We start from the raw sequence: 70,160 nt of genomic DNA on the forward strand, positions 1-70,160 counted from the left end.
GTTGTTCGCTTGTGTTCCTTTGGTGGAGAGAGGTTGGGGTTGGCCTAGGTTGTGCTTGTTAATTTGTGGTTGGCTGTGGTGGTCTTTGGTTTCCTGTGTGAGTGGGGTGGGTGGGTGTTTTGGATCAGGTTAGCCATATTGATTTGTACGCTGTTGGTGGATTTTTGTCATTGTCTTGTTGGGCTGTGTGTGTGATAAAGGGGAGCCATACCGGGGTGGTGTCTTCTTCTATTTGTCCCTGTGTCAGTTTCAGCTTATTGGTTAGTTTTTCTAGTAAGGCTTTTTCCCATACTATTTGGTACCATTGGTCCATGCTTACTCCTGACAGGTCTCTCCAGTGTCTGGTTAGAATGATTCGGGCTGCTGAAGGTAGGTGGGTTATGAGTTCTTTGTGGTGTAAGTGGACCAACTCTTAAGATTCTATGCCTTAGTCTGCTTGGGAGTCACTCCCATTCTCAATGACACTTACTGTACCCTTCTAAGCTAATTGTGAGTGTGGGAATAATCCTACAGTTGGGTAGGATACAGCTTGTCACAAGGTGATGGAAATGAAGAGTTTAAAGGCAGCCTATTGGATTTATTTGCTTTACTGAAGCATTAAAGATGTCTTCATGTAGTTGTTACTACAGAGAAATGTGATAGGTATATAGCCAATTAGAAATATGACCGGGGGTGTAATCATCATGGGACAGTTTCAGATAAACACCTAGGAATGAAAAATAAATACTTTGTTTTTGTTTGGAGGAAAGAAGCTATGAAAGTCCAGAGTCTATTGGGAAGCATCGCTACAGAGAAGTTTGGAGACAAGTCACTGCACGGAGATTTTTCAAACTAAGGCCTCTGAAAAACTGTTCTATCAAGTTGGTTATCATTCTCAGAACAAAAAAGAAGCAGGCTGTGTTCACATATTCCTGCATATGTGGATCACTGTTTCTGTGGGCAGGTTTGTGTGCCTTTGTCCACACAGGAGTACTTTCAAAATCTATCTTGGTGCTTCCTGGGAGCAGTGCTTCCTGGGATGTATTTTTGAAATACAAGTTTCCTAATACAGTATTCTAGATTTGCACAAAACTGTAAAAATATTTTTTGAAGGCCTCTGTTGCTCCAAGCCCAGCAAGGATTTGGAGTCACTCACATGAAGGGCTGCTGCTTCCTTTCCTCCCCTATTCCTTCACCGCCTCCTCTACCTGCAAGGGCAAATTTCATTTTTAATACAGCTATTTTGTACAAGATCTCTTCTGTGCAAAACAGCTGTTTTAAAATTTCAAAAACAATGATACTGGGACCATGCATCCTTCCCTATCAGCTGATGGAAGCAAAATGGAAGTGGGATGGTGGCAATAAATGACACCAGAGAAACATGTTGAAGGCCCACTCACACAATGTGCTCCAGGTGCATTCATAATCAGGAAACAAACAATTTTATATTGAAATTACTTTCCCATTTTGGCTTTCACCTTGATCATGAAAATCCAAGTTTAGCGTTGAAGAACTGTAGGCTGTCAGATGAATGGGGAGAACATCATGTGGACAACGCCACATTAAATTCCCATGCGGATGAGCCCCTAGAGTTGCTCTTTCAGGAGATGGTGGATGGCTGGGCTAGTAGGAAGCACTGAAGAGAAGCTGGTGATGAAGATCACATAACCTGAAAGAATTTGAAGGCACTGGCAAAAAGCAAATATTGAAATACAATCAATTCGGCCATTAGGAGGCATGTGTAGATCCAAAAATGTCTTTTGAAACACCTTTTGTACAAAATAGCTAATTTATGCTCATTTTGTATTAAATAGTGCATTTCAAAATAGCCAGCTGCTTCCCAAAATGGAAGGGACAGGACTCTTATACTTCAGTCTGCATTTGGCCAATGTCCATAAAATTAATGAAGGCTGAAAGATACGCTAGTAAGGCAAGTTGTATTAATGTTGCCAGAAGTGAAGGGACAGTGCCCTCTGCTGTATACCAAAAGGCCAGCACACCCATGACAACATGGCCCTCCCAGTCCATTCATAATTCCAAGAGTACAATATACAGCAGTTCTTTCTGGGCAGACTCTTGCTTTTCTTCCGGCTTCTTAATATACAGTATATTGCATTATTTTCATTACACTGGAAGAAATTACTTTAGCTTTTGTTTGTTTTTTGAGTTGCTGTTCAGGATGGTGATTGCTACTTCATTATAGGCAACTATTTTCTCATTAGTGATCACTTTTCTGCTTTCACTCAATATATCTTGTAAGACCCAATAGACACCATTGCTCTTTTGCAGTTTCATGATACTTCTAAATTGTACCTCTCAGTTACCTGAAGCACTAGTTTGGGAGAATGGTTTTATTCTGTAAAGATCAGTGTGACATGGAGCTATTGTTCTTCCTAGTAAACATCTGCCGCTAGTTTGAGTTCACTTGGGGCTGCTTCATATATTGCAGGCATGATTTACAATTATCCTTTATTGCTCTGATGCATGGAGTTCCTTCCAGTGTCAGCTCAGGCAGCCAAACCCTTAGTAAATTTAAGGTGTCAAGATATCTCATAGCCCAGGGTTCAGTTACATAGCAAGTTATCAGTGGCATCTTATGTTTTTTAATTGTACATGTTGAAAAAGGCAGCACATGTTTTAAACACAATTGGGTAGATACTTGCTGCCCAAACGGCATTTCCACTCCACACCACTAGGGCTGCCAGTACACTTTCAAAACTCCACTCCAGCCTTAATCTCTATTCCACACACCCCTCCCTCCTAGGTGCTTCCTGAAGAGGTTAACACTACCATGCTGCATGTCAGGACCAGATCATGGCTGCAAGTGACAGACTCCTCTTGCGATTGGCCAGTTCATTGCCGCTTACTCAGAAGTCTCAAGTTTGGACTGCAGTTGTAACCACATTTAGAACACACACAGCATACAAATTTCTAATTTTGGGGTTAAGAATGATTATTCCAACTAATCTGCTAGGTAACTGACAACATTAAAACATATTTGAAAAATTACCAGTTATTTCTAAATATATTTGATCATTTCCAGATATTCTTTTATTTCCTGTTAAAATGCAACTTCACAAACCTTTTAGAACTACAACGATGCCCCTCCCTTATTAATTTTATACTGCAGTAGGTATATTGATTCCCCCCCCTCCAAAAAGCCATTCGATTGTATTGTTGACAATTCCATAGGTATTTTCAGATGCATGAAAACTTAATTTACAAAACGCTTATATATTATATGTATAGAGATTTCACTATTCCATGTCGGAGCACCACAGCACTCCGGTGTCAGTTGTTCATAGCTGTCAACTTTTCCCTTTTCTTGCGAGGAATCCTATTCGGAATAAGGGAATTTCCCTTAAAAAAGGGGAAAGTTGACAGCTATGGTTGTTTAACATCCCCGCTTAGACGTGATCCGTTAAGGTTACCTGCTAAGGCTCAGACACACCCGGGGCAGCGGGGTACATCTGCACCTTGTGCCCTCCCTGCAATGCTGGCAGCGGGTGGGGGAGCCGCGAGAAGCAGAGACGGGCCTACATATAGGTGGCGGCACTGGGGAGGCTTGCAGCGAGCAGAAAGGCGAATTGCTCAAGTTTGCAGCACCGCCGCGCTCGCTGGAGATGCTGTGGAACAACGCGGAGGGCTCCAGCTGAGGCTTTCCTGATGCTCCGTATTTCCCTTTAAATGGGCCTCGGTGACCCCAAATGACCACCTTAGCCGCCCGTCGTAGTTGCAGACTACGGCTCCTCCCCGGGCCACCCCCAGCTCCCGCCTCCGGAGAGACCGGGCCCGCTTCGGCTCCTCGGCCAGCTCCGCGCCTCTCGCTGGGAACACGCGCTCTCTGCCAAGGACAGCGCCTCCTCCAGCCGCTGGGGGGCGCGCTGCCCAGGCGCTGCCCGCTCCGGCGATGGCGGCGGAGGCTTCCCCCCGCGGGCAGGGGCCGGACGGGCCGCGCCGCCATATTGGCTGTTGTCCTGTCTGAAAGCAGCAGCAGCGGCGGCGGCGGCGGCGGCGTTAGCGGCGGCGGCGGGAGCAACAGCGGTGTTAGCGGCGGCGGCGAGAGCGCGGCAGCGTGGGGCGCGGGACGGGCATGACTCGCAGGCGGAATAAGGCGGTGGGCGCGGCCGGGGCGCGGCGGGAGCGGGCGGGGGGAGCAGCCCCCCCAGAGCCGCCCGCGCCCCCCGCCGGGCCCGGCCTTCCAGAGACTCCCGAGGCGGCGGCGGCGGCAAGCAGTGCGGAGCAGGGCAGAGCCTCACAGGTACCGGGAGCGCGCGCCCACATCCCGCCCTGCATCCACACCCCTCTGCTGCCCTTAGACCGCTCGCCCCGCATCCATTTGCGGCGCGCGATCCACCCTTCACCCAGAAACCCCGACCGCACACGTCCGCCTGCACGCGGATCGCCCCGATCCATCCACCCACCCATCCACCCGAGGTGCCCCCCGTTCGCCTCCCCTCACTCCCCGCCCCCGCCGACTGGGATCGCCCTCCTGGATGCGGTTCCCGCAGCACATTGCACGAGTGCCACCAGACATCCAGCAGCAGCACCCAGTGTGCGCCGTGCAGTCACCTCAAGATCCACCTTGAATCCAAGCTGTCTAGGGTGTGTGTGTGGCTCGCTGTCTCCCTATCCCCCTCCCTTTACATTGAAGCCACCTGCTTCCCCCACATCCAGCGCCCGTCAGGCCCAGATCCTCACCTCTGTTCATGTCAAAACCTCTCTTAGTCTGCCCACCCCCTTGTTACATCCACCACTCAAATCTACTCTAGTCCAACCACAAATAGTCCCACATCCACAATCCTTATGTGCTCTACTTACCGATACTCCTTCAGTGTGCAGTGGCCACCTTTTTGCTTGCATGCAACAGTCGTTGAGCATTTATAGTCCACCCTAGCCTGTAGAAAGCTGCTAGACCAGGTCCCCTTCTCCTTTACTTAGGAAAGCCCCATTCCATATGTTGGGTGCACCACCAATTCTATAGCTTTTGGTGCTGGAGCACCCACACATTCTGTGATTGCTGTATCTTTTCAGGCTTCTTGTTGCATCTTCCTCAGATATAGAAAGACAGGCCTTCCCCTAAATACTAACCAGTCCTTAGCATATACAGCTTTATCTTCTATTTGCATTTTGAGCATTTCCATTTCATTTGCTCCTTTTGTGGGGCTGAAAATTGAGTGGGGCCTTGCCCTGTGACCATACTGTACCTTGTCCTTCAGATTGTGGCTGGGCCTGTTTTCAGATGTATGCATGCATCCCTTCCCAGTAGGTAGGGGGTGGCAGCCAACTGAATCTTTGTGCAGTCCACATTTGTACTAAACAAGAAAGCTGAGTAGGGAACTATTGCTGCTTGCTCAGATGAACTAGCACCATAGAATTGTAGAGTTGGAAGGGACCATGAGGGTCATGTAGTCCAACCCCCTGCAATGCAGGAATCAACACACCGCCCCATCCAATGTTTCTTGCAAGAAGGTTGCCTTGGGAGGGTAAGGGCAGATGTGTGGACAGAGAACACATGAGACTAATGGCAGAAAGCACTGACCAGTGTACACCACAGAAGGTCACTGCGTAAGTGATGCTCTGCCCTCCAAGAGGAATTGAGTTTCTCCAGCTGGATGTTGGTATTTGGGTGAATTTGCAGAGCTTTGCTGAGTTACTGTGGGACAATTGGACAGGAGCTATGCTGCAAGCAGAATGCAGTTTGAGCCAAGGAAAGAGCTAGAACCTGGCATGGACAGAGGAGGATGTTCAAAATCCAGTCCAGTGTGCCTCTTGGTCCTGAGTCTGCATAGGTAACAGCTACCCTTATGGGCACTGGGAAAACTGCTCCTATCCCTGTGCTGTTAGCCATGTACACTGAGGTGGCAAATCCTCAGGACAGCTTTGTGTTAACTAAGGATTGTAGAATTAGCCTTCTGGGAAGCCAGGCTGCTGTTGGCAGACAGCAGACCTGCAGGAGACTCAGCCAGAGTTACACAGAGTATGTGGAAGTGGGGGCTTGTCTACAGACTTTGCCAGTCGGCAAGGCATTTTCAGCCTTTTTCAGGGGGTGGGGCAGGGAGAGAGTGCTCTTGTTTACACACCTGTTTTTTTAGCTAACAAGCCATTTGGTGGGTGAAGCAGGCACAGGGGCAAATTTGTCCCTGGATAGGATACAGTACACCTAGACAGGCATGTGTCTGACCCAGGATAAAAGAATCCCAAACTATCATCATACAGAGTTGCTAGCAAGTAAGCAAACAAGTCACCAGTCGCAGGAGAGCAGTCAACGTTTTTTGTCTGATTGTGTCACCTAGTCTTTTGCCTGTAGTGGGAATGATTAGAGGTAGTTTCCCTCCATGAAAGTTTGTGTCTCATCTGCTCCAGTGCTCAAGTTATGGACAAAAAGGTACGGGGTCCCTAGTGAAAGTCATAAGCCCACACCCCCAACTTTCCCTGCTTTTAACCACACCATGCCTCTGTGTAGCCTTTTCCCCCTCTTAGTTTTTAAACTTAAATTGATAAAATTATATCATTACAGTTTTAACAAAATTCATCCAATTTGTCTGTTACATCATACTTTGAATCCCTTTTTAGTTTTGTAAAAACTGGCTGAGGGGGATCTCAAAATAAAGAGAGCTGGGCCCCCTCTAGACTCCCTGTAATTCAAGCATTGATCTGCCCCCTTCCCGCAAATATGCCAACTTCATTAGTCAGAGATGAGAGGATTAGAAATATCACATAAATGAGCACCACAATAGACTATGATGTGTTATAGCAGGGTTGGGAATTGGTCGGGAGTGCTTCCCTTGCTGCTTATTAGAGCACGTATTCTCTACAGAGAACTGGGTTGAAGAGACTAGCACATAAGCGTGCAACAGATAAGTCAGTCAGGGTGCAGCACAGCAGCTTTGAGAGTTGCTGGCTGGGGAGAAGAGTGCTGTTTGTCTGTCTCATCTATACCAAGGATGGCCAACATCCATGCCGTATGAGATGCACAGGGCATAATGTCTTCCTCATGGCACTCCTCTCACATGCCTCTGAGACAGTGTTTCTCAAACTTGGGTCCCTAGCTGTTGTTGGACTACAACTCCCAACATCCCTAGTTAGCAGGACCAGTGGTCAGGGCTGATGGGATTTGTAGTCCAACATCAGCTGGGGACCCAAGTTTGTGAAGCACAGCTCTAAGATAAGGTGTGCTAATATGCTAAGGAGTCACTCTCAGCTTCTTGCTTTCCTTTGGTAGATGGACCTGTCACACTGAAATAAAGAACATGACTTTCCTAGCCTCACTTTTCACTTCATAGATAGAAGAACAGCTCCCCTGGCCAAGATGCTGGGGTAAGGGACAATAAGGTAATGACTGGGTACTGGGATCTGGTCCTTGAGCATCTCAGCCACTCCACCCCTTGAATCCACCCCTAACCCCCACACTCAGTAACTTGCTCATCTGTGTAGTTGCTCATCTTCCATAGTTGTGGAAGATGCACCTCGAAGCAGCCCTACTAGCTACACTTCCAAGGGTCTAATGCTAGCTATGACTTTCAAGGCAGAAAATGCTTCCAGGATCAACAGGTTCATGCAGAGGATATTTGAGCATCTTCAGGAGATAAGTACAGCAGTAGAAGCCAGTGGAAAAGACTTAGCGTTGGAACAGTCAGGTACAGGCCAATACAAAACTATTAGTTAAAACCCATTATGATTCACTGTAATCAGTTTCATAATAATGTGATTTCTATGTTTCCGGTGTTTGGGACACAAAATAGTAACTGGAAAGACCAGCTTGTTGCTGGCTTACAAGCAATTGCTGCAGTGGCTTGGACAGAGCTGGTACTCTTACTGTCCCAGTGTAATGAAGTGTGATGCAAACCTGCAGTGGAAACTTAAGCACAGAACAGGCTTCCAAATCCAGTTTGGAGAGGTAGTCTGGGAACAAAGACCAAAAGACACTTTTAGTTGCATGCGGTGTCTGAAGTACCTATGTATTGCAAATAAATCAGAAAGCATTGTTGATAAATGAAGAAAAAGCAGCAGCACTTGAATTCTGAGAGGAGTTACTGTTCCACAAAGCCACTTGCCTCTAGTTAAGACATGGGTTGGGGAGAAGAGAATCACTGAATCAAAAGTTTCATACTTTCTGCTTCTTAACTAAATCTCACATATCCAGCCACGAAGCTTCAATCAGCTGATATGGGAAACCTTGATGGAAACTCCAGAAGAGCTTTCTGGTATGTGTAGTTCTACTGCAGGTTAACCTAAGCCCCAGAAAGAGAAGGCTGAGGTGCTGAGCGCATTAGCATAGATTTGTGCCTATGCTGTCCTTGCCCTGCCTGAATCACAGAGCCTTTGTTCCAATCATAAATAGTTCCAATTGGATAGGTTCTAGCAAATTTTGTTAGGAATATCATCTAGCTTTTATTTTGTGCTTTCAGGTGTTTAAACAACTTTACATTGTTTCATTTACTCTAACAAGTGCTTATTTATCTAATCAGAGTCTAATGCTTGGAGCAAAGCAGAAATGTGGGGAGTTGGGAGAAGACAAACAGTAGGCAGCCTGTTACTTTAGGATGCTGCAAGTGTTCTGCAGAAGGGACAGTGCAACTAGCTACATGTAAACTTTTCAGGATAGCTCTAGGGAGATTTTAGGATAGCTTTTCTGTTCTCTCTGTTGGTCCCTGCAGCACAGCTAAAACTTCAAGTATGTGCATATGAATTGGGCGTATGCAGCTGTACATGTGCACACACTCTCCTTTACAGTTTGCAGGTTTCTGCAGCAAGCTGGAAACTGGCCAGCAGCAAACTGGAAGGCAATGGTTGCCATATACACCAAATGAGACAGAGCTGCTATGCCTTAAAAAGCAGTGTGGCAAGGAGAATCCACAGGTGTATCTGCTTCCACTACCGCACTAAGAGAAACAGTACTTAGTGATCATCTCCCTTTTATATAGCTTTTCAAGGCACCAGAGCCTGGAGCCTGCAGTTAAACCAACAGCCCCACTTCAATACAACGAGGCAAGTTTCTCTTGTCCACTCATTTCTAAGCAATTAGGAATGTACTAATGGAGCTGACCTTCACAGCACTTGTTCGGGAGCTGCATGGAGGGTAACTTACAATAGTCTAATTAAAGTAATTAAAAAGAAAGTTAGTCCTCCAAGCAAAAGCGACAGGGATGCTGCCAGGCAGCACACCAGAGCTAGTATTGTACAAGTTTTGCGAGACAGACTACTAGTAGCAACGCCTCGGGTTCACAAAGTGGGATTTAGACTTGCCACAAACACTTAAGGCTGGGCAGGCATGCTGACATACTTGTCCATAAGTTGGTGTTGCTTAGCACAGCAGCCAGATTTCTTTAGCTAGACTATACAGAGTGCGTTAAGATCTTCCCTGCTTTTGATGTTGACTTTCTGCATTTCTCAGTCACAACTGTCAGCAGTTAGATTCTATGATGCCACGAAATATTGCCACAATAATCCAAGTGTATTGTTTAATGTTGTCTTTTTGCTGCTGGTTTTTATTAGCTGTTGACTACCTGGCTCACGGCAATTTCTGGAAAACTATGGAGTTGTCTTTATCCATCTCCTGGCTTCATTTCCCATTGTACCATACCATATCCTGTCCAGCCCATCTTGAGGTTGGGGTAGCCAGACAGATTTTGAGAATGCAAACTAACAAAACTACTTAACAAACCTTCCCCCCCCCCCCCGATTCAAGTACCAGTTGCAGTCTTGTTACCCAGGGCCATGATCCAGCGGTGCATTAACTGGAGTTATTTTTGTATGTTTCTTTTCAGCAGCTGTCACACTAAGTCAGTCTTGCAGTTAGCAACTGCCTCTTGGTGGACACCCAAATGGCCAACTGCATGCTAACCATAGCATACTGCACAAGATCACCACAGTGCTATGCTGAACACAAAGCCACATGCTGGGAGCTGGATGTGTCTTTCTGCTCTTTAGCATTACAAACCCAGTGGCTCCAACACTAGAAGAGCAAGTACACATAATGTTCAAAGGCGTCACATTATGACATTTTGTTTTGCAGAAGTTACGCCATGAAGGCGACACACTTACTCTTCCCCTTCCTAGTGTTAGGAAGCTGCTGGTGCTCCAGTTTTGCTTTGACAGGATTCTAGGTGATCTTGCAATTGGATATCTAGGACCGCAGGAAGGTGCTGTATACAGAAGCAGCCCATTGTCCCACCCAGCCCATTGTCCATACTGACTGGCTCAGTTCTTCAGGGTTGCAGACAGCAGACACTTCCAGTCTTGCCTGGAAATGTCAATGATTGAATCAGGGACCTTCTGCACTTAAACAGAAGCTCTACAACTGAGATACAATCCTTCTCAAAGTGTTGGTGCTGACCTTTAAAGCCCTAAACGGCCTTGGCCCAGTATATCTGAAGGAGAGTCTCCACCCCCATTGTTCAGCCCGGACACTGAGGTTCAGCTCCGAGGGCCTTTTCAGTAGTGGCACCTGCCCTGTGGAATGCCCTCCCATCAGATGTCAAGGAAATAAACAACTATCTGACTTTTAGAAGGCATCTGAAGGCAGCCCTGTTTAGGGAAGTTTTTAATGTTTGAAGTTTTATTCTGTTTTCAGTGTTCTGTTGGGAGCCACCCAGAGTGGCTGGGGTGGGGTATAAATAACAAAATATTATTATTATTATTATTATTATTATTATTATTATTACTATTACTATTACTATTACTACTACTATTACTATTCTCCAGAAGTAGCAGAAGACACAGGAAGCCAGAGCAAACAGTGAAAGACCCCAGGCTTCTTTCCTAGAAAAAGAGATGCCAGCTTTTTTTTTTGGCCAGCTTTTTTTAAGGGAGAAACCATCAAAAGTTGTTGAGCTTCTCACACCAATCGCCTTGCTGCCTGCAGCCTCCATCACTCAACACAGAGTGCCGTGCCGCCCACAGCCTCTGGCACTCAGCCTCCAGTGACAGGTTGCCAGAACACACTAAAGAAGTGCCAGAATTCGGTTCTGGTGAGTTCTGGCTGAAAAAAAGCCCTTCCCATAGCAGTCACCTTTGTGTAGCCAGCCACTTGTGTGACTGTGGAAAAACATCCCCTCACCAGGTCCCCCATTTGCGGCTCAGGGAAAAGGATAGTTAGCTGCCTTTCCTGCCACTCAGTGGAAAAGGATATCTTGGTAGTTTACATGGCTTTTTTTCAGCTGGAACTCACCAGAACTCAGTTTCATCACCTCTCAGCGCCATTGCCGTTATAAGAGAACGAGGGAGGCATTTGTGGTGAGTTTAGGCACCTCTTTTTCTAGAAAAATAGTTGGTACTTTGGTACTAGTGCGGTGGTTCTCAAAGGGTGTGGCAGGAGAGGGTGGCAAGTGTGGGAAGATTCAAGGACAATCAGAGAAACGTTCAAACATTTCAGTGTAGTATAGCATTAAAAAACACACCACAATTTTAAAACCATGGAATATGTAGCTGCATTGTTTTATATACTTTCCAGATTTCTTATGTTCATATTATAAAGTAGTTGTGTTCTGTGTTATAAATCAAGCATCTAATGTATTTCTTATCAGTAAAAAAATTCAGTGTGGCCCAGAGGAAAAAGTTTGCGAACCTCTGTACTAGCAGATACCCTTGGCAAGGACAAGAAAGAGGGTTTTTGATGCATGCTCACCTCGGGAGCGTGTGTGAGGAAGGACCAGACCATTCTGCTGCCACCTCTGCTTGTCTAGGCTGCAATGAGATGATGGCACACTGCTGACTTAGCTGCTGAGCAACTAAGAGGTGGTGACAGGGATAAGTCAAAATCCTTACTACCATCCTTACTGACACTCCTAACTACTGGAAATAGTTAGTGCTCCCAATGCTGCATGCAGAACAACATGAATAATAATTGAGTGGCTCCCAATCGAGTGTTAAAAACAATACAGCTTGGAGTAGTTGTAGTACCAGAAGTTGTAGTTTGAGGTGAGGGGGCTGAGGGATAAGAAGACTAGACGCCTCTGCTTTCCCTTCCCATATGCATGTGGTCAACTCCCTCACCTTAGTAGGCCATGTGTACATAGGAGCCGAGTAGCAAAGTTGCAGAGCAAGATGCATGGATGCATCTCTCCTTCTGCCCAGTCGCCAGAACACACTTGCTCTTTAGCATTGAGAGATTGTGCCCAACATTTTCTCTTCTCAGATTAAACGGCCACAGCCAGTAGCCTTTTAATGCAGAGAAACTGGACCGGAAGGGAGTTGGGGCAGAGCCAAACTTCTAAACTACTTTCTAAATTCAGTTTCAAAGAGCAGGTCAGGTGCAAGAATTCCTAGAAGGGGGACTGTAGCTCAGATATGCATGTACAAGCATCAGTAGCTCAGATACCAAGATGCTTTTGAAAGCTGTGGGAGTATTTTGAAAAGCATAGCTCAGGTCCTCAGTTGATATACCAGCTGAAAAGGAGCCTCTCACACTTCTGGATTGAGGCCTAGGTTGGAAGAAATGACCCAGCAACAAAGCCTTCAGAATTAGTACAAATATCTCTTCTCTGTCTACACTAAACATTCCATAGCAAGGTCTTAGCCCAGGCATGGCCAAACTTTGTCCTCCAGCTGTTTTGGGACTATGGTTCCCATCATCCCTGACCACTGGTCCTGTTAGCTAGGGACATAGCTGTCAACTTTTCTTGCGAGGAATCCTATTCAGAATAAGGGAAATTTCCCTTAAAAAAAGGGAAAAGTTGACAGCTATGGCTAGGGATGATGGGAGTTGTAGTCCCAAAACAGCTGGAGGACCAAGTTTGGCCATTCCTGTTAGCCTTTTGGTCTTTACATTACTCCCATTCATTTCTCTGGGGTTTTTTTTTTAAAAAAAAAATCTGTTGATTGCTCACTTGTTTCAGAGGTCCTTTTGCAGAAAGGTGTGCGGCAAGTTACTAGTAAGCTTTATTAGTTATCATTTCAGCGGCAAGGCAGTTTATCATGGACTAATTACAAGCATTCTCCCAAAAGGGAGCTTTTACAGGATGTTCCTTCCTCCCCCCCCCCCCCAAGTTAGTCCTTGCTTTGAGAGGGTACCAAGAGAGCAGTTTAGGGACAGAGAGCCAAAAATGGAGAGACTTGAATACAGTAGGGGCATTGGGAACAAACCAGTGAGTGCTGATTTGTTATCTGTGTTTGGACTGCTTGGATATTACACAGCAGGACTGGAACATATTATTTGTTAAATACAAGCTGGATTTCTTCCTGCATCTAACTCTTATCCTCTGTTTAGGCATTCCATACACTATGCTAAAAAAAAGGCAAAAAGCTTACCTATTTCAGCAGCAAGCCACCCACCAGCTTGAGAGTCAGTTGGTCAGATTTTTAAAAACACACAACCACCACCATCCCAATATTTAGACATTATATAACAGCAGTTGCCCGTGTGCCTATTGCTCTGACCCAAACAGATAGATACTGTTCCGTGGTATAAGAAGGTAGGCTTTGCTCCTGTTTTTTGAAAATGTATACTCTGCTTCCAGGCAAGAGCTCTTCAAGACATCACAATAAAAGCTACAATTTTTTTAAAAAAAAATCAAATAATTAATTGTGTAGGGAGGTAATCTGCCCTATTAACTTCTGTTTGTACAGTCACTCCATACTTCTTTCACTGTTCTGTTTAGAGCTGTCAGCTAAACCAAAATGAATTTGGTGTGTCTGCTGTTTAACAACTTACATTTACACCAATTTGCATATTACTAAAACTGCAACAGAACTGCTTTTTTGAGACCTTGCCATGCAAAATATCCTACCATTTATTTCCTTGCTATACATCGGAACCCAAATGCCAATCTTGCTTTTAAATCACAGCCCTACCAATTAAAACTTTCCCTTCATTAAAGTGGCTAAAGGTTTGGGCAATTGATTTATAGATTTAAAAGTTGTTGCCCTAATTCAAACAGATAGCTTTCTATCATGAAGTTTACCATAAGCCCCCACCCCTGTTTTCAGTTCCTCATTTTTCAAAGAGCAAATAAATCATCTATATGTCTTAGAGGGCAGCGCTGGACTCACAGAAGTGACTTTAAAAGAGAGCTTCTAACAGAATATCTACAGGTGAGGAGGGGAATCACAATTAGTTCCAGCTTTAAGAAATGGAAAGATGAGATGCAGCTTCTGTATCTCATCTTGAACAAGTTACTCTTCCAACAAGAAAGTCCCTCCTCTCTGGGAAAACGAGTCCCTTACTAGTCAACCAAGGCTCCCTGGGCTGAATATAAAAATATACTAACCAAGATGACCACAGTACAAGAAGATTTCAGTTACTAGCTGTGAGCACAGAAGGAAAATTTAATTTTGAAGCCTATAGGAAACATATATCTAAAAAAAGAAGTCAGAACTACCTGTGTTATTCAGCACACTTTCACTCTCCAATTACCTGAAGAGGATTCTCTAGGGACTCACCTGCTTAATATAGTCCTGAATGTTAGCAGGAAGAATAGCATGCTATAGTCTGGGTACGCTTAGAACTACCTTTATTTGAGCCATTTTCTAGTTAAGAAGCCTTATAGTAGACAGAGGGGAATCACAGACACATCTAAAATTTGAAACTATGGGGAGGGTGGTAGTGGTGTTACCATTCAGCTCACCAGAAAGCATCCACCCTCTGTCTTTTCCTTCAGTATTATCCTAAAAGATGTCTGTCTGTTTCCCTTATACTGTACAGCACCTGAGGATCTACTACGCATGCTCAGTACTGTAATTGTTTGCTGGTTGGATGCATGACCAAGGAGTGGGTGGAATTGAAACTATAAATACAACACTTCCTGGTTGGGGCTTTGGTTTTTATATGGGCCAATTAGTTTTGTATGTTCTGGGGAAATGCATTAACTAATGATTGAGTGGATTATTTTCTCTTAAACACTTTCCCTTACTGTAGTTATTATTTTCTGAAAGTGCTTCTCCCCCTCCCCTAACATTTTTGGAAATACTTCTTTTCTGTTTTAACTTTAAAGCTGGTAAAAATAAGTCAAGGTGTGTCTTTACAAATGTGGTTCTCCTCATGGCTGAGGGCATCTCCTTTTCATATGTTGTTCAGGTAAAACTTAGCAGTCCCAAACCAAACAAGTTTTATGGTGGTATCTCGATATTGTAGTTGTTGTAGGTGCGTGATATTTTGATAAAAATGCTTCCCTTGGGGTGGCCTTGATTCCCTGTTAAAAACGTTTGTGGGTAGCTTTGCGCTCTGGTTATTTTTCTAGCTGTCACGTTATAAATTGGAGGCCTGCCTCATAGTAGGCCAGGTCATTCCAAGGTAGCTATATCATGTTGCTCAGCCCTTAATGTGCCACATGGTGCAGGTAGGGTTGGAATCCTTTGCAGAAGCTCTTGCCAGAAAGGTTGAGGTAATGTGTGTGGACTTTTAAGTCAAATATCTTGTTAGTGCTGCCTCACTCAGCCCTGGTGGCCCCCAGATTTTTGGACTGCAATTCCTATCATCCCTGATGATTAGTCATTCTGGTTGGGGTTTGATGGGAATTATGCTTCAAACATCTGGAGCAGGGGCAGGGAATTAGATCTGGCTGGCAGGCCTGATCTTTACCTCCCTCACCCCATGACCCAGCTTTGACAGGTGAATATGGCTGCCTATATGTCAAGGTAAAGGTAAAGGACCCCTGGATGGTTAAGTCCAGTCAAAGGTGACTGGGGTTGCAGCGCTCATCTCGCTTTCAGGCCGAGGGAGTCGGTGTTTGTCCACAAACAGCTTTCTGGATCATGTGGCCAGCATGACTAAACCATTTCTGGCGCAACATAACACTGCGACAGAAACCAGAGTGCACGGAAACACCGTTTACCTTCCCGCCACAGCGGTACCTATTTATCTACTTGCACTGGTGTGCTTTCAAACTGCTAGGTTGGCAGGAGCTGGGACAGAGCAACAGGAGCTTGCCCCGTTGCACGGATTAGCTGCTCAGTGGTTACAGCAAGATTGTTCATTAGCTGTTGAGGCTTTACCTGGCCCACAATTGATGTCATATATGATGTTAGGTGGGTGTGGTTTGGGGAAAACTGCTTCACAGGCCAAACTGGAAACTAGTGCTTGCAGGCCAGAAGGCCAGAGGTTCTCCACTACTGGTCTAGAGCAGCCTTTCACAACCTTGGGCTGCCATATGTTGTTGTACTACAGCTCCCGTCACCCCTAGTTAGCAGGATCAGTGGTTAGGGATGATGGGAGTTGTAGTCCCACAACATATGGTGACCCAAGGTTGAGAAAGGCTGGTCTAGAGGTTAATATGTTGTAGATGAAATTTTGAAACTAGATTAGTATTAGTGAGGCTGAAATCTTATGCACACGTACATGGGAGTAAGCTCCATTGAACTCAGTGTGTCTTCTAAATACTTGTATATAGTACTGCATATGATATTGGACAGCAACATGGTAGTTGTTGACCAAAGATGTCTGGAGCAGGAGCAGGAAAGATTCCTGGGTTCCTTCTCTGGATTCCTTCCTCTCCTCCCCTTGTGTGCTGTACTGGGGGTTCTCCTGAAACCCCCAGTTCCAATTTTGGGGCTTGGGAAAGTGAGAAAGGCATTGTGCTAGTGGACTCATTAGTTGAACCCCACCTTTAGCCTCTCGTATGCCTGGTAATACCATTTTCAAACTGAAACAGTAGCATGCTGCGATAGCATTTAATGCATGGTCTGAAAGAGAGACACTTGTAGATCAACCTAATTAGTAAAAAATAAATAAAATTGTTTGTGATTGTTTTCAGCATGAGTAAATCTTGTCTTCCCTACTCTTTGATGTGATTAGTAACATAAAAAACTGCCTTTTACTCACTTGGCCTATCGGTTCATCTCTCAGTATTGTCTACAGAGACTTGGCAGTAGCTTTCCAGGGTTTCAGTGATAGGGTCCCCTCCACCAGCAAATGATGAAATTGTGCATGGTAGTTAAATATATGGCATCACTTCATTTAGCCAGGTTGAACTGGACTATTGTGGAAGCAAGTACTGTACCCGTTCTGATGTAGCCAAGCCATCGGCACTGACAAGTCAGCTTTTCAGGGGAATAGGAGCAGAGATGACTGCTTAACAGAACAAGAAACTTGTCTTCTCTGACAATGCAGGGCACATGCTGCTTAGCCTACGGTCTGCAGGATCAGTATGACCTTAGCGGGCTTTTGTTAGTGATTCATAGCCTGGAGTGTGGTGTCAGTCACAGCACGGTCAGCTTTCAAACCTCCTATTAGCAATAAAGAAGATCTACCTCTGTGGCATTTCCCACATACCTTAAGAAATATGGATTAAATCTCTGAAGTCTGATCCAAAGACCATAGTTCTTAAACGTGCCACTATCCCTTTCTGCCCTCAGCAACTCTGTAAGGTACACAAGGCTGCTGGAGAGCATGTCCAGTCAGAAGAGCAGCGATTTGATTCTGGGGCTGTGTCCAGATGTATGTGACCTTTGTGGCAAGCTTGCAGGGAAAGGGCACTCACTGTGGAGGGGGTCAAACAACTCATTCATACAAACAATGCATGAGGGGGGTCACAGGGCTATGTGGGTTACACCTCTCCCTCCCCCTCTCGTGTGTCCAGAAGGTGGCCTGCCCCACTACTCCGGTCTTCTATACATGTGAAAAGAGATCCCACTCATCTGAAGTACTGTAGTTCTACCTGTGTACACGCTATGTGTACTGTCTCTTTAAATGCCGGCCATCTATCCAGCCAGTGATGGCTGCAGGCTGGTGGAGAGGACCCTGCTTTCTCCCTCAGAGCTTGAGGGTTTTACTTTTGAATGACTCTTAATGTATTGTGCCTTACATACAGACTTCTCTTCAAGATCCATCTCTGGGGAGACCAGCTTAACTTGTTTCTGCAGAAGCTGGCCATGGAGATTGATTGACTCATTCCTATGATAGCACTGCCATTTCTTTCATTCATCCTTCAGTTTTCTTTTTTAAAAAAACCCAAAAACCTAAATAAATAAATAAATAAATAAGGAATTGATTGCTTTTATTCAGATTGGGCTGTGAGTAAACATTCAAGTGACCGGACATAGTTAAGCTATACTGTATTTTAAAAAAAAAATTAAAAGGCAGTCTGCCTGCCCAAAATAGGGAAGGGGTTAAAATGGAGTAGTGAATCAGAATTGGATTCACTGGTAAATGCATGTTGAAAGGGTTGCAAAGGGGTGGTTCAAGCCATGTGGAAAAGAGCAGCTCGCCCTGATTTTGAAGTATGTCTGCACACAGCCTGGGTTCCCCATACTTAAGAGAACTTTCTACCTACATATATTTCATGCGACCTCTGCCACCACGATGGGAAAACTCAGAAGTCAGTATTTGCTGAAGGTGATGCATTTTTTACATAGGGTGCAATTTTCATGCGGGGACTCTTTCTAAACAAGTGACGTCCTATGGGGAATAGCCCTGCAGGAGAATTAATCTGCACCAGACAGTTCATATCTGGATCAGACGCAAGACAAAACAAAGAGATAACTGTTTGGCTGGTAATGTTCTCATCCGAAACCTCAGAAGAGGCATAATGTTTAGAATTCAGGAGTGAGGAATCTGTGGATCTCTAGAGTTGGATTGCAGCATTATTTGGAGGGCCATATCTTCCCCATCCCTTAGTTAAATTGACATGATGGGGCAGGGCCATGTAGGCTCCCAGTGTTTTGACAGAGCAGCATGTTCACTAAAATGAGGATGGAGGACACTGTTGGATGGGTGTAAAATATCGTCAGTGGGCAGAAGAGGAAAAAGGGAAGGTCACTCACACACTTGCTGTAGACTTCTGATCAGAAGGAAGCAAGGAATGAGAGGGCAATGTACCTCCTAACTCAACCTCAGCACTCAAAACGAAGGCTGGACAGGATGAGAGAGAAGCTCTTGCTTCTTTAGGAAGGCCTACTTAAGTTTGTAGAACTACCATGGCTGTGGCACTTGTGGCTGGAAGCTGCAGCAGGGATAGGTGAGAGTCAGGGCTGGCTCATGATATTTTGCTGCCTGAGGCGGACGACCAGCTGCTGCCCTCCCCCAACCAACCAACCAACCAGTCAGTCATTTTATTCGTATGCCACCTTTCCAAGGTTAAAACCATGCTCAAGGCTGCTTACAATTTATTTAAAAATGGCATAACTACAAATGTAATACAAGTAATCCTAAATAATAAACAAAATATCAAGAAGTTCACAACCAAATTGAACAATTTACACATAAATCATAAGATACAAAATACAGGATACAAGAAGTTGACATCAACAACAGGAAAAAAAACAACCAACAAAACTCCCTAAACTATGTCCCAGCCTCAAGGCACATACAGAAGCCAATTGGACTGGCATTTGAAATTTACTCCAATACAGGATCTTCCACTGCACTTGAGGGCAGCAGGCTAGCAGGATGGGCCACATGGCACACACAACTCTGCCCACTCCCTGTACCTCAGTATCTGCCGCCTGAGGCAGTTGCCTCTCTCTTCCTCATTGCAGGACTGGCCCTGGTGAGGGTTGCTGTAGGTGTGTGAAGTAGAGGTGGTGGTGTTAGGGAGCTTATGACAAACTCAGGGACGTGTTTGCTAAGTCCTGGAGCAGCAGCAACAGGCGAAATGGATACATTTCAGGGATCCCGGTAATAGATACTGCTTAAGCAGTAGATATATTTTTCATTAGGGTGTGGGTTGGATAGCTGAAAGTAAAGACCTTTGCTTGCATTTACTCTAAGTGACATCAGGAGTTGTGGAAATAACGATTGCTGTTTCTTATACCCGAGGAGTTACTCCTTCCATCAACAATATTGAAATTTGATCCAGAAAGTTTGGAATTTCCAAACAGGCATGACAAGGATTGGAGTCCTGTGTTCTGAATCTGTCTCTTGCTGTGTCAGTCCTCCTTTTGAGAACCTTGCTCCTTGATAGGGATTTCCAGGGAACAAAGGTATGGTGAGAAGAGGCTTGCCTAGGGAACAAAGATGAGTGTGTTTTAAGGAGATGTTTGTCTGCCTTGCAGTGTTTCATATGGGAGGTGAAAATTGAAATCAGCATCTGATTATTGTCAGTGATAGGTGCATATTCTAGGATTAAAAACAACTACACTCATTTAAGAGAAGATTTAAGGCATTTATGAATTCACTCAGGCACCAAAAAGTATGGAAACATTAAGTTAAGGCAACAAACTTAGCTTCTCTGCCATGGAAGTGGTAAAAACCTATGTATTACTTTACCCTTTGCCAACCCATTGCCTTCCAGATGCTTTGGATGGTATCTCTGGCTGAGGCTGATGGGAGCTGCAGTCTAAAACATAGGCACGATCTGATCTATATGCTGTGCCCACATACAATTTAGCCTCTGTGCACACAAATTTTACCTTGGTTTTTCAGCCCAAATCCTCTATTTGTATTGGTTGGGAGAACTCTGAAGCTGGGAAGCTGGTCTTTAGTTAGATATTTAGTTTTACATTCTAAGGGTTGTATCCAAAGAAATCAAAGTGCAAGCAGAACAGATTTGGTGGACGCAATGAAACCCCCCCCCTTTCTTCCCCCCACCAGCTCCCTAACTTCTGGTTCTTTCCTTCAATTCTCCAGCGCAGATTTGGAGAAGAGTAGAGGAGGAGTAGAGGAGAGGAGAGGAGGACCCAGGTGGCGCTGTGGGTTAAACCACAGAGTCTAGGGCTTGCTGATCAGAAGGTCGGCGGTTCGAATCCCTGCGACGGGGTGAGCTCCCGTTGCTCAGTCCCAGTTCCTGCCCACCTAGCAGTTCGAAAGCACGTCAAAGTGCAAGTAGATAAATAGGGACCGCTCCGGCGGGAAGGTAAACAACATTTCTGTGTACTGCCCTGGTTGCCAGAAGCGGCTTTGTCATGCTGGCCACATGACCCGGAAGCTGTCTGCAGACAAACACCGGCTCCCTTGGCCTATAGAGTGAGATGAGCGCCGCAACCCCAGAGTCGGACACGACTGGACCTAATGGTTAGGGGTCCCTTTACCTTTACCTTTAGAGGAGGAGTTCCATTGCACTTGCAGAAGTCATTCCATGCATGTAATGATTTAGTTGGATACAACCCTAAACTTTTGATTTGCTTACCTTAAGCTGTAAAGTACAAACTGTACATGTTGAACTGAAAGCAAAACCTGCAGAGTAGCTATCAAAACTGATCAGGATATCAGACTTGCACTTTTGCTTTGCTCTTCTTCTGAATTCTAAAGACTTACAAAGCAGTCCAAAGTGGGTGGGAGAGAGAAGATCAAAGGTGAAGGAACCGCTGGGCTTCTGCCAGCAGAGAGGAAGGGGTGGGGGCTGTGAGCTAAGCCCCAGGAGTGCAGTCTAATGGAGTTCTGGCACCTTTTCTCTTGATGTATATATACACACACACACATCTGCTGGAGCATGTCATAATCAGACCTTTTTTTTGTTCCTTGTATTTTATTTGTTCACTGTATTTTTATTTTTGTCATAATCAGACTTTCATAGCAACACACCAAGCACAGTAATAAGCAGGAGCATGCCATAGGTAGGCATTGCAAGGGTATGTCATATGCAGGCATGCACAAACAGATGCAGTAGCCCATTGTACAAGCAGCACACCACTTTCGAACATGCACAGCAGCACAATGTCGCACGCAGAGCAGCTAGAAATGCACACTGCTCCAACCTTTTCCCTCTTGCAGCAACCCTCTTCCTTTGGGGAAGCAGGTTCAACCAGGAGAACTTTAGTCTGCCCAACAGATCCATTTTGTCATACTTGCCCTTAGTTAAATTGTTCATTTAAAACGGGAACTTTAAACTGTCATAACTTTAGGAATACTTAACAGACTTTCATCAAAACAGCAATTTGGTTTTCTTGCTTACATGGAAGGGGAAATTTTTAGGTATGTTTTGAGAAAAGGGGTCTGCAAAAACGGGACACAATTAAACTGCTATTGCGCATTGGCATTCTTAGATTCCCAGTGCCAGATTTCCTCCTGATAAGATAATTTGTCTTCATTCTGATGATTAGCATTTTCTGGTTTGATGATGAAAGAATGCAGAAAAAGAACCTCACCTCAAACTATAGAGCCATGGGATCTGTCATTAATATTCTCTCACATACGCTGACAAGTTGTTGCTGATTGGACTCTCCCCCTCAGGGCTGTGTCTGATTTTCTGGGCGTGCTCTGAGGCTGCCAGCCCACATCCTGCTGTGGAACTTCTCCTTTGTCACTTTCCTCCGTCACCCCTGCCCCCAGCACACCTGTTCCTGCGGTGATTGTGAGAAGGGAAGGCCGGTTCTCCTTCTGTCTCCTCCTCATGCTGCACCCTTTGCCCCTTTGGGGTTTGTCTCACCTTGAGTCTGAGAGTGACCATCTGCTTTGCAGCAGCAGTCAGATGCACGGCCCATTGTCCCGGGCTCCTCAGTCAGTGGGGAAACAATGCAACCCTGCCCCTAACCCTTCGTGCCTGTCACCATCTCTAAGCAATGCCGAAGCCGATTTGTCGCCTGGCTTCCGCCCTGGTGCCAGACAGGAAGCTAAAGGCCTTGTGTGGGAAGAATGAAAGGAGCAGCCAGGAGAAGTTTTCTGCCTTACGTGTTGCAGCTGTTCCTCCGTCTTCAGCTGCACCAGGAGCAAGGGGGAGCAGGCTGCCTGTCTTCTGGGCCCGCAGGGCCTTGGGACAGGGCTGGAAGCATTGGGTGGGGGAAGCAGTGTCCTGTGCTGAGGCAGGAGTTGTCAGCCGGGGGACAACTGTGGGTGGGAGAATAAAAGGGACAGAGAGAACTGGGATACAAATCAGGCACCTTTGTGGCTCTCACACACAAACATACACCCTTCTGCCATCACAGTTCATTCCCTCTCCCCCTGCCCCGGGTCTGCCACTCTGCTGGTGTGCTTAGTTCTGAGGTCGCTTAGTGTGAACAGTATTGTAGTAATAGCAGAGTTAGGAAGGAAGCACTAGAAAATCTTTTATGGGAGCATCCAACTGCCGGCTGTCCGGATGGCCTGTTTGCCCACAGGTTTGCAAGAGCTCTGTGGAAAAGCCATGACATGACAAAAGGTATTCCCCTAATCCGGATTTGGGGATTTTCCTAAGCATATCCTGTCATCATAGCGCATGGCCCAGTGCTCCCCAGGCTCGTGTACCCCATGAGCAACCCTCGCTTTCTGTGTGTTTGCCCTGCTGCAGGTGCTGCCCACCTCCAACCAGTCGGTGCAGACGTGCTGCTTGCTGTGCCACCGGGAGCGTAAAGATTGGGGAGGGCCATCCCACAATGGGCTGATATCTCCGGGCGAGCGGCTGCCTCCGGATTTTGTACCGACGCTGGTGCAGAACCTGCTGGGAGAGATGCCGCTGTGGATCTGCCAGAGCTGCAGGCAGAGCGTGGAAGAGGAAGAAAGGAGGGCAGTCCAGGAGCAGGCGCTGGCGGTAAGCATTTAACCCCACCAGAACACACGCCATCACTCACTACGGGACAAATGTTCTTGGGTCAAGGAGGGTTAACTGCTGTGAAGCCAGCAGTCTACATAAAAGGCCTTCCTGGATTGGTCAAGCTGCACACCCTTGACCACTGTCGGATGGCTGTATTATGTTCTGGGACCCTAACTACTCCCAGCTCTAGGCTGTGGAACTTGCCAGCTTTGGCTTGAGTGAATGCATTGCCTACAACAACAGGGCCTTGACTCTTTTCTTTCTTGTCACTGTCATCATTTGCGGTGGTGGGAAAGGGAATGAGAGTAGAGGTAAGACTAGACAAGCCTGTCTCCTCACCGAGAGTCTGCGTCCTCCTGGGCAAGTGCCATGGTGGGTCCAGGACAAGAATTGGTTGGAGCAAAGGTTAGTCCAATGTTACTATTCCTCACAGATCAGCCATGAGCTTACCCTTCCAAGCAGTCGTGTTGCATTGGATTTGTGGTCTGAGCCGCCCGTTCTCTTCCCAGGTCTCGCTGTCGCATACGGCCTGCAAGTCACAGTCCTGCGGGGCAGGCTCCCACTCCTCTTCGTCTTCGTCATCTTCATCCTCGTGCCACGGGAACTCGGGAGACTGGGACCCCAGCTCCTTCCTGTCTGCGCACAAGCTCTCGGGGCTCTGGAACTCCCAGCATGCCAATGGGGCAGCTCAAGGGAGCTCCCTGGGGGGAACACCTGTTGTACCAGGTAAATTCATGTTGCCCCTGGGCCAATGATGGTCTTCTCCCTTCTAGATGCGGGGTTCTCCCTACGGCTTCTTTATGGAGGCTATGCCAGTAGTCATTGGGAGGGGGCGTGGCAATTGCTTAACTGTGTTAGGAAGTGCTAGCATCTGGCAACCTATATCAATATATTTTGTCAGAGAAGGGATGGCCATACACAAGCCTGTCTTGCTCTTCTCCTGAGGGAGAGTAATTCTTTATATGAAGGTCCCTGCTTACTGAGGTCTTCCCACCAGAGGCCTTTTGCAATCTCCATGGCCCAGATGTGGTACCACAAGTGGGGAGGTGAGCGAGGGGCCTGGAGAGCAGCCAGCTCCATCTCTGACTCCATTTCAGGTGACAAGCACCCCGGCCTCCCTCCGGAGTGTGCCAGCCAGGCCCCTGCTGTGGGAGGTGGGCTCAAAGCCTGCCCTTACAGCCACGCGCTCTCCCCAGCTCCCAGCGGCACCCCAGGCTCGCCTCTGCCTACCTCACTCGACTTCTGCAAAACTCTTCCCAAGCAGTTCAAGAGCATGTGCCGGAGACCCACCCCGCCAGGTCTGTATGGGCGGGGCCTGGGGAAGGCCAGCTGACCACATCCGCAGGGCAAAAAGTGGCACCACATTGCTGGGCTCACTACTGTGGAATCTTGCCTCCTCTCGGGGCCAGCCCCTTAGGGCCCATCATTGGGCTGTGTGGCCTTTTGCCAAGTGAGACCTTAGCACAACCCCAAAGGGCAAGGGTTGCCCCCCCCTTTCCCCCTTCTGAGAGCTGTGGGTTTAAAATGTTAAACATGTCACACGTGTGGCCAAACACCCTAGCATGTTTTGAGGAAACATGTTACGTTGCAAGCCCTTGTACGTTGGAAAGTGCCACAGCTGCAGGGAAGCTTCTAGCTGAGAATATGATCACCAGGTTGGGTTGGCTTGAGCGGCATGCATGGGTGTATGGCCGTAGAGCCTTGGAGGTATTATGGGAGGGGGAATACATCTGGGCAAGAACCTTGTGGTGCAGAGGTCTCCATGGTGGGGAAGCTTAGTACCTGTGGAATGTTTTGCCCCTTGTAGTAGTGTGTGAAAAGTCTGCTGTCCAGGATTGAACCTAATAGCTCTCCCTTTTCCATCTGGCTGCAGGAGAGGCCTTCCACTCCTCGGAGCACCACCGGCATGTGGACCTCACCGCTCCACCCAACAGCCCCACAGGCCTCCCCTCGCAGCCGCCGGCACTCCTCCCGACAAAGCAGATGCCTGCCCACCCTGGGCCTTTCAACTCCCCTCCTCACGTCCACCTGAGCTCCTCACCGCAGGCGGCCCCCTTCCCTGCGCCAGCCCTCAGTCCACACACACCGGCGCCCAAGCCAGGAGCAGACTCCCCTCCCACTGGATCTTGCAAGAACCCACACCTGCCCACTGCCAATGTGCCACTGCTGAAGATACCGCCTCCCGTAGGCTGCACTCATCCATGCAACGGCCATTGCAGCGGCTCCTTGGGTCCTCCAACTGCCTCGCATCAACTGCCCAGCACCAACAGGTGAGCGGAGCCCTGGGCATAGGGTTGCTGATAGGAATTAAAGTTGATTAAAGCTTTCTGTTGGTCTAGTCCAAGGTTTCTCAAACTTGGGTCCCCAGCTGTTGTTGGACTACAACTCCCATCATCACTAGCTAGCAGGAGCATTGGCCAGGGATGATGGGAGTTGTAGTTCAACAACAGCTGGGGACCCAAGTTTGGGAAATCCTGGACTAGTTAGTGTAGCAGATCCACCTTCAAAAAAGTGGACGTTTTGCGCCTTGGAAATGACAGGGAAATGTGAAAAGTATGAGATGGAGGAGTGATTATTGGGAGGATGTGCAGGCATCCTGCAAACAGATTCAGGATGAATGGAGGACAATTGCTCATTGTCATGTAACTGCTCTGCAAACAAATAACGATGAGCCTAATTGCCCTCTATATTTCGTGCAAGCAAATGAAGGTGAATGCTGAACAAACAGGACTTCTGGAGAGGCCCTCTCTTCACCTGTGTTGTCTAGGCAGCTGAATGGGCAACTTGGTCTTCTTTCCCTGCTGTGTTCTCTCCAGCTCCCAAAGGAGGCTTGTGTTCAATCCTGTCCTTAAAAATTGAAACCAGAGGCAGTCTGTGACTTCTGTGCCTGAGGGGATTGCTGTCACAGTAGGGATGGCTTGAGCATTTGCTTGTCCAGATTTAGTGATGCTTACCAGGAACCATTTGGAGAGGGGCCTGTCCAACCTGCTGGAACCACTGCATGAGGCAGGGTTTTCTTTAAGCTCTTAGAAGTGCCAGCTCTGGATAATGTTATTTTGGGCATAGCTATCCCCCCATTGTTGGAGCTTCACTTGCTCTATTAAAAGTCAGTGCTGGCATAACATTTTTCTTTCCATAAAAAAATATAAATGAAAAAGTTACACTAGAATGCAAACTCTGTGTAGTTTTGGAACGATAAAGCTGTGAATGAGAGCAGGCAGGATTCTCTCCCACTCATGGATCTATCCTACAGAGTCCACAAGGATTTTGTATTCCATCGAAACTTTTTTCATGAATATTTTGCCATGAATATTTTTGCCATGAATATTTTGCCATGAATCGAGCTTGGAGACCAGTTCAGCCCATCTGCCTGGCCTGCCTCTCACCTGCCTGCTCTTCCTTCCTCTTGCAGGGACCCTTCCTGCAAAGGTCACAAGTTCCCCAACGGTACAAGCTGCCACGCACCACAGTCCTGCGAAGCGGACGAGGGGCTTGGCGAGGACGAGGACAGCAGCTCCGAGCGCAGCTCCTGCACCTCGTCCTCCACAACCCAGAAAGATGGGAAGTTCTGCGACTGCTGCTACTGTGAGTTCTTCGGCCACAACGCGGTAAGTAGAATCAGAGCCAGCAGCGTCCATGACCTTCACTCACAGACTTGTTTGTATGTGGGCGGCTTGGAAAAAACACCATGCTGACAACAGACGCATGGCATGCATCATTGCTCATCTTTGTTGGCCTTTGTAGCCTTGAGATTAGCTTCTCTCTCCACCCCCAAACCCCGGTATTCTAGCCTTGGACTTCCACACCGTTCTCTCAACCCTGTCATTTCCTCTCGTTCCTGTCCTGAGCTTCTGAAATAAAGCCCCGCTGTTGCATCTTGCACTCAGCTGTTCCGGCTTTGGGGCCTCCATAGTGTCACTGGTTACGTGGATGGAACTAGCTGTGGATCTCAGCTCGGCCTTGGGCCTAGCAGAGGGGAGAGAGAGCAGGAAAGCACCTGGAAGTGGTTTCTGTCTGTGGCAGTTGTAGAGTAGTAACCATCTGCTGCACCCACAGCAGACCAATAGCCCAACTCTGTCCGCAGCCTCCGGCCGCCCCCACGAGCCGGAACTACGCCGAGATCCGGGAGAAGCTGCGCTCTCGGCTGACCAAGAGAAAAGAGGAACTCCCTCAAAAGCTGGGGCACAGCAGCAGTTCGGGAGAGCCGGCGGTCGATCACCGGGACGTGGATGAGCTCCTGGACTACATCAACAGCACAGAGCCGAAGCCCCTGAACAGTGCCAAGGCTGCCAAGCGTGCACGTCACAAGCAGAAGAAGAAGGTGGGCTGGGTGTGCGTGCGTGGATGAGTGTGCAAAAGAGAGCGTACACTGGCCCACAGCTTCTTGGAGATTGAGTGTGAAGGGGAAGAGGGTAAGGATCATTTCAGAATCCTGATAGAATGAGTCTATAGATTAGGGGAAACAGTTTAAATCCTGGTCCTGGCTAGGGATGGAAACGGGATAGAACTTGCTTAGAAACTAACCTGAATTTTTATAGCATGTCCTTTCTTCATAGAAGTGGGGCAGTTATGCCTCAGTTCCCAGTTATGTATGCATTTGGGTAGGCAGATGACTGTAGATAAAAGAGTTAAACAGAAGGGAGGATGAACTATTTGACAAATATCTGTCGCTCCCCCATGTCAACTTTTGACATATTTTCATAATTGAAACAGACGCCAAAATGCATAGTGCCATACAATCATACCTCGGGTTACGAACGTTGCGGGTTGCAGGTTTTTGGGTTGTGGACCACACTGAACCCGGAAGTACCGGAACGGGTTACTTCCGGGTTTCGGCGCATGCGCAGAAGTACAAAATGACACGAAGCGCTGAATTGCGCCACGCGCATGTGCAGACACGACGCTTCAGGCTGCGAACGCTGTGGGTTGCGAATGTCCCTCCCGTAGGGATTACATTCGCAACCCGAGGTATGACTGTAATAAGATCACAAGCTGTTTTCTTTCTTTCTTGCAAATAGATACTGCAGTTTCACCCTCATCTAAGTATTGCTAATGAGAGTTGTGAGTACCTCTGGGCCTGATCTGAGCCATATGACACAGGGCTCTCCCTCCGGTACATCCACATGTGAACATGCCAAGCAGGTAGCTTGGGCTCTTTTGTGAAGGGATTCATTCTGGAGCTTGTCTATGCTGTAGGGGGATTCCTGAACATATGAAACTGTGTTATGCAGGATCAGACCACTGGTCCACCTAGCCCTGCAGTCACTGCTCTGACTTGCAGTGGTTTTCCAAAGTCTTATGCTGATGTCTTTCCCATCCTTGTTACCTTTTTAAATGGACCTTTCGGGGACATTCTGCATGCACAGCCTGTGCTGTCTATGCTACAAGAACATTTCATTGATGTTTACTCGAAGGGTGCCGACTTGGCTGTTAACCTGTCCGAACTGTTTTGCCTGGCATTTCATGTTGTTCACAAGTTGCTATGTATCTGCAAGGAACTCAGTTTCCCTACTACCTTTGCAGACAGGAGATGTGATCTCTTTCACAGAGAGATGAGGTGAATTTAAGCTCTCTCTCCTCAGATTCTCATGCACATTTATCACGCCTGATTCTCATTCTCTCTCTCTCTCTCTCTCTCTCTCTCTCTCTCTCTCTCTCTCACACACACACACACACACACACAGTGTAAACTAGTCAGAAGTTGAAGTGAATTAAGGTTGTTTATACTATTGTTGTTGTTGTTGTTATATCACATTATATTCCACCTTTTCCTCCAAGGAGCTCAAGGTGGCATGTGCATGGTCCTCCCACCTCCTCATTTAATCCCCACTACAACCCTGTGAGGTAGGTTAGGCTGAGAGAAGTCAATGACTGGCCCAAGGTCTCCTCCCAGTGAGAGCTTCATGGCTAAGTGGGGATTTGAACCCTGGTCTCTCCCAGATCCTAACCATCATGCCACACTGGCTCTCTCACATTGGGTTATTAACTGAGGATGCCTGGTCAGTGAAATGGGCCCCTTCAGTCTTTCTCTCTTGTGTTCCTGAGTTGCTGCTGAGCCGGGGCAGGCAGCGTGAAAATGCAACTGTGTTTCTCTGCTCGCAACCTTCCTGCCCCACACCCACCCCAAATGCTCCAGCGCCACATGAACTAAGTTTAGGGCCTGAGGTGTAGCAACCTTTCTGGAGCTTGTACACACAGGGAAATGGTTGTGGGAAATTGCTGGCAGCGCATCTGTTCCTTAAGGTTTGTTACCATAGCACAGGCTTTGTGTATGCCAGTTCCCAGTGCCAATTCCCAAGTGCACGGTGGTTTGCCGTAGTCCCCATGCAGCTGCATAGAAGCAGTTACTGTCAGCAGCTGAGAAGCAGGGGCCTCTTCGGCCAGCCAGCCTGAGTTTGGCTGCCATCCTCACCACAGTCCCTCTTCTCGGTTGCCAGTAGGAATACTAGAACGACTCGAGTTCATGTTGCTAACTTCTGGACTTTCAGGAGAAGGAGAAGGCCCAGCTGGAGGCGGAGGCCCAGAAACGAGTGGACCGGACCCCGCCTACGGGTCAGGACCAGGAGCTGGCTGAAGAGAAGCTTCTGGAGTGGCCCCAGCTAGAACTGGAGCGAGTGAACAATTTCCTGAGCAGCCGACTGCAGGAGATCAAGAACACCATCAAGGACTCCATCCGTGCCAGCTTCAATGTCTATGACCTCAACCTGGACGTCAACGACTTCCCAAAGAAGGCAGCCGTGCTGGAGCAGAAGAACCTGCTCTCCCACCTCAACGGCTCCTCAGAGCTGCAGGAGATCGACCTCGACCTGTCTCCGCTTAGCCTGGGCACACCACACAACCACACGTTGCTGCGGAGCGAGGTGGCCTCCCGATGGGTAGAGAGCCCAGGCGAGGTGCCGCCCCCGCCTCCCCCGGCTTGTGAGAACGGTGTGGTGAAGCGACTCAACGCTGTCCCCAACCTCTCGCGCATGATCTGGGTCCAGTCCCCCAAGCCAACAGACTCTCCCCTGGAGAGTGGGGCCGGCCACGAGTCCAAGGAGGCAGCCCCGGGCAGGGGAGCGGAGCTGCAGGAGCAAGCGCCCACCACCGGAAAGCAGAGGAAGGGCAAGCGGCAGAGCTGCCCGGCCAAGAAAGGGGAGGCTCTCGCTCTGAGCAGTGAGGCTTCCGGCTCCAAGGGGTTGGGGCAGAAGAACCCCCTGAAGGGTACGGCTCCCGAAGCCCCGAGAGGAAGCAGCGCGGAGCACGGCGATGGGGCCAGAGGGCTGCGGCAGGGGCAGGGCTGGGGTTGCAGTGGCTCTAAGGTGGACAAAGAGAAGAGCGCAGAGGGCAGGAGCCGGAGAGGGGAAGGCAGAACCGACCAGGCCGAGCAGGAGTCTGTTTCCTTGGGGACTGGCGAGCGGCATCTGCCCCATACAACTGCGCCAGATGACTTGCCTCAGCCAAAGGGCAAAGGCAAGAAGAGTAGGAACAAAATGGAGAAAGCGAGCCCTTCCATTGGTGAGTATGCGGAAGGCTTTCCCTGTATTTGGACTGTTATTTCTGCTCTCTGGCTTTTTCACAAAAATAGAGAGTTGGAAGGGACCACGAGGCCCCTCTAGTCCATCTGTTGCAATGCAGGGATCTTTTGCACAACGTGGGGTTCGAACCCACATCCCTGAGATTAAGAGTCTCCTGCTCTACCAGCTTTTCATTAAGATTGGGGTGGGCCCCTTATACACTCAGGACGTTGGCGTTTCTGAGGCCCACCAAATGCATGACAGCTGCCAGTCCTGTTACGAAGGCTAGTGAGAGGGCAGGTACTAGCGTACATCCTGAGGGCATGCATAACAGCCTAGAATCTGAGTATGTTTCAGACGAACACTTTAAAAAACTGCAAAAGTACAAGGGAGACTATCCTATCTGCATTATACATTCAAAGTAGTATCACACCACTTTAAACAGTCAAAGAATTCTGGGAAGTGTAGTTTAAGGGTTCTGACAGTTGTTAGGAGAATTCTCTTCATAGAATTACACTTCCCAGAGAGGCTGAACAATCAATGCCTCTTCCCAGGGAACTCTATAGATTGTAGGTCTGAGCAGGGAATGGAGGTCTCCTAACAACTCTCAACACCCATAACAAGCTACAGTTCTCAGGATTTTTGCAGGGAAGCCAGGGCTGTTTAAAGTGGTATGATACTGCTTTAAATGAATACTGCAGATGGGGCCCCATACTGTATCCTGAGCGTGAGCTATGCACATTTTCTGGACCAAGTTTATTCTTCCATATAGGATTGGAATATTGCGGCAGGAGTTGATGTTGTGAAGGTGCAGGAAAGACATGTCTGTTAAACCAGCTGTATGTAGGGCTAAGATTTAATGGGGGTAAGGTGAGACAGCGTTTGTGGCCTGCTCAGCTCCCTAAGGCCCAGCTCAAAACTCTGTGTAATTTCAGACTTCTCCCTGCAATTATGAGAGCATGTTGGCATTGATTAAAATTGAGGTTCTCATATAGCCAGGCTCAGAAGTGTGGGATTTTGCATACCCCTTAACTGCACTTTTCTATGTTCCCACTGAAATTAATTTTTACCCCACCAGTGCTTGCTGTACATCACAAACTTTGGGTAGAGTAGTCACACTCTGTCACACATCTCACTTTCTCTGCTTTGCCCCAGTGGTTGTGGACTTGGGCACCTTGAGCATCACTGCAGGGGAGTCTCCTGGCTTGGGCAGCTAGTGAAGTTTGAGTGGTGTGAGGCATGTGCCTGGTTTGGAAGGGAAGGAGGAGATCCCGGTCGCTGACTATGAGCAGCTCTTGGGCCCAGCTAACTCTTTCTTCTTCCTTTTCACTGTTGTGATTTGTTAGATGATGTGTTCCTGCCCAAAGACTTAGATGGTGTGGAAATGGATGAGACTGACAGAGAAGTGGAATACTTCAAGAGGTAAGACTTGGTCCCGATAAACTGTGGAGTCCTGGGATCACGGCCTTGCAGATGAGAAATAAATAGATGCAATACATCAGGGATGTGGAACCTCGGGTCCGGGAACTAAATGCAGATACTCTCTTGGGGTACTCATCAGACCACACACACCCTCTCCCGAGGCAGCATCCCTTCCTGCTCCCTCCCTGGGTGTTTTTGCCTTGCTGGAATGTGCCTTGAACATTGATAGTGTCTCTTGCTTGCCTGCATGGAGGAAGGAGAGAGGTGTGTGCTTGTGTGTAGAAATCATACAGGGGCAAATTTCAACCTGTGTTGCTTTCTCCACTTTTGCCTCTGGCACCACCCGCATTTGGTACGTGATGCCCATAAGGTTGCCCGGAAGGGATTGAGGCCCTTGAGCTGAAGATGGTTCCCCATTTCAACCACATATGGATGAGACTAGCTCAGGCAGTCTTTCTATTTCTTCCCCATCATTCACAAATTTCCAGAGGTGTCTTGATGCAAATACAACATGGGCCCTGCAGTGCCACATCTTTTGATGTTGTAGTGAGAAGAGGTGCCATCCATCAACATGTTAGAGAGGAGGAGTCCTGATTCAGTGTATTATGGGGAGGAGGTTATAGGGCAGGCTGTTCTCATGGCAGTGATCAAGGCCAAGTTTAGCTATGTGAGAGAATGGGATCATCCTTTCCACTTCACTCTTTCAGAGTCTTGAGAGATGTGCCACCTTAGCATTTTAACCTACTATTGTATTTAGGCAGGGCTAGAGACCTTTATGGGACGCGGGTAGCACTGTGGGTTAAACCACTGAGCCTAGGGCTTGTCGATCAGAAGGTCGGTGGTTTGAATCCCTGCGACGGGGGTGAGCTCCCGTTGCTCGGTCCCTGCTCCTGCCAACCTAGCAGTTTGAAAGCACGTCAAAGTGCAAGTAGATAAATAGGGACCGTTCTGGTGGGAAGGTAAAAAAACGGTGTTTCCGTGTGCTGCTCTGGTTTGCCAGAAGCGGCTTAGTCATGCTGGCCACATGACCCGGAAGCTGTACACTGGCTCCCTCGGCCAGTAAAGCGAGATGAGCACCACAACCCCAGAGTCGTCCGCGACTGGACCTAATGGTCAGGGATCCCTTTACTTTTACCTTAGAGACCTTTATAAGTCAAGCTGTTGCTTAATCAATATTTCCATTAAATTGAAATTCCATGCATATCAACTGATGGTGGTAAAAGGCATTTTGAGCCATTTGGATGTCCATGGGTAAAGCTGGATCTAAAATCACCTATAAGCTGCAAAGTTAATTCTTCAGGGGGAATTTCAGCCCCATCCCAGAGAAATTGAAGACCATCTGCATGAGCTAGCATATCCTCTGCTAACAGCAGTTCAGTTTTGTTGGATTGAACTTCAATTTGTTTGCCCACAGTGGACTCCTTACTGACTCCAGAAACCTGTTCTGGATATCCAGTGCATCTGGATTAGATGAAAAACAGAAGGAGAGCTGAAGTCACCTCACTCCAAGCTACCCCTGTGGTTTAACACATGTGGGACAAGTTCCCTGCAGCACCCCAGAGTACAAGTGTCATGTAGCAGTAGTCTTCAAGCACCACCTTGTGTGAGAGAGAGCCATCAAAGCACGATAGTCCAGGAAAATCTGAAGATGTGGTTCTGCCCACCAGCTCAAGCCCAGAAGGAGGAGATTGAAAACTGGCTGCTGCCTGGGAAAAACATCTTAGGTCCAGAGAGGATTCCTTCAGGAGTGGTCTCCCATTTCCTTTCTTCCAGGAGACCAGAATCACATCTTCTCTGAGCTTCCTATATCAAGTTGTTCATTCCTCTGTGGCTAAAAGGAATCACCAAATTCACCCATACCCTTTTTGATGTGCTACCTGCCCTATAGTCCCTAAAAATCTTGGCTTCTGTGCTGCAAACAGCACACACTTTCTATCTTCTTCCTCAGCTTTGTCCAGCATCCCTGCCTATGTTGCCTGTCTCTGCCAGTAGGACCTAGCCCATCTTTGTGTTGTCCTGCAACATACTTTCCAAAGTATTTTCATCACAGAAGTGGTGCCGCCTGGTGCCATTGTGCTATTGACCCTTAGCCCCTTAAAATCATTAGGATGTATGTGGACATTCCGTGTTGAACAAGCTGAGCAACTCCATGAGGGAGTAGGGGGATGTTCACAGGAGACAGGCGGCTATATTATATGTGTGAATAAAACAAGGGTCCTGCAGCCCCGTCATTTCCTCTCACTGGTTGTTTTTCCCCCTGTACTTGCAGGTTTTGCCTGGACTCAGCCAAGCAGACCCGGCAGAAAGTGGCTGTGAACTGGACCAATTTCACCCTGAAGAAAACCACTTCGAGTGCAGCTCAGTGAGGTGTGCGGTGCACCCCTGGTATATGTGCAGGGCCCCACACCTCGCCTTCCCTCCCCCAAACCCATAGACAGACACTTGGCCTCACCAACCCTTGCTCTTCCCCCCTCTCCCCTCCCCCTGGGGCTCCTATTCCTAGCCTATAGGCAAGGCCTGGACAGCCCTTGCGTCCGTCACCTCTAAGTGTTCGACGTTCGGGGAGATGCTGACTGAGCCGCCCCAAGCCCAGGGGCAGTCTTGATCGGCCAAGGCCCAGCGTGGCACAGGGACCAGGCTGCACCCAATAAAGGACTTTTTAATTTTTTATTTTATTTAAAAAACCCAACTTTTCTGTTGTTTGTTCTGGCTTTTCTGGTCCTTAGGGGAGGTGGGCAGGGCTCCCTTGGTGGTGGTGGGTGACCGCAGCAACCCAGCTACACTTGGCATAGAACCTCTTCCCTCAAGCGCTCAAATTGCACTCACGGCTGGTTTTCATCAGGGCACCCGGCGCACATGGAGCAGTCCAAGGGGTCTCGGTCTCCAGTCTGAGAACCCTGCCATCTCCTTGCACGGTTTACAGTGGCAGAGCTTACTGGTGGAAGACGCAACTCTCTTCAATCTCCTGGAAACTGCACGGGTCATTCAATCCTTGGCTGCGCTACCCCACTTCTCAGGGAATGTTCTCTCGACCGAAATGCCATGCTGCGGCAGCATTGTCTTAAGGAGCCTGCTGTCAGGGGAAAGGCCGCCATGCCTTCTCAAGCAGGCAGCCTCTGCCACAGGGACAGCCAGCATTTTCCTTTGCTTTCATAACAGTTGAGTTCAAGTCCAAGAATGGTAGATGTGCTCTGTGGGAGCTTATGGCCCTTCAGCTTTCCTGTGCAGATATCACTTCCCTGTAGGTGGCTCCATCGACACTGATTGTGTATGACGAGCGCACTCCTGTCTGTTTCACCATGATTGCTCCTAGCAGGACACCCCCAGTTTGGCTGCAGGCTCCTGCAAGAAAATAAACAGGTTTGTGCTCCTCACACATGGCCACAAATGTGTTATTATTTCCTACAGGGAAGTGATATCCACATGGGAAAGTCCTCTTGTGCAAAACAGCTGTTGTTGCAAGTAACGCTGCACATTGGCTCTCGCATCAGGTGGGGAGCATGACTCCATTCCTCCACCACCAGAAGCCTACTATTTTGGACTGCTCCCATTTCTGATTACCTCTCAACAGACTTAAGCCCTGCCTGTAAGGCCCTGTTTATTTCCCCCACTAGAGTGCCGCGCCCCATCAGCCCTGATGATGGTGGGGAGTGACAGCCCCATTATTTCTAAGTGTCTGTGACTTCATAGCAAGTTGGTTGTGCTAGTAGAGGTGGGCTCTCGAGTCTTACGATCCCACAGCTGCCTCAACAAAGCCCTAGGACTGTTCTGGTGCTGGTGCTGGTGCTGGTGCAAGGACCGTAATAATCACAACCCATCTGAAGAAAGTATCTGTGGAAAACCGCCATTCAGTTTCAGGATGAGCTGAGCTATGGCCGTAGCCACTGGTTGGATGTTCCTGGCTAAAGGAGAAACTGCCCCACTGCCATTGAGACCGTTGAGTCTGACTTGCACCTTTTCCTTGACAACCAAGGCAAAAGTCAGGTTACTGCTTGAACTCTTGCTTGAATGGTACTCTGCCAGCCATTGATTCTGATCTCCCCAGTAGCCCAGTTGGGACGATCATCTTCCCTCAAATGATGCTGACCATCCTGCCAGGCCAACCAGTGTGCTTGCACTTCACTTCCTGTTGCCTCAGCTAAATCACATCCCTGTTCATTTGTCACATGCACGACAAACCTAACTGCAGCAGCGACTGAGCCCTGGTGGGTCTCTGACCCCAATTTCTGGTGCTACCCAGGCTCTCCCTACTTCTGATGGTGGTGCCCAACCAACTTCTCAGAGGGATTGGGCCATACCATGCCACCGACCACAAGCAGATCAACTATTTTTGGGTTTTTTTTATTAAATTACTTACTTTTTGATACTGTGAAATCTTTCGTGCTGAAAGATAAACTGACATTTGGACACAGAGTGGCTATGTGTGCTGTGTAATTGCTGCCTGTGGCTAGCACTGGGGTCTCATCTCTGGCTTGAAACTTATTTGAATCCAGAGTAGCTGCTGGTACCAAGAGTCAACATGGGCCACAACCCTTGCAATCCCCCTGGGTGCTTGATCCAAATTGCCCACCTCCATAAATTTCCACCCCGTCTTCGTTTTGTCAGGAACATGTATCTGCGCTGCTGAAACATGGTGGGCACCTTATAGCTTTGTATTCGAACCCTAAATGCACATCAGGATTAAATCCTGTTGGTTTATATGCATGCCACAGAGGGGCCTCTTTCATCTGTGAATCTTCTTTACTTCAGCCAGCTGTATAACAGGAAATTATTTGTAGCGTTTTTCAGGAAGGAAGGCTTAATGCATTCATCCTTACGATGCCTGGTAAAGCAAGTCATTCTGCCTATCAGTCCTACTGAAGAACTGAACATACATTGCTAGTTTGAGCTGGAGGGCAGGTCTCCCAGTACAATGTTATTAAGACTGTGTTAACACTGTTGAGTGGGGAGTGATGGGTGGAAAGAAATAGGCACATTCCTCAGCACATTGACTGCCTTAAACCATGCAGGATGACAACAGAAGCCAGAATCCCCTTGGATTACCTTCTCTACCCATATGGAAGATATCAGCGATTGGGAGACACTGGCCCTGCAGATAGTGTTGCTTTCAACTCCCACCTTCCCTGATTACTGAACATGTTGACTAGGGCTGATGGGAGTTGTGGCCCAACATAATTTGGAGGGCTACCGGTTTCCAAGCCGTAAATGATCTCCACTAGCTCCTTCCCTGTTATAAGATCTGGTAGCTGCTAGCAGTGGTATTGGTAGTTAAGCAAACTGCTATTTGCCTCAGGTTGCCTAGGCTTGAGTGATAGTGATTCACCATGCCATAGCATTGTACAGGGGAAATTATCAGTAGCTGACTAATAGCTACTAGCCATGGTGACTATACTCTGCCTCTGTGGATGGAGGCAATAATGCTTCTGAATACCAGTTGTGAGAAACCACAAGGGAGAAGAGTGCTGTTGTGCTTGGGTCCACCTGTGAGTTTCTCACGGGCATCTGGTTGGCCACTGTGAGAACAGGATGCTAATGGGCCATTGGCCTGATTCATCTGGCTCTTCTTTTCTCTGAGGGAAGTATACTGATATATTTTGCATTCTTTTAGTCTAACCCTTTTATCTAACTGCTTATCGTGCTTGGATCCCCCCACCACCACCAGTGATGTGAGGACTGGAGGAGAGAAGTGAGTTAAGGAAACACAGCTGGAGCAATGAGAGATAAGTTGGCAGAAGAATTAACTTGCTAGTTTAAGCCAAACATACATCAGTTCAACAGCATTATTTGTTCAACAGCAGCCAGTCAGATGCCTCTGGGAAGCAACAAGTGGGGCATGAAAACAACAGCTGTACATTGTTTGTCATCTGAAGATCAGTAGTCTATTCTCTCTTAATTTGTCTAATCTTTTTTAAGGCTATCTAAACCAAGGTGAAGAGAATCCTATATTAATTCTACATGATGTGAAACTTCCTTTCATCTTTCCTGAATATGTTGCCAGTCAGTTTCACTGTGTGACCTCTGCAACTAGTTTTGTAGGAGAAGGTAGAGAATTATCGCTACTCTTTCAGTGCCACTCACAGTCTTCTAAGCTTCTGTTGTGTCACACCCCAGTTCTTTTCTCTGAACTAAAAAAATATCCAGTCACCTTGCCTTACCTCATTGTTAAGGTGCTCCCAACACTTTTCGTATCAGTTGTACAAGGGGCTAGATTCAACTAGATAGTTGTGCTAGCAGGAGCCAGTGCAATAGGGCTTTCCTACTTTTGCCCCTAAATCGGCTCTGGGGGATCAGGAGAATCCCCAAAACAAGGGAAGGGAAGGAGAGAGCATTCCATCTTGCAAGCAGAAATGCTTGAGCTGACAGAAGAATCGTATTAGCATGACATTGAATTCCACCCATCAAGTGTCACCTGCCATTTTGTTGTCTATTCAGCGAGTTTGGTGAGCTTGTCACAGTCTCCGGGGGAGTATACCACTCTGAATAACTTACAGTGCAGTCCTATGCACGTTTACTAATGGGTTCTCTTGTACCAAGTGGGGCTCACTCACTAGCAAGTCTGTTTAGAACAGCAGCTGCAAATCCTAGATCTAGGTCTCCAAAACTTCCTTGCCGGTCGCAAGCATATTTCTGGACCTGATGGCACAACCCTGAAACAGAATGGTACAGAAGGTGCTGATATATACCAGGTCAGGCTATCTGTGCCTCTAGTTCAGTACTGTTGTATTTGGAATGGCTGTGGCTCCCCAGTATCTCAGGCAGAAGTGCTTCATATTACCTGCTACCTCATAACTGTAGGTGCCAGAGTTTAAACACAGGACCTTCTGCATGCAAACAATGTTTTCAACTGCTAAGCTGTGGTTCTCCCCACACCCCAACCAACCATCTGCTGTGTATTTTTTTTTTAAAGGCACAATGCCAGAATTAGTTAAATAATGGAATTGAGCTGCATTCCCAAATAATCTTTTACATTAGTGGCTAATGTAATTTACCATGTGTCATCCACAATCATTTCCCCTTAAAGTAATTCAGAAAACCCATGCCAATTTTCCACGCCTTTGATTTTTGCTGACATATCAATACATGCACCTACTTGAATCTATTTTTGTGTCTAGTCAATCTATGTAAGATACAACATTGCTGAATAAGGTATTTCATGTGCAAATACAGACTGATAAAATCAACCTGAGATTCGGGAGTCACAAGAAAGACATCTCAATATTTTTGTATTTGTGTGCTAATATATCATACAAGCACTTGTTTCAATCTCATAAAAGGTGTTGAACACCAGAGAGAGGGGAAACTGATCTATTTGCTGCCTTGTTTAAATCTACAGTGATAATTTATTCAGTCCTCAGTTACACAGAATTGGACCATTTCTTTATTTTACTTATCCTTTTGAAAATATTTTATGATATTTTAATGTTGTAGTTTAGAAACTCCATTCCATTTTGCACTGTTACTGCACAACTAATGGTTCCATCTGTGCTTGAAAAAATCACCATCAGGAGATGGGAAAGCGGCACTGGAATGCCATTTTTAAAAAAGCATTTTTATGCTGCTGTTTAGCTTAAAGGGACACCAGAGTAGCTTACAAAAATCAATGGTAAAAATATGTGACATAAACACCATGGAGATAAGGAAGTGGTACTAAGTCAGCGGCGCAAACACCTCCACAGTAACAGCGATAAATACGATGGTACATACTCAATGGAAAGAGAAGGAACTCTGCGCACGCTTAAGAACAAATGACATTTACAGGAAAGACGCGTTGCTCGGTCCAGCGTCAGCTCTCTAAGGCAATACCAGGACCTGAAAACTGGCAGCTGCGTCTCAAAAACTACAATCTAGTAATCCCCAACAATGGCTTCCCTAAAACGCTGTCTTGGTGTACTAACAGCACTGCGAACCTGTGGGATAGGGTAAAAGTCCAAGTCCTTTTAGCAGGAATTTCACCGATAATCACCCAGAATAAAATTTATTTGAGGGGCGATTGTATGGGGGGGTCGGCGGGGGGAGATCCCAGTAACCCGAAATCCGAAATGAATGCGATGAGAATTAAATGATCTCGTAAGGCAACTCCCACCCAAGTCAACCCCTCATTCGACCCCCTTCCCAGCTGCTTCGACTCTGGGCCCTCCCTCCCGACACGCTCCTCCGCTCGCCCCCGGCCAGTTCCAGGAAAGGCGGGTGGCTCCTCGCTCAGCTTCCGTAGGAAACGGGAACGAAATGAGGAGGAGCATCAGCATCAGCAGCGCCTTCCTCCTCCTCCTCCCGTCATGTACGGAGCACGTAAAGCTCGTGAGCATCCCTAGCATCCTGCACGCCTCCTCCGAAGGAAGCCTCCCCGCTGCCCCAGACGGAGCTTGTCCCCTGCCTGCGCGGTGGGCTTTGGGACCGCAGAGGAACTGCCCCACTCATTTCTCCCACCAAACAAACGACCAAGCAGGGAAGCCCGAGTCAGTTTTGTTTCATCAGGGACACCGTCGTCGCACCGCCCTGCGATGTGCGGGCATCTAGAGCGCTTTCCACTGCCTAGTTTGTCCCTCGGCGGCTCCCGTCTTGCGCAAGTCCTTCCCAAGGCCGTGTGGGGGCGCGGTTGCTTAGCGACGCAGGCCCTTGCGCGCACGTGTTCCTAGCGGCGGTTCCCATTGGCTCTGCGCGTGTTGTCGTGCGGGAAGAGTCGGCGTGAGGGGACTGCGCTGAGAACATGGAGGCCGGAAGCGGCAGGAAGGTAACGAAAAAAGAAGCTGGACTTGCGGGCAGGTGCTTCCCCAACTCCCGACCTCGTTCCCCACCCCCGAGACACCAAAGGCGGGGAACCCCCCCCCCGCCATCCCAGACCCCCCCCCCCCCCGCGGTGGGACGGGAGCTTCTGCTCTTCTGAGTCGGATATTTTGATTCCCGCAGAGGCAGCACGAAGCGGAGTCGGAGGCGTCGGGCGATTCCAGCGGAGGAGAGGAGGACGCCCAAGACGACGACTATGTGCCCTACGTGCCCGTCAAGCAGCGCAAGCAGCAGATGGTAAAGAGGGACGGGGAGTGGGGAGGGAGGGAGAGAGAGCGAGGAAGGGGCTTCTGGTCTCTTCCCCCCCCCTCCCCCGCCCATTGCTCGCCCCCTGCGCTCTTCTGCCCACCCGGTCTGCAGCCAGGTCATGCGCGCGTTTTACTGGAGAAGAAAGTCTCACTTGAGTTTGTTCGGGTAACTTTAAAGGATCGCAGGCTGAGCAGCTCCTCCCTATGTCCCGTTCTCTATTTTGGCTGACCCCGGTCTTCGGCCTGGTCTCTTCAGCTGGTTTCCAGAAAGAAAGGAGGGATGCCACGGATCTGGTGCCATCTTTGCTATGCAAAGGCTTGAATCCTACTGTTGATGTTTTTACTTATTTATTTGGCCTCTACCCAGTAGTCTTAAAATCCACATTCCGTTGAAAAGAAAGCTGAAAGGACAAGTCAGGGATTTCAAAATTAGCATGGAAATGGGTTATGAGTGGGAGGTTCCACTTCTTTATTTTTTCTTTACTGAGGATTTGTAAGTCTTGAGGAGAGTTCTGAAGAGGATGTAAGAGGATCGCAGTGGTACCTCAGGTTAAGAACTTAATTCATTCTGGAGGTCCGTTCTTAACCTGAAACTGTTCTTAACCTGAGGTACCACTTTAGCTAATGGGGCCTCCTGCCGCCGCCGCCGCACGATTTCTGTTCTTATCATGAAGCAAAGTTCTTAACCTGAGGTACTATTTCTGGGCAGCAGAGTCTGTAACCTGAAGCATTTGTAACCCAAGGTACCACTTGCAGCTAAGGCCTTGGATCCAATGGGTCATTCTAAGCTCCTAACTCTGCCTCTTTTCTATATATTCAGCTGCAAAAGTTGCTGCAGATGCGCCGAAAGGGGGCGTTGGAGGAGGAACAAAGGGACAGTGGTAGTGACTATCATGGCGACGAAGATGACATTCCTCTGGGTCCACAGTCCAATGTCAGCCTCCTTGACCAGCACCAGCACCTCAAAGAGAAAGCAGAAGGTAAGAGTCAGCATGTTTTGATGGATCTGTAGTTAGGGAGGGGATGCTAGACCAAAGAGGTATAACTGACAACTTTGTTTTTCTTCCCAGCACGTAAAGAGTCGGCTAAAGAGAAGCAACTGAAGGAGGAAGAGAAGATCCTGGAGAGTGTGGCAGAAGGACGAGGTGAGTGCCAGGGAATATTTTCCCAGTGATCTCTACAGTTCATTGATACTGCACAGAAGTGATGGTGATGTGGAGGAAGTTTAAAGTGTTTCACCTGGGAATCAACAGTTAATGCCGTTGCCTCCCATCAGTTGCTGCAATCATAAATAAAAGCCAGTGTGACAGAGCAATCCCCTATAGATCCTTTGCTTTGCTCTCCATTTTGCTCTGATGACGAGACCACCTGGTCCTTGACTTTATGCTCACTCATTGTTTTCTTTCTCTCATGCAGCTCTGATGTCTGTGAAGGAAATGGCAAAGGGCATTACATATGATGATCCCATTAAAACCAGGTAGGTTTTGCAGGCCATTCATACAATTTAAATGATGCTGTGGGTAATATTATACCCTTCCAGAAACGTGATCTTGTTAGGATCACCAAGAAAAGGTATCAAGATGTGAAGTCACTTGTTTGCTGAGAAGGACTACCAAGGGTTTTATTTTTTTTATTCGATTTATATAACACCCTTTATTGAAAGACTTCAGAGCAGTGTACAACATTGTTCTACGACAACTTCTACCATCCTTGACCACTGGCCATGGTGGCTGAGACAGATGGCAATTGTAGTCCAATGTGCTGCCCTCCATATGTTGTTGGACTATCTACATTACAGATATTGGTGTTCGTGTGCAATTTTTTTAACTTTGTTAAACTGGGAGTAGCTCTGGACTGTTACGCCATTCATAACATAGACTGCAGCAGACATGATATTCACACTGAAGGAGAAAGTAGAGGATAAGACAAGCAATTGCTATCTGAAAAGCTACGGATAGAGAAACCTCTGGTTCTCCATATGTTATTGGACTCCAACTCCCATCATCCCTGGCCATTGGCCACACTAGCTGGAGCTGCTAGGAGTACAGTGGTACCTCAGGTTAAGTACTTAATTTGTTCCGGACGTCCATTCTTAACCTGAAACTGTTCTTAACCTGAAGCACCACTTTAGCTAATGGGACTTCCTGCTGCCGCTGCGCCGCCAGAGCACGATTTCTGTTCTTAAGCGGAGTTCTTAACCTGAAGCGTACTTAACCTGAGGTACCACTGTAATGACATTTGGAGGCCCACAGGTTCCCCTGCACTAAATAAGCCTCTGAAGCATGTTGCTTATGAACAACTTAATATTTGCTTCACGAGATGATTACACTTGTAATATGACAATATTAAGAATAGGAAAAAGACACCTTTCTGTTCCCTGAAAGACTCAAAAGCAGATTCACTTCATAGCTCTGAGCATGAGGAAGATTGAAAACTAAATGGCAATAAATTGTCACTGCACTCCAGAACTTGCAGCAATAACTTTTAAAAAATTATCCAAGAAAGGCCAAGTCAGGTTTAAAATTATATTAAGTAAGGGAAGATGCAACTTGGGGGAAATGCTGATTGGAGGATTTTACAGTTTGATCATAGAAGATCTTACATCCTAGTTTTTGTCAGCATTGCTTTGATATATTTTATTTGCCATCTGGAGGCTGGCATTTCCAGAAAGGCTAACTTTCTAGTGTTGAAAGTAAATAGGTATTGCCTAGGAATACCTATTTACTTTGTAGCTATTTTATATTCTGGAAACAAAGGAACTAGTCTCTCTCTCTCTCTCTCTCTCTCTCTCACACACACACACACACACATTTAAAAGTTTTTGTTTTCAAAAGGTATGAATTTGCACTGTGTGCAGTCCTTCCCATTACAAGTGGAATATGAAGTGGCTAAGATTTTCTGAAGGGAAAGGGGCTTAGCACTTGCATTTATATTAGAAAGGTACAAGGTACAAGAATCATTACTTTTAAAAGGCTGTGAGTCTTTCTTATTGCTTGAGCAGCTGATCTATATTTTGAAATCACTGTTACATTGACGTGGATAAGTATTCAAACAATGTCCAGCCTCGAGTTAAGTGGGATGCTTTTGTCAATGTAAAAATCAATAAATATTGCCACTGCTTCTCTGGGTAGCACGTCTTGTACTTTATATTGTAACTTCCAAGCAGGAAGGCAGATTCACTCTGGAGCTGAGCTGTGCTAATGGACTTACTAATTTCCTCCTTTGTGAAAAGCCCATGCAGTCTCAGTACTGTTGTCAGAATCACAATCACTTTTTGGAGAGTCCTGTTGAGGGTTCAGCACAGACATAGTTATCTCTGGCTGTATTTTATTTATTATTCCATTTCAGTATCAGTGCCCTGCATCTTGTATTCTTGTTCCCTGCTGAAATTTCAGTGTGTTCTTTTGCCAGCTGGAAGGCTCCTCGGTACATCCTCACTATGTCGGAGGCCCGACATGACCGTGTGCGTAAGAAGTATCATATCCTTGTGGAGGGGGAAGGCATTCCACCACCTATCAAAAGCTTCAAAGAAATGAAGTTCCCACCAGGTAAGTGACTAAGGTGGTGATTGAAAAAAACAAGGAAACCGTTTCTGAGGAGCATTGTTTCACATGGGGGAGTTAAAAGGATTGACCGTCCTTTGACCTTAGAGGTCAGGGCTCTGCTCTCTTTACCCAGCTAATATATTCCAAGGCAATGATGGGGAGCCTGTTACCCTTTAGATGTTTCCCACCAGCAACACTTATCTTGGTCTGTAGTGAGGGATGCTGGGAGTTTACCACAGGTTCCCCATCCCTACTTGTAAGGGCCGCTTCTCATGCTACCTTTTATGCTTGGATGCACAAAGCAGAATCCAAAATATGCACGCATCATTTCAAAAATTAACGATAAAGGCATGTATATACTTGCATTTGGAAAGAGGGATCTACTAATATGTGCATGTAATTTACATTTGACACCGTCTGTGTTCTGAGATAAATAGGTAATAAAAATAAGCATCAGTAACTGCCCTAGGTGTTCACATTCTTGTTCTACAGGTATGATAGGAGATATTTCTGTTCTCTTGTCATCCTGGATAGCTCATTTGGTTAGAATGTGGTGCTGATAATGCCAAGGTTGCAGGTTCTCTCCCTGTATGGGATGGCTGCATATTCCTGCATTGCAGAGGGTTAGACGAGATGATCCTCAGGGTCCCTTCCAACTCTACAATTCTATGTTTCTTTAGCTTAACGTGTGTCCACTTCTTTCTACAGGAATCCTGCGAGGTCTTAAGAAGAAGGGGATCCAGCAACCAACCCCCATCCAGATACAGGGTATTCCCACCATGTGAGTGCTGCTGGAGGTGTTTAAGCAGAAGCTCGATTTGCATCCATCGGGGGTTCTCTTGTTGGATCCTGCAGTGTAGAGATCTTTCATGGTGCAGCGGTTGGATTGGCTGCCCTTCAAGGTCCCTACCAACTCTATGAATCTAGATTTGCACAGTATTTTGGGTGCATATTTTCAGTTTTATGGGAATTCACTATGTACTGAGCAGTAGTGACTGGTACCCATTGGGACTGGCAGGGCGGAAGGAAGGGAAGTCAACAATGGGTGTCGCCAGAGCCAATGACAGGCAGAGCCAACACATTTCTAGTTCTGCCCCCGGTCTCCCTTCTCAGATATAGAAGGGCAACTCTGAGACTGTCAAAGGCCCTGCCCAGCCAAGGAATCCACACAGCAGATAGTTAACTCTTTATCGTCAAAGATAGCACTTACAGTCGCTTCTACAGCTCTGGATATCCACACACACCAGTCTAATAGCTAGGCAACTATTCCTTTGTCCATGCAGTTGCAGCAACAGGGGGCCACTCACCCTCTACCAGTTTATGCACCTTCCCCCAACAGAGGCTGCATACACACAGCCTGAGACTGTGCTTGGGTGGAAACTTCCCCTGCTCATCCCTTTTCAATCCCCTCCTGGTTCTGGGAGACAGTGGTGCAGGGGAGGGTGGGGGTCCCTCACTTGCCTAAGCTGCCTCTTCCTCCTCATCTCCAGACCCATCCTGTGCTCCACCCTCCTGCTCTGAAGCTTTCCCTGTTTCTGATTCTTGTCTTCTGGCTAGTACAAGTCCTCACAAACCACTGCTCCCCTCTCTCAAGTCAGACTCCAGCCCCTCTGCTCTGGTGCACACTTGGCAGCTGCCAGCCAGTCCCTGACAGACACAGAAGGAGGGAGCTGAGGTAGGCAAGTGGGGTTGGTGGGGCAATGCCCCGTTTGCCCTAATAGACAATCTACTGATACTGAGGAATGTACGTCCTGAGTAAAAGCTGGTACCGAGGACCATAGCTGTCCATACATTTCCAGCCTTTTCTTTCTTACCATAAAGGCTAGAAATATGCTTTCTCTAAAACAAAGGCTGTATGTCTTTGCATGTTGTCATAGTTCATAGCCACTGAGTTCCTTTCTGGATGGATGCACTATTTGGGCACCTAAAAAGCAGCAGATTGTAACCTGTAGTAGTGGAGAGTCTCCTCCACACCCATCCCATATCCTTCCTACTGTAGCCTCAACTCCTTCCAGCCTAAACAGGTCCCATTAACTTGCTCCTTTCTGTCCCCCATAGCCTTTCCGGCAGAGACATGATTGGCATTGCATTCACCGGCTCCGGCAAGACACTTGTGTTCACTCTCCCTGTTATTATGTTCTGTCTGGAGCAGGAGAAGAGGCTGCCGTTTTCCAAGAGAGAAGGGCCATACGGGCTTATCATCTGCCCCTCAGTAAGCCTCCTGCCATCCACTTAACTGGCTTTTTTTCACATGCTTTGATATTGGGGGCAGAGGGGAGCAGAAGTGAGTAGTGGTTGTGGCGAGAGAGAGAGAGGTGCCAATAGGAAGCACCTGGGGACTGTTAGCTGCTGGCTAATAGAACTTTTGTTTCTGCAGAGGGAATTGGCTCGCCAAACCCATGGTATCCTTGAGTACTACTGCCGCCTGCTGCATGAGGATGGGATGCCTGCCCTGCGCTGCGCCCTTTGCATTGGAGGCATGTCTGTCAAGGAGCAAATGGAGACCATCAAACAGTAAGACCAACATTGGGGGGAAATAAAGGAGCTCTAGAGTTGCAGAAGAAGGGTTTGGATTTGATATCCTGCTTTATCACTACCCGAAGGAGTCTCAAAGCGGCTAACATTCCCCTTTCCCTTCCTCCCCCACAACAAACACTCTGTGAGGTGAGTGGGGCTGAGAGACTTCAAAGAAGTGTGACTAGCCCAAGGTCACCCAGCAGCTGCATGTGGGGGAGTGGAGATGCAAACCCAGTTCACCAGATTACAAGTCTACCGCTCTTAACCACTACACCACACTGGCTCTCAATGCAGCTAATGCATGTGTCTGTCAAAAAAAAGCAGGGCCTCCCCGCTCTTGTCAGTCACCTATATTTTATCCCAGCCTTCTCAAGCCTGGTATCCCATAGATGTATTGGACCACAACTCCCAGCATCCCTGACCATTAGCTGGGGGTGATGGGAGTTGTAGTCCAAAACATCTGGAGGCCAAAAGGTTGAGGAAGGCTGGTTTATTCCAATCGGTTTGATATTCGCTGCTGCTTATTTCAGGACTTTGTTGTTCCATCTTTATTTTAGTCACCAACATTAAAAAAAACACCACCTTTTAAAAACAAATTGCTCTGACAACCAAACTGACTGTGAATGCATGGCCAACGCACATATCTGACTTGCTCTGCTTTCCTGCCTTCCTGTTTCTCCTGGTAAAGCAGTGAGTCCAACATACAGGCCCTGCTCAGTCTAACCAGTTCTTAAGGCATTTTGAAGTGCTGGGCTTGCAGAGGGAAGGGTTCAGAAGTGTGGAGGCAACGGGACATTGGTCCTTCAAAGGGGAACAGCCATACTCCTACTCCTGAACTCCTTGTTCATGCAGATGCTACCAGAAGAGGGCCTTCTGCAGCTCTGACTCCTTCTCTTCCCACAGCGGTGTGCACATGATGGTGGCAACTCCAGGCCGGCTGATGGATCTCTTGCAGAAGAAGATGGTTAGCCTGGACGTCTGCCGCTACTTGGCACTGGATGAAGCAGACAGGATGATTGACATGGGCTTCGAGGGAGACATCCGCACCATCTTTTCCTACTTCAAGGTACTGGGCGAGACAGACTGTACTTCTGCCTTTATCTCATTGAATTTGGCAGTTGCGTATTACCCTCCTCCTGGACTCGTGTGCTTTCTGGTGCCAGAGGCATGGCCAGTGTGCTATCAGGTAGCACTCCACTAGTTTACTTGAACTTTCCTCCTTGCTTTGGGTACTGATGCTTCTGGCAACAGTGGTGTTCTCCCTGTCAAGATGAAAACATGCAGACTGGTGCTGGGGACAGGACTTAACTGAGCTTGGGGGTTGTTTGGTTTATGCCTTTGAACTTGTTTTCAGACCCAGTAATCTACCCTGGAGCTTGGAAAGAATAACAAAGAAGAGCATGCCTTTGCCTCTTCCTTGCTGCAAATTAGCAACAATTTGGCCTTGTACCTGGAATTGAGGGTGGGATGGAAGACTCTGAGGTTAGATTTTGTGATTTCTAGTCAGGTTTGAGGCCTGGCAAGTTTCTCCTTTGTAGAAATTACCCGCTGTGCAGAGAGCGGCATATGCCCAAATAAACACGTAGGAGTTCACAGTAAGTTATCTTGTGAATCCCTCTTTTCTTAATCCATATTCAGCATGTTAGCTGTTGCAGTGCAATTGGTTGGACTGGTTATATTCAGGATTGTGTATCTATGCTGCCAAGTGGCACACACCTATGTCAAATAAAACTGGATCCTGTGTTTACTATGCATAACATAAATGGAGCAGAGTTCGCATATATTATTTTTGCATAATTTATTATACTTCTGCTGATTATGGGGAGGGGCAAGAAGCTAAGCAAGACACTTATGCCCCTCTTTTGACCTCTAGAAATTCTCCTGTCCTGTTCTTCCCTTCCTACCCTTGCCCTCTAGCTTCTGAGACTTTGCCAACCATTGCTTTTGCCTTTCATGTCTGTCTCTGCAGCCCATAAGGGCTAGTAACATGCCTTTTAGAAATGAAAGCTGAGATTCTTAGCTATTTTATTTTTTTTGCCCAGTACAAAGCGAGGTCCATTTTGAGAATCACATATGTGAATAAGATAGCCCCACAATTTCATTGACCCATTTTTTAGTGATCCCAGGGACTGCTTGGAAGTGGGATTCTAGGAAGTGTAGCATATTAAAAGGGATGTCCCTAGTTGCCCATTTCCCTATCATGACTTTTTCCTGCCTTAGGGCCAGCGACAGACCCTTCTCTTCAGTGCCACCATGCCCAAGAAGATCCAGAACTTTGCCAAGAGTGCCCTTGTGAAGCCCATCACTATCAACGTGGGACGTGCAGGAGCTGCCAGCTTGGATGTTATTCAGGTGCATTGCAGCTCAGAGAGCCTTTTGCATCACTCTTTCTGTCCCACTGTAAAGGGAGTACAAGTGATTATTTTACTACAGCACTTTTGAGAGAAGTGTTTAACGTTCTCACCTAATTTATGTCTATTTCATGCAATGTTATTCAGCAGGTTAGCCTGAGAGATGATAACCTGGCCGAAATAACACACTGAGCTTTACAGCTGCCTATAAATTTTAACCTGTCTGTTTTTCTGTGTCCAAACTCAACATGACACTAGTTCATCTGAGCCCTGATCAGCTGGTCTGTGGCTTCTGCCTTTTCTCACACCATGTGACCTTCGCCATTTTTCTCTTGTATCTAGGAAGTAGAGTATGTAAAGGAGGAAGCCAAGATGGTCTATCTGCTTGAGTGTCTACAGAAGACACCACCACCTGTGAGTACTTGTGCTCAGTCCTGACTCTGAGTCTCAGTGTTAGTTGCATTAAAGGCAGCATCTGAATTTATTCTGAAGCAGGAAATTCTAAAGAAGCAACTGAGTGCCATTCCTGAATTTTGTGGGGCAACCTGGTTCTGGAACCAAGGGTGGGAGCCTTGCTTAGGTGGTGGGAGTGAAGCATGTTCTTTGAGAACCCCTCTTATAGCTTGGCACTTTTGCTTTTTTGTTTGCGTGCAGGTTCTTATTTTTGCTGAGAAGAAAGCAGATGTAGATGCAATCCATGAATACTTGCTACTCAAGGGTGTAGAGGCTGTGGCCATACATGGTGGGAAAGGTCAGTAAGTGTATTGATTCAAATCTGCTCTATATCCAAGGGGAGCATGTACAGGCCACAGATTTGTAGTCATCTGCTAACACCGTAGAAGGAATTGAGAATATACGGCTAACAGAACTATTGGCTTGCCATGGTTACGCTTTTTTATGTCTGCCTTTCATTAATATATGGAACTGGTCAGTTGAATGGAAATGTGCCCAATTTCAAACAGACCAAAAGGCAAGTGTTGTCTTTTGTTGTGGAATTTGCTTCCATTGGGTGTGAAGTGTCAAAAGATCTAGAACAGGCAGTCAGAACAAGGCCAGAGGTACTTAACAGCCCTTTAAAGCTCCTCTGTATTCACAGAAATCATTAAACTACCTTCAGAGCTAGGTAGCTGATGGTTCTAGACAGTGCAGCGTTGGATGAATAATATGAGAACAGATGTGGAATTGAATGTGTTGGTGAGGACTTGTGGGGCATCTCTCCCTTCCAGTGGAGAATTTAGCCCTACATGTGGAGCTGTTCACTCTGGCACTTCATAGATGTGTCTGTGGGGACAATGGTCCTTTTGTCATGGGATTGTGAATAATTCTCGGTAGAGTATTTGAATGGAAACTCTTGTTGTCTTTGGGTTATGGGTGAATGGAAATCTCACTATTGCTGCCTCTAACACCCTCCGTTTCATCTTGCAGATCAGGAGGAACGGACAAAGGCCATTGAGGCCTTCCGGGATGGCAAGAAGGATGTCCTTGTCGCCACTGACGTTGCGTCCAAAGGCTTGGACTTTCCAGCCATCCAGCATGTCATCAACTATGACATGCCCGAGGAGATAGAAAACTACGGTACGTGGAGACAGGCTTGGCTTGGGATGGCTTTGGCTACCTGGTTGCATCCGCTCATATCCTTGCCTGCATGAAGAGCTTGTGAGAAGGAGCTCAGGCATGTGGGGAAACCCTTGTAGGTGAAACGAAACATAAACAAGTCATATTTGGCTGACTGTTCTGTACATAAGCTGCGCGTGAGTCCTTGAATGTGCATGGATAAATGAAGATTGATGGCCCATGGAGAACAGGAATCAAAAAGAGCTAAAAGCTTCTCCCTTAGCTGACTTACATGTTAATATATATGTATCTATTTTCCCAGTTCATCGAATTGGACGTACCGGTCGCTCGGGGAATACTGGCATTGCCACCACCTTCATCAACAAAGCCTGTGGTGAGGAATTGAGAGGGGCTGCTATGGTGAATAGGGGTGGGAAGTAGACTGCATGGGGGTGGGGCTGAGGAGCCGGGTCGGCAGGCCTGAGTCCTAGTAACATAAAGACTTACTGAAGAGCCAGCCAGAGCCATGCTTCCATGTGAGTCACTGCTGAAAATAGAATCCTCCAGGGAGCCAAGACATCACGGGTGGGTGGTTTGGGTCTATTGCGAGTGCCTGCCTTATGGAGACAGCTAGTCACTTCTGCGTGGGCAAACTCCTTTGGCTTCCTGGAATTGAAATCTGTTGTGCTTTCCCTGTGTCCATTCTAACTTGCTTCTCGGTCCCCAGACGAGTCTGTGCTCATGGACCTGAAGGCGTTGCTGCTGGAGGCCAAGCAGAAGGTGCCACCTGTGCTGCAGGTGCTGCACTGTGGCGACGAATCCATGCTGGATATCGGAGGTAAGCGATTGGGACAAGAGGCAACCGTCCTGTCTGAGGCTGTAGAGTTGGCGGGGTTGACTTCACCGGAGAGACAGCTCAGCTATAGCCAGATTGGGGCAATGGCCTCCTGAAAATAAATCGGGTCACGGTTCTTCAAAAGCCACAGAAGTCCTTATCTGGTCATTAGCCTCAAAAAGGAGATCAAAGTACTAAACAATAAAACCAGACCATGGACAGGCCTATCCATTGTTTCTAACAAAAAGGGAAAGGTTTGAAATCAAATTCCAGGCAACCTGTGATTCTGCAGGTGGTGGTGCACTCCCAGTCCCATCACCTCTGACCATTGGCCATGCTGGCTGGGGCTTAGGGTGCTGGAGTCCAACAGCACCTGAAGAACCACAGGCTCCCCGGCCCTGGCTGCAACTGAACCTGAGAGTGTTGCTTAGGTCTTTCTGTCTTCCCTCCTTGCCCCCTTCTTTCCCCCCTCTTGTGCCCCCACAGAGGGCCTGAGCTCTGGCTGACACTGTCCTTTTTTTTTCTCTTCCAGGAGAGAGGGGCTGTGCTTTCTGTGGGGGTTTGGGCCACCGCATCACAGACTGCCCCAAGCTGGAAGCCATGCAGACCAAGCAAGTCAGCAACATTGGGCGCAAAGACTACCTGGCGCACAGCTCCATGGACTTCTAGAGATGCTGCCATTGGGTCCAGCAAAGAAATGGACTTTGCTGCTGCTTTGGAAGGGCAACTCTGCTCAAATCCCGCTCTAGCATACTGTTTGCCAGCTGGAGTGGAAAAAGGGCATCACAGTGGACTTTCTGCATTTGGGAAGCCTAATGCTTCTTTGTCACTGTTGCTGATGCTGCCGCAGGATGGAATGGGAGATGCATATAATAGGATGACTTGTGCTTGTTTGGTGCAGGAGTTTGGTTTTGGCACTGCAGGATGCGAATAGATAGGTGGCGTGTCCTCTCTGTTTTAAGCAGGCTCGACACTTTTTTTTTCTTGAAAGCAGCAGGGCAGTGATGCAATAGGCCATTGCATCAGTAACTACAGTTAGGCTGCATTGGGCAAGCGCTGCTGTGCTCGGCAAGTCCCGTGCTGCTCCATTCCCCAGCTCCGGTAGTGGTTTCCGAGACATTCTGCGCCCCCTCTCAGAGAGGGACGTTCAGCCTTCTCCGTGTGACCCCACCTGTCTGTCCCCAGCCACGTCATGTGCCTCTGGCTGGCCCACTGCAGTTACCCTGCAGCTGCCGGAAGAGAAAGCTGTTAACCCACCAACGCTCATCAAGTCAGAAGTCCCCTGGGAGAGCCCGTGTCTCCTGGGACGGCTCTGCCTGTTGCAGCTCCCTATGTGCATGTAGGCCCCAAAGAGGAAGTTAGCAGGCAGAGGAAGTCACCAGCGCTATCGTACATACTGACTCATCCCTGTGGCAGCCACAACGGCTTGTGGAGCCTTGCAGACTGTCTTGCTCCTCACTGGGCTGCCCCTTCGGAGCCTGCCCCATGGAGTGTCCTGTGAAAGATGGGATCCTATACATCCAGCACCCCAAATTTGGGAAGGTAAATGGATGTGTGTGTCTGATTTGGTGGGTGGAGTGTCTGACCACAGGGAGCCTTTGCTGTATGGGTGGGCGGGTTCAGTGGGAATTTTGAGTCTCGTCAAATGCAGGGGAGCATTTTCCCTAGCTTTGCCTTCTTTAGGGCCCTGTGATTACACCCTCTGTACTGTAAGAGGGTGGCTGCAGGAGCTGTCATTGCTCGGCATCTTTCCCACCTTCTGCTTTGTCATGTTACTGTATTGTGAATTTACAGCCAAACTGAATGTAAATAAACTCAATAACAAATTAAAATGCTATATGAAAAAAGAGTGTACCTGAAGCAAGGTGTGTGGGAGAGAGAGGCGGGGAGAGAGACATAAAATAGGTAGGATTGGCCTGAAACTGCTACTGAGCGTGAGTGTGCAGGGGTTCTGCCTTTTAAAGGGGGGGGCAGTGCCTGGTCTTTCTCTTGCTGCAGGAGGTCTCTAGAGAACTGGGCGCTTGTACTTTGGCCCATTTATAGTATGTTGTCAAGGGACTTGCTTGACCAAGGCAGCCATGTTGCTGTGTCCTATCTCTTGAGGTTGGGGATTGACTTGGATCTCTCTCTGTGTGTGCACGTGTGTGTGTGTGTGTGTCTTTCTGATCAAGTATCATGTTGCAGGTGTTAGTGAACTCAACTGAAGCCTCAGGCTCCCCAATGGTGGAATTGACTGTTGTGCCAGAGCCCCCTTGGTGCCTGCCCATGTGCAGCGGATATGGCAAGGTGGCTGAAAAGAAATGGCTCAGTGGTTCTTTCATTTTCGGTCACCTGCCTTTTTAACGTCCAGGGCTAGCAAATGACACCACCCACACCGAAAGGCAGTCACAATTAGATATTTTTGCATTTCTTGGAGGTGTTCAAATAGGATTTCTTAACATTTCCTCCGTAAGTACGTCAATATTCTCCCCCACCCCCACCCCCAAATCATTCCTGAGGCCACACAACAAGCTAAGGTTTGAAATGAGGCCTTTCTGACTCTCAGCTTATGCTCTTAATCACTGTTCTACATCCATCACACATTGCTAGGAAACCTGGATCGCAAAAGTGGCTATATTGCTTTGTGGCAAATGGCTGCTGGCAAAGCGAGACTGGAAATGTCTCCAGCTGATATATGCTAAGGTCTAAAGGGTTCAGGCAGCATTGCTGACCTGCGATCTTGTTCTTATTACTCAGCAAACTTGACTTTACGGAAGTAGCCATAGTTAATCCCCATGGGCCCTGGGAAGGTGTCCTCCTTCCCCCCGTCTAAAATGAACACTCTAGAACAGAGGGAAGAGAGGAAAAGCCCTGTGGGCGTCTTCCATATTTGGTGCTGAAGTCCTTCTTAGTCCTCCTTGTCACAAGAGTAGATTGGGAGATAGAGCTTCCCCCGCTGATAATACCAGGCCTGCCTTGCATTCTCATGTACGGCTGAAAACTCCCTCCTTCTCCTGACTGTTAAGTCTCTGTACTAACCAACCACTTTAAACAACAAACAAGACCAACCTACCACCATCCAAACCCTGCAGTATGGTCAGCAGGGGCACATAAACTTTGGCTGATCTTGGGAGCCAAGCCAACCATTGTTTCTAGCCATTGCCAGAGTGACTTTCTTACTACTTGCTCCACAGAGACAAAGTGTACCTGCTGCCCAGTAAGGGGGTTTAACAGAGGAGGAGTGCTGTGCATGTGTGCGCCCATGCTTGGCTGCTTGCAATAGCACCTCCAATCGGGTGCTAGGACACACATCTTTAAAAAAGATGTTTTGGCACATCTCCATGGCTTGCTACCGGCTTAGAATTTTATTTTATTTTTTAAGACCAAAGTGGAGGCTTTTTTCTCATGGGCCAGCCAGATTGACATTTCTGTTTTCCACCAGCAACTTGGTGGCTACATTCGTAGACCCTCAGCTGGCATGCCATTTGTGCACTGGGAAGATTTGGTGCTTCCACTTGTCCTGCTGCGGAGTCCCAATCGTGAAAGAAACTGGACTGTTTTGAAAAGGAAGAGAAAGTCAGGTGGGAGTCTGGTGTTAGGTGAGCTGGAAGAGAAAGGGGCCAATATACCAACTGCGAGTGGTTCGACAGCTACGGCTATTCCTGGACTGGGAAAGCCTTGCCACAGTGGTTCATGCGCTAGTTACTTCTAGACTGGATTACTGCAGTGTGCTCTATGTGGGGCTTCCCTCGCGCTTGGCCCAGAAGCTGCAGCACCATTGCAGACAGGAGTGAGGCCTTGTCAGCATATAACACCTGTGCTCAGAGATCTGCTGTGGTTCAAAGTGTTACTGTTTACCTACAATATCACCTTACCCCACATGTGCCCACTTGACCGCTTCAATTGGCAGAATCGGCACTTGCAGGTGCCACATAATGCCTGTTCCACATTTGTAAGAATTCGATCATTTCAGGTGGGGGCGCCTACACTTTGGATCGCCCAGCCACCTCCACTGTACTCTCTTCAGCACCTGCTAAAAACATTATTGATTAGGCAAGCCTACCCAGACACTTAGAAAGTGGACGTCATTTGTTTTAGCGTTTTAACTTCTGTATGTCTTGAATTAGGATTGTGAATTTTCCTGATTTTACTGTTTTATCTTTTGTAAACTCTTTGAGGGTGTTTTTTTTTTTAACAATCAAAGCAGTGTATAAATTTAGACAACAGCCCTGAAACCACTACTGGCTGTCAGCTTTACACATGTTTTTTGGGCTTCTGAGGCTTCTGCCAGACATTTCACACACATTTTCAAGCCACCTTCTACTTCCATGGGGTTTAGAAACCTGCTTTTTTAAAAAAGTATGATTTCAGTGGCTGGCTGCAGGGGGAGGAGATGCTAAATTCCTGCACAATAAGTGCACAACTTACACACATTTCACTTGTGCGCATTTCGTTTTACACACTTGGCAAAAATAAATAAAAATGGGGCGGCCAGGGGAAAAAGATTTTGGCAGTCTCACCTGCCATTGCACCAATGTGTTTTGACTATACACAGCTTTGGCTTTCGGCACAATCCCTGGAACTTAGCCCCTGTGTAAACTGAGAGCTTACGATTTTTATCCCACTGCTTGCAGTCCATACAGATTTGTGTCTATGTATTCAATTGCCTAAGAGGGGTAATTGCCACAGAATTCTTCGTAACCTCTGATTCCATATACTGTACTTGCACCTGCTCTTAGCAAGGACTCTACGGGGCAATAAATCCCCAGAGAGGATCACGTTTCTGCTTGGGTAATGTGCCTTCCTGTGATGATGCTTCTGTTAAAGAGGCCTTTTCCTCTGTATGTGGATTTCCTAGTGCAGACTGTTGTTAACCGGTTCCTGTCCCTGATTGTGTGCTGTCACCCCTTGCCCCCTGCCCACAGAAGGTCTGGCGGAAAGTGTGGGCCCAGCTCTTCGCTGACAGCCCCTCTGGCATCGCACGGCTTGAGTACTTCGAAGGGCGTGAAGGGGCCGCAGCAGAGAAGGCCACCCTGAGGAAGGGCGAGCGGAAGGTGATCCGCCTCTCAGACTGCGTCTCGGTGGAGAGGGCAGGCGAGCACAGCTCCCCCAAGGACACCACGGCCTTCTTCCTGAGCATGATGGAGCGCAACTGCTTGCTGGCAGCGGATCAAGCAGATGAGTGGATCGAATGTATCTGCCAGCTGGCTTTTCAGGTATTGACCTCTTCATGTCTTCAATGGGAAGGCCCTGTGTCTCGCTGAATCACAGGGAGATTCCTCCTGGCCACAAATCAGATGTGCGGAATCTCAGAGGGGAGCCAAGCTGCTTCCTCCAGAGGTGGCTTGCAGTTGCAAGTTTCTGGCCCTCAGCAAGGGTTGGACTTTATGACCTCCAAAGTCCTTTTTGACCTGCATTCCATTGACTGAAGAGGTCCTAGATTTGACTGCTATGGTGGCCAATGTTCCCTGCCCGCTTGCTTAATGATAAGTACTTTTAATTATTTGTGTATTTTTATTTTTATTTTGGTTAGGTTCTGAATGCAAGGGTTTATATATTCTTGCAAAAAACAAACAAACCTTAAGGTTTATTCCGGGAATGTAGATAGGGATGAAGCTCTGGAAATTCTGTGCATGGCCTCTGGGTCTGAAATCTCTCTTGACATGACGTATTGCAGCCTGTTCTCAACCCGTGTTATTCAAAACATTGTCTCAGTGATTATAATGGGGCATACATTCAAGAAAGAATGCATAAGAATTTAACCTTCTAGGACACTCCTATGTATATTTACTTGAATACACAGTGTTCCGTGAGGCTCACTCCCACATAGGTATACACAGAATTGCTGCTTTAATGTGCAAATGATTTGCGCAATCTCTGTTTTCCAATAAATCCTTGGTCATTCCCGTTTGTTGCCACTTAAAAAGAAGAAAATAGCAGCCTAGTTTCCAAGGATGTTAGATGAGGAAGGTAATAAGTTTGTGGTGTTCTTTATGCAGGCAGAATGCTCCGTTAATGATGGTGGGGCTATGGTGAAACTGAGATTGAGCGAGAAAAAGAATGGCTCATGGTATTTATGCAGAGCTGTCAACTAAGCTCTTTGCAAAATAAACAGATCCTTTGTGAGATATAAAGAGAAGGAAAAGGGAAGGTATTAGAGTTGAATGGGAGGGTCCATGTTTTTAGTTGCTCATAAGAACAGTAAGGTGTGGAGCAGCTAAAGGGATGTTTCTGGCCCATAACAATGGAACAAGGGTTGATGGGCACATGGTTGAAATTGGCTTTGTGTTCAGGTTGAGGTTCAGGGGGAATAATCCAAATGTTGGAACAAGGCACCCTGCCTTTCTCCATTTCTGTGACGGTTTTCATCTGAGAAATGCTCTCCTTGCTTCATTTTCCCTTTGCTGTGCTGCACACAGAAGATGCCTGCCCCCTCGTCCACCTCAGTTGGAAACACACCCAGCCCACAGCCCCTCATGGAGGAGAACACCATCTACTCATCCTGGCAAGAAAGTATGTGCCTAAGGGGCAGGGTGGTGGGTGAAGGGCCTGGAACAAAACACCAGTTTCTTGTACTACCAAGTGGCAGCTGATAGAAGGAGAGGCCTTCTGGGAAATTCAAGCTTGTAAGGAGCTTTGGTGCAGCTGCGGGTGCTATATGGTGGTGGCAGTGGGGAACATGCAACCCTCCCAACTCCCATCAACCCCATTCAGCATGGAGGACCACAGATTTCCCATCTCTGCTGCACAGGCCCCAGTCCTGTGCTCAAAGTTGACCTACAGCCTTTCCACAGCCTTTCTCAAACTTGGGTTCCCGGATGTTGTTGGACTACAACTCCCATCATCCCTAGCTACCAGGACCAGTGCTCAGGGGCGATGGGAGTTGTAGTCAAACAACATGCAGGAACCCAAGTTTGAGAAAGGCTAGGACATTTGTGAAAACCCAAACAGCCAGAAAAAAAAACTCAAACAGCCAACCTCCATGCTGGCAAAAATGTGATAAGTTAAATCAGAGGTGAGGAACCTATTTCAGCCTGAAGGCCAGATTTGAACTTAATCAACTGTCCGGAGGCCGTATTCCAATGGTGGATGGGGGCAAAAGTAGATGGAGAAAAACAACACAAGAAAAATTCCTCTGTTATCACCTCCCTGCCCACCCCCACCTTGTCACCTGACACGCAGGCAAACAGCACCCATACATGCACGCACGCAGTCACATATACATGCACTTTCACACACCACACATACTGGCATACAGGCATGTGTTCACATGCACACACACTCAGCATTTTACCAGCCAGTGCTCTCTACCTCAGCACTAGGGTGGCTGGAAAGATCTATTTGCCTGCTCTTTAGATAGGATCTCTCAATCTTGACCTTAGCTCCTTAGCGCTAGGGTGCAAAAATGAGAGTATAAGGCAGCATTTCTTCCCACCCACCCCCTCTAGTACAGGGGTGGGGTGGGTGGGAGGTGGAAACGCTGCCTTATACTCTTATCTCTCATCTAAGTGCGGTGGTGTTCAGCACTAACACTGGAGATAAAGAGATCCCTCTGCCTGCTCTTCAAGCGCTTGTCGCCAATCTATGCAGTTCATCTATTTTATTTAACAAACTCCATATACCCCTAAGTGACTTACAAAACATAATGGTTAGATTCTGATCCTCAGAACGTGATAGGTGTGCTGATTGAGCCAGTAGTCACGCTAAGTTGACTAATGGTAAAAGCCAGAAAATGATGAAACAAGCCAGAAAATGACGGGAGATGAGAAGGGCTTGTTGGGACAGGCCTGGTGGGGCAGATTAGACCCACAAGCTGAAGGTTCTCCACTGCAGAGCTGAATATTTGACAGCATGCCTCCCTTTACTGGTACCCCCCCCCAACCTGCCATCTGAGGTATAGCTGCCAAGCCCCACCTGGAAAGTGAATCCATAGCTAAGCTGAAAAGATTTGAAACCAGGTGTCCAAAGTTCAACGCTCTAATAACTGGAGTCACCCAGCTCTTTTGAGCTGACAGCTTTACCCCACCATTCTTCAAGAGTGTCATGTGCAGTGCTCGCTTTGGCAGCACATATACTAAAAAATTGGGACGATCCAGAGAAGATTAGCATGGCCCCTGCACAAGGATGACACACAAATTCGTTAAGCGTTCCATGATAATAATAATGATAATAATAATAATAATAATAATAATAATAATAATAGAGTGTCATGTGTCCCTTTCAATGATTTCAGCATTAGAAACAAAGGACCCTCTAAAACAGGGACAATTAGAGGCAAAGTGTTCTTGACAAGAAGCGTAAAACAAACAGCTTTGTGTGCTCCTATTATTAGATAGGAGTTTCTCCTTGGCTGTTCCCACACTGTTCTGTCCTCCAGTGACTCTATATTTACTGAGGCAGATGGGCAAGCTAAAGAAGGAGTCTCATTTTGGAAGGATGTAAATTCACAAGCACCAGTGGATGTTCTGATGGAACGGGGGAATATATGTCTGAAGGGAACAGAGCAGTTCTGGAACAAAGAACCTGCTCCAACCATTGTGCACTCCACAACAAGGCAGTTAGGATAGCATGGGAGGAGGAGGGGGAGGGAAGCAGTCCCAAAGATGTCTTCAGCCATCAAAAAAAAAAAAAATGAGTCAGGGCTCTTTAGATAGAAGCACAACAAAAACATGGGGTCCTCTTCAGATTTCTGAATCCCTTTCCCACCAGAGTTCCACTTGCTCCTCCCCTATCAGTTTGCTCCTCCCCCTTGAGCAGAATACAGTTTTTAAAATAAGTTGACACATGTGCCCAGCTACTTAATCTTATTTTTGCAACCTCCACTCATTTTGTGCAGTTTTGGTTACAGTTGTACCTTGGAAGTTGAACGGAATCAGTTCCGGAAGCCCGTTCAGCTTCCAAAATGTTCGGAAACCAAGCCGCGGCTTCTGATTGGCTGCAAGAAGCTCCTGCAGCCAATTGGAAGCCGCGGAAGCCATCAGACAGTCGGGTTCCAAAGAACATTTGCAAACCTGAGCACTCACTTCCAGGTCTGCGGCGTTCGGGAGCCAAAACATTCGACTCGCAAGGCGTTCGACTTCTGAGATACGACTGTACTCTGGTGGTGTGCAGTTTTGATAAGTTTTTGTTTGCTTATTTTTTTTAAAAAAAGTGTGCTCACAGAGTGTAGTCAGAGCCATGGCAGGGTTGGGGGGAATTAAAACTAAGAACACGCATGGCTTTTGAGGGATTTGTTGACTTTTTGCAATGTCTTCTCAACAGCCTGCGAGTTCCCCGTGTCAGTTTTCCCGACAGAGGTGTCTGCAAGATGTCACTTGAAAGGGAACTACCTGATGACGACTTTACCTGAGCACCTGGTGCTGAAGGACGTGCACTCGGGGCAAGCCCTCTATACCTGGCCTTATGCCTTCCTCCGAAGATTTGGCCAGGAAAAGGTATGTTGTGTCTGTTTCCTCCTCCAGTGGCCCAGAAAACACCTGTCCTCTACTGACTACCCTCAGGAATAGCATCAAAGGCAGGGAACATCCTGTCTTGTCCTGCAGCTTGAGGACAGGGAGTACCCTCATTCCCAGTGGGCTGTGTTAGCAGGCCCTGGTCACACTTTCAACCCACAGGATGATTTCAAAACAAGCAGACCTGTCCCCTGTACAGGGATAGCAGATAAGTCTACCTCACACTTCAGGTGATGCTTCTTTCAGTGTGTTGCTGCTGGGAATGGTAGTATCTTTAGTAAATTCCCACACACCCTTTTCTGGCTTGGTGCATTGGGCTAGGAGTTGAAATGCTCACCCTCCCATTATTTCACCATTCACTTGAACACATAAAAAAAAAAAATTGTCCACCCACTCGTCTGATTTGACAACCCTGGAGGCTCCTCCCGCTGCCCCACCCACCTTCTTAATTTTCTGCCTGCTCCCGGAACTTTTTAAACCATCCAGATTAGACTCACTTAGAGCTATTTCATATGCAGGGACCATAGATCAGGTGCTGAATGCGTGCTGCCCATCTCGAAGGTGAAAAGGGATGCAGCAGAGCACATCCTTTGCATGCCGAGGGCCCCAGATTCGATCCCTGGCACCTCCAGTTAAAAGAAACAGGTAGAAGGCGATGAGGAAGAGTCTCTGCCCGAGAGCTGTGGCAAGCTAGACTGGGCATTCCTGGGCTAGATGGAGAAAATATAGTCCAAACAGATGGACCTTTTGCTGCTGGATGCCAAGGACAAGATGACGGCCTTCCATTCCATGCACAGAAGCCACCTGGGCTGACAGCCGAGTCTTAGCATTGGCAATGGCACAGCACCCTCTACCACTCCTGGGGGCAGCAGGCTATCCTGGCAGAAGGGGGTCGAGTGCAGGGCAGCCTAGTTTAAGGGACTTGGAGGAATGATGGTGGACTGCTGCCCTGCCCCCAGTGGTGAATGCTGCCCCTTTGCGACTGGTTGGGAGGAAGGCAGAGAGACCAACAGCAGGTGGCGCCAGATGACAGGCAGAGCCACCTGTGACGGGTTGTAAGTAAGAAGGCGGGTTGGGGTTGGCCAAGGGCAGGCTTAATTTGGTGGGACAGGGCTCCCTTTGCCCTGAATGAACCAGCCTGTGTTGCCTGCCCTCCCCCAGCATCTGGCCCCTTGCTTGGCCCTAATGGTAGGGCTGCCCTTGAGTCTGGCCCAATATAAGGCCTCTTCCAGGGTAAATCTCTGCCATGTCCAGCTAAAAGGATTTTGGGTGGCGTAGCAAGAGGAAATGTCTGGCTGAGATGCTGAAGAGCCACTGCCCATCATAATCCGGGGCTAAAAGGTCCCATTGACTTAAATCAGCAACTTCTATCTAGTCTGGTTTTTTTGGACCTGACTCCAATGAGGCTCAGCATCAGCAGACAACTATGGGCTGATCCACACCATACATGAAAAGCACATCCAATGTGTGTTCAAAGTGCATGGCTTCCCCCAAAAAGGAACCCTGGGAAACGGTAGTTTGTTGAGGCTGCTGGGCACTGTAGAACTACAGTTCCCCGGGTTCTTTGGAGTTCCTTAAACGTTTGTTGGGTGTGCTTTAAATGTTTGGTGTTGCTCTGCTCTGCTTTGCCTTAGATTCTGCATGGGAAACTTGAGCAGAGATATCAATGATGGCCAACTATGAGAATCACCTTAAGAAAGCACCTTTGTGTTCCCCCACTCTCTCCCCAGACGGTGTTCTCCTTTGAGGCCGGGCGTCGCTGTGAATCCGGAGAGGGCCTCTTTATCTTTAACACCGTACGGGCTGCGGAGATCTGCCGAGCTGTCTCGGCCTCCATAGACCGCCAGAAAGCCACTCTTCTGGAAAGAGACAAGAAAGCCAGCATCTCCCCAGCCCAGGACTGTATGCAGAGAGCAGGCGGCTGGTCCTGGCCCACCAGCACAGAGAGCCCGGAGGGAGTGCAGCCGCTGTATGAAAGAACGCCAACGGGAAGTGTGGACATGGGGTTCTCAGCAGCGCCTCCTGGCGGCAGCCGCTCCATTTCCCCAGAGTTCAAGGCTTCCGACTCGCCCATCATCTACGCTTCCATTGGCAAGAGCTTCCCTCTCCCGTTCCAGCCCTCGGGCAAGGCAGAGGCGGAACCCAAAGCGGGAAGAGAGCAGGGCTCGGACCACCTCTATGAGAACCTGCGCAGCCTGGAGCAGCAGGCCCTCTGTGCGGAGCCTCTGAGCCTCGGCTACAGAGACTCCCCGGAGGGCAGCGGCAGCAACGAGGCGTCGCCCATCTATGACAACAGCCCCGTAGCGGCAAGGCGCTCCAGCAGTAACCCTGGCTTCAATCCCAGCGCTGTGGGGGCTGACCCTACCCCTGACAGCCAGTGCCCTCCTCCCTCGCTGGATTGCCAGGGGCCTGAAAGTGGAGGTGAGGGCCGAGCCAAGGCCAAGGTGAGAGGGGCTGGGGCCTTCAAGCACAAGCTGGTCACTATGTTGAGCCGGGAAGGAGGAGCCAGCAAAGCAGCCGGAAAGAATGCAGGCTCAATGGACAAAGCATGATGGATCCCTCCAGCTGCCTGGGGTTTGGGGAGTCCCTTCCGCCAATTTAATCTCCTATTCCTCCTCTGCCTCCTCCTTATCAAGACTTTGGCAGGCGGGATCTATGTGACCTCAAGACGCAGCTTCTCAAATCGTTTGATAGTGACACACGTTGGAGGCAACGCTGGTTAGATGCCCTCAACTCCATTGTGTCAGCCTTGGTTCCTCAGGCGAAGCATGTCAAACTTGGGAACAAGGGGGATCCGAGGGACCAGGTGGATGAGGTGTACACTTTGGGTTTTCTTTTTCTCCTTTGTGTCTCAATAAATAAACAAAACAACGTTTCTTGGATGATCAAGTCCCTCTGTTGACACAGACTCTGCTTGGCTCTTTCTCTCTTTGCTCTTTTGCTTTTGAGACCACCTGTCACTGCTGCACTTCCCAGGGAGGGATCTTCTCATGGAAAACCCCCCGGGAACTTTGCTGATGTTATGAGGGCCAGCCTCACTCGGTGGTGAAGGGCATACTTGCTTGGCAAGTGCTAAATCCCCGGGATCTCTAGATGCAGGGCTGGGGATATCTTGGAGAACCCCTGCCAGTCAACACAGTATCACATACCCCTCAACTGTCCTGAAAAAACTGGGACATCCCACCGCCTAAGAGCATGGCAGCCATTTTGGGCATCACAATCTCACCCTGAAAAAAGTGCTTTTTCGGGGCCGTGATCTTGCACAAGTCACATGACTCATGCAGTAGTGCAGCCCTAGGAAGATGGTGTCCTAGATTTTCATCATGACACGTTGGAGGGTATGGTATCAGGCTCTCTAGATAGCCAGTGGCCTGACCTAAGGCAACTTCCTCTGTTCTTATCCATTTAGGATCCTAACACCGTCCTTTTATTGAAGTGATGGGGAACCTTTAACCCACTTGGACTCCATCAGTCCCACCAAGCATAGCCAATGGCAAGTTGTTGTAGTCCGACAACATACCAAAGGCCATAGGTTCCTCTTTTTGCCCTCTTTTTTGTTTGTTTGTTTGTTTTGCTTGCATGCTATAGTTATAATGAGCTTCAAGTAATTGCTCTATTCTTGCACTAGAGGGCAATATGCCCTCTGCATGTAACTGAGCTCCAGCTTGCTCCATGTCAGCCCCATGGAGACAAAGGTGGACCCTGCATGGCTTTCATATTCTGCTGACCAGTCAGTTGTGAGTGGAACGTGTGCTATTGTGAGGAGAGTTTTCTTTTAAATTATGTCTTGGAGTGGCCATTTCCTATTGTAAAGAGTAAATTCCTGAATTGGAATAATGGGGTGACCCTCAACAGAGCTCTAGATCCCAACCTCCCTTTTCCTTCTAATCTCTTCTTCAGTTATTTCTCTGGCATTTCTGGGCATTATGTTGCCCAGAGTATGAATTCAGCAGTACTTAAGAGGCAGGGCCCAACCCGAGGTTTTGCTGTCTGGAACAAGAACCCCCAACCTGGCCCACCAGTCCAAATTGCAAGTAACATTACAGAAGACAACTGTTCTGGCATTTTCTTTCACTATGTATATGCCACACATTTAAAGCACATTGCCTCACCCCGCCCTAAAAGGGATCCTGAGAACTGAGTTTGTTAATGGTGCTGGGAACTGCAGCCAGCTGGGACGTGGGTGGCGCTGTGGGTTAAACCACAGAGCCTAGGGCTCCCAGCTCCTGCCAACCTAGCAGTTCGAAAGCACGTCAAAGTGCAAGTAGATAAATAGGTACCGCTCCGGTGGGAAGGTAAACGACGTTTCTGTGCGCTGCTCTGGTTCACCAGAAGCAGCTTAGTCATGCTGGCCACATGACCGGGAAGCTGTATGCCGGCTTTCTCGGCCAGTAACGCAAGATGAGCGCCGCAACCCCAGAGTCGGACACAACTGGACCCAATGGTCAGGGGTCCCTTTACCTTTACCTTTATGCAGCCAGCTGCACACCAGAGGGCAGCAGGTGAGATTAGAGGCTGTGGTGCAGATCAGATGGTGGCACGCCCCTTTCTGTCTGCTCCGCGGGCCCTCAGTACCTGCCGCCTGAGGCAGCTGTCTCACTCTACCTAATGGTAGAGCCAGCGCTGAGAAGAGCAACAGTTGTCATCAGTGGGCTCCAAAAGTCACGACCCGGAAAGGGTAGCATTAGGTCTGTCACCACATTCTGTGTGGGGTTCAGCCCCAAATACATAGGAGGAGGAGATGATACAGCACCGTGTGTGTAATATCTGAAGGAAAGTTCGTGTAAAATAAGAGAGGGGACTGTGGCATTCTGAAACATGGGCCGAATCTTAAAATGCAATCCATGGCGGCAGCTGTCCAATAAGGAGATGAGGGAAGTGTGTGAGTCTCTTTCACAGCGAGGCAACTCTGTTAAGAGGCTGCGTTGCACACGCAGAGTGGAAGAGGGATTTCCCTTTGGCGCCATCTGAGGATAATAACGCAGCCACTTCCTGTTCTGCTTTGCTAAGCAAATCCAGATGTAGGCCTTTTGAATAGAAGCAGCAGGCAGCTTGCTGTAAACAACTCCAGGCCTCAATCAAAAGGATGGCGGCAACCCCTGCTCTGCCAGCGCAGTAGCCTAACCCTGTGGTTCAAGGGGAAGCTCTGCCTCAAGAATCCACCACAAAACAGATCGGACAACGCCAAGCTCCTTATGAATGCCTTTGTGTGAGGTAGGAGGGTAAGGGTCATGAAGATCTATTACTTTGGTGTGATCTTTGGGCAGGTAGCAATGGAGCCCAGTTGCTTTAGGCTCTCTGAACTCAGATCCAGCAATTCAATCCAAGGCTGGTGGTGCGAGGAGGGAGGGTGGGGGAGAGAGAAAGTTTTATTAGCAGGATGGTTTTCATTTGGGTAGCTCTGAAGCGTAAAATGAAGGCAGGGCCATATGGCTGTTGCAGTGACAGTTTATGTCCAGCAGAGGGAGGCAGATTATCAGATTCCTCTGCTTGTACTTAATTGGACTGTAAGCAGAAGGAAAGTAGGCGGCATCCATTAACTGCTTGCATTTTGGGGTAGCATTTTTCAAGGATGTAAATAAATCCAGGCTTCCAGTAGCATGTTTTTTTTTTATATAAAAAAATGGGTCTGCTGACTGGCAACTAAGTGGGTGCTGTAGAGGGCAGAAAGTGGGTTTTTTCTGCTTTCTCTGGGTTTAGGTCACTTTCTTGCAATCATGTTGTTGTTGTTCAGTCTTTCAGTCGTGTCCGACTCTTCGTGACCCCATGGACCAGAGCACGCCAGGCATGCCTATCCTTCACTGCCTCTTGCAGTTTGGCCAAACTCATGTTAGTTGCTTCGAGAACACTGTCCAACCATCTCATCCTCTGTCGTCCCCTTCTCCTTGTGCCCTCCATCTTTCCCAACATCAGGGTCTTTTCCAGGGAGTCTTCTCTTCTCATGAGGTGGCCAAAGTACTGGAGCCTCAACTTCAGGATCTGTCCTTCTAGTGAGCACTCAGGGCTGATTTCTTTGAGAATGGATAGGTTTGATCTTCTTGCAGTCCATGGGACTATCAGGAGTCTCCTCCAGCACCATAATTCAAAAGCATCAATTCTTTTTACTCCTTTTACTGAGCTCCTTTTACTGAGCTAGAAAGGTCAGTGGGCTCAGTCCACATCTTTATCAGCCTTCTTTATGGTCCAGCTCTCACTTCCATACATTACTACATAGCTTTAACTATACGGACCTTTGTTGGCAAGGTGATGTCTTTGCTTTTTAAGATGCTGTCTAGGTTTGTCATTGCTTTTCTCCCAAGAAGCAGGCGTCTTCTAATTTCGTGACTGCTGTCACCATCTGCAGTGATCATGGAACCCAAGAAAGTGAAATCTCTCACTGCCTCCATTTCTTCCCCTTCTATTTGCCAGGAGGTGATGAGACCAGTGGCCATGATCTTAGTTTTTTTGATGTAATCATAGAATCATAGAAATAAAGTATGGAAATAAAGGTCTAGGGTGGTTTGATTAATCAAAGCAACTGCTCCTGACCTGGACATATGAGCAGAGGCCAGGTGAGCTGTCTTGACCAGGTAATGCACGGCGTTCTGGAGAAACATGTTGTCGTCATCTTTGGCAATCACTCGTAGCCGAGTAAGATTGTCTTCCGTGAAGATGGTTTTAACAGTGAGTCCATACATGACTGTGGAGGCCAATTCTGGATCCACACGTCCTTCCACAGCAGGGACATAGGTTTTCAGGCAGGAGTTGATCATGGTGAGGGTTTGCCAAACGTGCCTTCCTCTGAGCACGTTTCTCCCTTTCGTCCTGAGTTCCAGCATCTTCAAAGTCCATGACACATTTGGTAAAGGCTGCTCTCCAATTAGAGTGCTATCAACGGTGTCTCTGAAAAATTTTACATATCACTTGGGGGGGGGGAACATGTGTAGTTACCATGACTAGGACTGTAATTGTAGGGGTATCTGTAGGAACTGTACTCGGTACAGCTGTCAGCTGACCACTGGCCCAGTTTCCCTGCTACTGCAAAACCAATAACTTCTTGAAAAATCCTCCATGTGCGTAATTGCCAGCAATTGGAACTTCAAAAGAGGGAGCTCTAAATTCCACTCCTACCTAAAAAAGCCCATACACGCTCTGTCCGTGCTGGCTGACCCCTGACCTATGTTGAAAGAAAACCAAATAAATCCAGGTACTGAACTATTTGCATTCATTTCAGATTACATCCCTAAATCTTTGTTCTTCAAAGGAAAAAAACCAAGACCAGGTTAAAAATGAACACAGCTTAACCCTTCCTGCTTTGCTTTGTTTTGCTCTGCTGTCATCCACCAGTTTGTTCCTCTCCCACTCCCACCATGTTTTCTGCTTTTGATGGCACAATAACTTAATAGTATGTGGGATTAAAGTGGCTTAAAGGAAAGGAAACTACTAGGTGTTTTATTGAAAGAGCACTGTGGTCAGTGGTCAGAGCAGTAGATTAAGAGCAGGGAGACGTGGGATCAAATCCCCAGTTGGCCATTATTCTCACTGGTTAACCTTGATTCGCTGTCTCCGCCCCATCCTACCCCCACAGAGCTGTTGCGATGACAAACAGGGAAGGGAGAACCACTGAGCTCCTTGGAAGAGGAGTGGGATAAAAATGAAATAAATCTATTTGTTTACCTCCCGCAGAGAGAAACTTGGCAGCCTCCTCTGGCTGAAGCGGCAAAGCTAAACATTGCTTTCAACCTCCTCCGCCTTGATCTTTTATCCTGTGTGTAGAAATCATAGCTGATGCATAAAGACCGGGGAGCCCTCCTGATCCCCAGCACCTTTTAACAGTGACAGTGCTAAGTAATGAGTACTTCGGAGACCTCACTGGGAAGGAACTGGCTTCTTTCCAGGTTAAAACGTTAAGTTCCATGACTTACACAGAATCTGCAGCTTTGAGATCCGTCAGCCCGCTTCTAACATGCGCTGAGTATGAATCACTGAATTCTGCCTTAAATAGAAGAGAAAGTGACTGGAGATTTCCAGAGAGGGAGAGGGGGCTGAGAAGTTGCCTTATTCAGCTGCTATTTTGCTTTGGCTCAGCGGCTTCCCCTGGCTCTGTGCTGGGTTTTAACAGGCATCCTAAACAGGCAAGTCACAGAATGCTTGTGAGATGTCCTCTGAGGGATTTCAGATGCTGTGAGCTTGTGTACTCGTTCCCCACACAGAGGGGGCATTGCTAAAAAAAATGTCAACTTTGTAACCAGAGGTTCAACTGAATAGAATCTGAATCACATGCACCACAAGGCCTATGCAGCCTCAACTTAAGGTTGCTCCTGGCCTGACTTTTTACAGGCCCCAGCTGACTGCACAACCTGGCCTTTGGAAAGGCCATATAGACAGATACCTTTAGCTTCTGCACCCCCCCTTTGCACACCTGTCAACACAACCACATAGGCATTTCCCACAACAGCTCTGCAGCACAAATCCCTTCTGCAGGGAGGCACCTGTGCGCAAGAAATGCGCTCCGCTCCCCACAGCGGACCCATGCTCCCTCGCCCTCTCGAATTTCCCCTCTGCAAGCTGCACCCATGGATAGAACATCGCACCTAAATATTTCCATCCTGCACAACGCGCAGCATTTGCACGACCCCCCCCCTGACAGCACCACACACGGAGGGATAATTCCAACACACAGCTTGATGGGCACATG

The 70,160-nt window shown here is 47.8% G+C and overlaps 3 protein-coding genes and 1 non-coding gene across 5 annotated transcripts; all 4 read left to right on the forward strand.

The window, feature by feature from the left end:
• Positions 1 to 3,916: 3,916 nt before the first annotated feature.
• FAM193B (family with sequence similarity 193 member B) lies at positions 3,917 to 34,902 on the forward strand. 2 transcript variants are annotated; one of them, XM_033140458.1, is made up of 10 exons: positions 3,917 to 4,240; positions 23,058 to 23,297; positions 23,810 to 24,026; positions 24,398 to 24,598; positions 25,174 to 25,570; positions 26,713 to 26,908; positions 27,385 to 27,621; positions 29,789 to 30,797; positions 32,143 to 32,218; positions 34,488 to 34,902. In XM_033140458.1, the coding sequence occupies exons 1-10, from the start codon at positions 4,073 to 4,075 to the stop codon at positions 34,582 to 34,584; spliced, it is 2,838 nt and encodes a 945-aa protein (XP_032996349.1). In that variant the 5' UTR covers positions 3,917 to 4,072; the 3' UTR covers positions 34,585 to 34,902. The 2 variants fall into 2 exon arrangements, with proteins under 2 accessions (XP_032996349.1, XP_032996350.1); XM_033140459.1 differs by lacking the exon at positions 24,398 to 24,598 and having other exon boundaries at positions 3,921 to 4,240.
• A 6,225-nt stretch (positions 34,903 to 41,127) lies between these two features.
• On the forward strand, positions 41,128 to 53,887 carry DDX41 (DEAD-box helicase 41). The gene is made up of 16 exons (XM_033140460.1): positions 41,128 to 41,239; positions 42,071 to 42,230; positions 42,321 to 42,395; positions 42,667 to 42,727; positions 44,662 to 44,798; positions 45,504 to 45,576; positions 46,854 to 47,007; positions 47,173 to 47,309; positions 48,216 to 48,378; positions 49,533 to 49,664; positions 50,006 to 50,077; positions 50,318 to 50,414; positions 51,089 to 51,238; positions 51,540 to 51,611; positions 51,945 to 52,055; positions 52,585 to 53,887. The coding sequence occupies exons 1-16, from the start codon at positions 41,237 to 41,239 to the stop codon at positions 52,719 to 52,721; spliced, it is 1,734 nt and encodes a 577-aa protein (XP_032996351.1). The 5' UTR covers positions 41,128 to 41,236; the 3' UTR covers positions 52,722 to 53,887.
• On the forward strand, positions 53,538 to 64,336 carry DOK3 (docking protein 3). Its single transcript, XM_033140461.1, has 5 exons — positions 53,538 to 53,594; positions 56,957 to 57,247; positions 58,451 to 58,544; positions 61,293 to 61,465; positions 63,214 to 64,336. The coding sequence occupies exons 1-5, from the start codon at positions 53,538 to 53,540 to the stop codon at positions 64,033 to 64,035; spliced, it is 1,437 nt and encodes a 478-aa protein (XP_032996352.1). The 3' UTR covers positions 64,036 to 64,336.
• Positions 60,082 to 60,190, forward strand: LOC117043047. Its single transcript, XR_004426134.1, has one exon. It is a non-coding gene; the product is annotated as a U6 spliceosomal RNA (small nuclear RNA).
• Positions 64,337 to 70,160: the final 5,824 nt, after the last annotated feature.

The sequence above is a fragment of the Lacerta agilis genome, chromosome 2, assembly GCF_009819535.1.
Source record: "Lacerta agilis isolate rLacAgi1 chromosome 2, rLacAgi1.pri, whole genome shotgun sequence".
Lineage (NCBI taxonomy): Eukaryota > Metazoa > Chordata > Lepidosauria > Squamata > Lacertidae > Lacerta > Lacerta agilis.

Coding starts and splice junctions, on each gene's coding strand:
- FAM193B (XM_033140458.1), top strand. CDS start 4,073: ATGACTCGCAGGCGGAATAAGGCGGTGGGCGCGGCCGGGGCGCGGCGG. Junction 24,027..24,397: donor GGGAACACCTGTTGTACCAG/GTAAATTCATGT, acceptor ACTCCATTTCAG/GTGACAAGCACCCCGGCCTC. Junction 32,219..34,487: donor GAAGTGGAATACTTCAAGAG/GTAAGACTTGGT, acceptor CTGTACTTGCAG/GTTTTGCCTGGACTCAGCCA.
- DDX41 (XM_033140460.1), top strand. Junction 45,577..46,853: donor ATACAGGGTATTCCCACCAT/GTGAGTGCTGCT, acceptor TGTCCCCCATAG/CCTTTCCGGCAGAGACATGA. Junction 50,415..51,088: donor GGCCATACATGGTGGGAAAG/GTCAGTAAGTGT, acceptor TTCATCTTGCAG/ATCAGGAGGAACGGACAAAG.
- DOK3 (XM_033140461.1), top strand. CDS start 53,538: ATGGAGTGTCCTGTGAAAGATGGGATCCTATACATCCAGCACCCCAAA. Junction 53,595..56,956: donor AGCACCCCAAATTTGGGAAG/GTAAATGGATGT, acceptor CCCTGCCCACAG/AAGGTCTGGCGGAAAGTGTG. Junction 58,545..61,292: donor CTACTCATCCTGGCAAGAAA/GTATGTGCCTAA, acceptor TCTTCTCAACAG/CCTGCGAGTTCCCCGTGTCA.